General features: G+C 36.1%; 2 protein-coding genes across 2 annotated transcripts; one reads left to right on the forward strand and one right to left on the reverse strand.

The window, feature by feature from the left end:
- The first annotated feature begins 10,726 nt into the window (after window positions 1-10,726).
- Window positions 10,727-30,346, forward strand: LOC126977700 (cyclin G). Its single transcript, XM_050826412.1, has 9 exons — window positions 10,727-11,109; window positions 18,925-19,040; window positions 20,465-20,592; window positions 22,260-22,426; window positions 23,383-23,494; window positions 24,360-24,457; window positions 25,897-26,022; window positions 28,031-28,119; window positions 28,571-30,346. The coding sequence occupies exons 1-9, from the start codon at window positions 10,912-10,914 to the stop codon at window positions 28,641-28,643; spliced, it is 1,107 nt and encodes a 368-aa protein (XP_050682369.1). The 5' UTR covers window positions 10,727-10,911; the 3' UTR covers window positions 28,644-30,346.
- Window positions 30,347-34,558: 4,212 nt separating this feature from the next.
- LOC126973525 (uncharacterized) lies at window positions 34,559-51,025 on the reverse strand. The gene is made up of 7 exons (XM_050820869.1): window positions 50,702-51,025; window positions 49,200-49,960; window positions 44,641-44,788; window positions 43,645-43,771; window positions 41,427-41,533; window positions 40,330-40,463; window positions 34,559-38,039 (listed from the first exon to the last, which is right to left on the reverse strand). Exons 1-7 carry the CDS (start codon window positions 51,023-51,025, stop codon window positions 37,940-37,942), a joined length of 1,701 nt encoding a protein of 566 aa, XP_050676826.1. The 3' UTR covers window positions 34,559-37,939.
- Window positions 51,026-72,089: the final 21,064 nt, after the last annotated feature.

Here is a 72,089-nt window from a genome sequence, read left to right on the forward strand (position 1 = left end):
CAATATTATTATTATTATTTTACTGTGTTCCTTTAGTAAAATATTGAATTATAGAATAAAATACGAAAATTTATTGAATTAGGCGTTACTTTGCGGAAATCCATAATTATACAAATGATTTAAGTTTTCTTTAGTGTTAATTCCGCCAATATTTTTAAAACAGTTCGACACTTGTTTCGCCTCTACACGAGGCATCCTCAGGACTTGATATCTCGCCAAAAGTACGTGCCAGATTATGGCGAGACAACACGTTGAAACACGTGTCGAAATGTTTTAAAAACAAATATTGGCGGAATTAACACTAAAGAAAACTTAAATCATTTGTAGAATAAAATACTACAAATTGAATCCGGGGCAGTTACATAAAACGTGGTAAATTCAACGTTATAATCAAAGTAACTGAAATCCGCGTATTTGTAAAGCGTTTCAAATTGTTATCAAAAGAGATTTAACCAGGAATCGTACGACCCGATAACAGTTTGTTGACTGTAGATAAAGAACGAATAACAATTATATTTGCTGTTTAACGAAAATATAACACGTTTCATAATTCACACCAGTGGGAGGCTCATTTACAACACTGCAAGGCTGCACAACAGCAAGTGAAGCAGTAATGTGTAAACATTAAAATTAGCAAATGAGACTTGACAACTTATGTCTCAAGGTGACGAGCGCAATTATAGTTCCGCTCAGAATTTTTGTTTTTTTTTCAAGAATCCTGAGCAGCTGCATTGTAATGGACAGGGCGTATCATTTACCATCAGCTGAACGTGCTGCTCGTCTCGTTATGTTCATAAAATACATTTTTCTATTTGTTTATTGATTTATTATTTATATTTACTATTTCGGGTTTTTTTTATAATTGACTGAACGTCCGGATCGTCTCGTCCCTTATTGTCAAAAAAAAATACGAAATATGAATCGTTTGTATCACCTTTAACAAGCCAACACACACCCTTGAACAAATCCGCCGGTCAAGCGTCAACCTTCGGTTCGCAAGTTCTAGAACGTTCGAAAATAGCTTCGCTGTTGTCGCCGCGAATCAATTCAGAGTTCGTCTTGTTTACCTCGCTATATCCAGTCAAGGTCAACCCGGAGATCAAACAGCTGATTGTGTTGAAACTAGGGCTGTCACCCGTACGTTATTTACTTATGTCGATGAAAATAGTAAAATATAACATTTAAATAAAATTGGAGAGCCTGTTTGTAATATTGAAATAACCGTTTTTTACTACATATATATGAAATATACAGAATGTAATGTAATCTTCACTCGACGCTTCTCTTGCGTAAGATATTTCTTTAAAGTTACCTTAAAATAAAAAAATCTATGAGGTTAAGATCAGGCGAATTGGCGGCCACTTAATTGCTCCTTGTCGTCTGATCCACCTGTTTGGGTAGTTCCGCATTGTCTAAACTATTCAGTTTCTTATGTGGTTATTGCAACCGTAGTTAATAATTATCAACAATAAAATTAACTAAAAGTGTTCAAAAAATTTGAAAAAAAGTCATAAACCACAATTAGGTGGAAAAAATGTGATATGTGATAGTGATAAAAGGGGAAAAAATTATTATCTCCTAAACTACGCAAAGTCGTAGAACATACATAGGGGTGATTCGGATACATCTCATCACCATGAGGCTTTCAAATGTTAGCTTTGCACGTCAACTTCTCGGCCACTTTGTATATACGGTACACAAAAAAGCATTTTTTTTTTACAACTTTTGTCTGTCTGTGTGTCTGTTTGTTCCGGCTAATCTCTGAAATAGCTGGACCGATTTTGACGGGACTTTTATTCACAGGTAGCTGATGTAATAAGGAGTTAAAAAGCCTACGTTATTTTAAAATAATTCTTTTATAAAACAAAAATAAAGTATTTTTGCAATGTCCAAGAAACGGTCTAACTCTAAAAATAGTTTATATGGCAAAAGAACGTTAGCCGTATCAGCTAGTATGAAATAATACCAGTAGGATTCACCATTTTACATCGTGTAGGTTCAGACTAGCTTCAATTTATAATATTAATAAGATGCGGTAATATCACAAAATAAAGAGGAATTGTAGAGGAGTTTCACTAACGATACATTTTTAAAGAAAAAGTTACTTTATGTCCTCGATAATAGGATTCATTTTAGATCGTACTAGGTGTTGGATTCGTAACACATTGATACTTGTTCACGCACCTTTTGGGTACCTTTCCGACCCGAGGAGCGGCGAAGGAAGGGAGGTGCAGTTTGCGAAACTAAATTGGGTATAGAATCTGACAAGACCAGGGGTGTGCATATCATATAGGCAGTTATGCAGTTTTATTTTTTTAATAAAAATATACAATGTTGTACTGCACTTAGATATTGAGCTGTGGAGTAATAGGATTTACGACAGAGCAATTTTTTTCTAAAACATTTAAATTTATTTATAGATAATGCCTGAACAGTGGCTGGGACTTTATTATAAAAGTGTATAACATTTACCCTTAAAGCTATTATGTATCATATGAAGCCTACTAGAATTACTTACAAGCAATCCCTTATTTCTAGTGTTATAATAATTAAAATCACTATTAAGAGCAAAAAGGTGACGATTTTTGTTAACGTATCAGTTTTCATACAATACATACATTCAATATACATGTTATATACCTGAGAATAAACTTTACGATACGATTTTGCGTAATATTAGCGAATATCTGCTATTGTTAAATGTCCTCTCTGATAAGATATCGCCCCGGGCACGACAGACGAGGAAGGAGGCCACGCGGTCGTATTATGATTGTTATCTGAGAGCTGTTGCTAAGAATAGATGGGCTAGTAATGTTTTGAGGGGCTTTTCGGGGCTGTTGGTTTGATCTAGAGAGAATATAAACACGGTGCCCACTGAAAATCAGTGTCTAGGCTCAGACGGCTCGACGTACACTGAGTGGGCCTCCGACGAGGAACAAACATGAACTTGTTATGCCTACTACTCGGTTGGGTCGAGTAAGTCTTTTGTTGGGCGATGTATATGCTTCTTCAATATGATTCCAGAAAATGTACAGAACAAATGTGTTACGAATTTTAAAAGAATTGTTAAAAAACGTTTGTGTGGGAAAGGTAGCATAAACGATTTTCTTAATGACACCACGGATTGGGAATAAAGCGAACACGCTCAGGCTCTTTAATTATAAATGTTTATTGTACAATATCACATTGTAATCCATATTTTATATTTAAAAAAAAAGCCCGCTCAGTTTCTTGCGCCCATTCTTCTCTGGTCTGAGGCAGTCTCTTTTGAATGGGTGGTAGTTTTTGACATTCAATAAGTGATTTTAAATCCTATTTACAATAAAAATATTTGAATTTGATTGGCAACACCAAAGTGATTGCACTGCTCCTCAATGTTATTGTTTTCATATTACTTTTTAAATTCCACTTGGTCTCTGTATTAATTATTCTGAATATTATTATTATATGTATATGAATTTATGTATGTTTAAGTAAGTATATTGTATTAAATATATCATTGTCTTGTAACCCATAACACAGGCTATATATGCTTAACTTGGGGCAAGATAATATGTGTAAAAAGTGTCTATATTCTTATTATTATTATCACTATCACATTTTTTTCACCTAATTGTGGTTTATGACTTTTTTTCAAATTTTTTGAACACTTAGTTAATTTTATTGTTGATAATTATTAACTACGGTTGCAATAACCACATAAGAAACTATGAATAGTTTAGACAATGCGGCACTACCCAAACAGGTGGATCGGACGACAAGGAGCAATTAAGTGGCCGCCAATTCGCCTGATCTTAACCTCATAGATTTTTTTATTTGAGGTAACTTTAAAGAAATAACTTACGCAAGAGAAGCGTCGAGTGAAGATTACATTACATTCTGTATATTATTGTTACACATTATGTTGAAATTACTTATTTTGTTAAAGGTTCCTTTGTTTAATGGTATAAATTTCGACCTAAAATATCCTGCAGTGTAATTATGTTGCTAATAAAGTTTATTATTATTATTAAATTTAGACTAGGAGAATCTGTGGGCAAAAATAATTGCCTGTTTTAGATGTCGAAGTGTTTAATCTTTTCTGTCACACGTCACTTCTCTGACAGTCCTTCTCGCTTGCAATGGGAAGCGAATGCAGAGGCGAGTTTTACTTATTGTGTCGAAAAACATGGCGGTATTTGAGCAGGGTTGCCAAGCGTTCCTTAACCTTATTTTTTTCACGTAGATGTATATTAAATAACTTATACTTATAATAAATATTTCTGTCTGTATATAATTTAATTTTAAGACACTACCATAACTTACTTCAAGCACTGGTTGACTTAATTAACATATTCTTGTAAATTGACAATTTTCGCATATTCAAGTTATATATTTTACAGGTGTATCTATTTATAAGCGCTTTCATTAAATCCCAATCAAGAAACCCCATTCCGAACCATCGGTTCACGTAAAAATAGTATAAAGGGTACATGCCCGGTGTATACTAAGGGGGTTAAGGGATTTTCTTGTGGTTTACGCGTCGTAATCGCTCTGAGAGCAGTGCCTTGGTGTACCAGGGTTACAGCAGTGTTCAACAGTTTCTCTGTACGTATCTGAGTGACAAGGAAGCTGGGCAATTGTTGGCTAGAAGACATTGTACCTGGTAACCTTGGGGTGTAGACGTCCTAACCTCCCTTCCCATCCTGTTCTCCTAGTACTTTTTAACCTTCTCTATAATCTACACACATAGTTATTAACCCGGTGAATGAGGTATATATAATATATATAAGCGATTTTTGCCGGTATGCATTGTCTGACCCTTTATCAATTCTTATACCCTGGTATTATACAATTGGTTGAATTCTTTTCATACACTTACAATATACAAGCGTATATTCTAAACCCCTTATAACAACCGCTAAGGAGTATTTTTTCTCATTCTGACTTAGGTCAGTAAAAGACAGAGTGAGAATTAGAAATGCTTTAAGTTAGCAGACTATTATGAATAAGGGGGTAAGTCTATGATTCCTTACTATAACTCCTCTATTTTTATGATCTCCTAGTACCTGACATCCACTTAAATATCCTTAAAATCACCTAAAACACTCAATTTTATTATATTTTCGTTAAAAACAGTAATATTATTTTGTAGTAAACATACAAGTTTACGCATGTATGTTTTTGTGTATTTTTTATAGTATTAAATATACTAGCGGACATAGAACAGTGAGTATTAATTTCATACAAGATAGTAAGAATAAATCCGAAAATCAAGTATAACTTTAAGGCTATAGACTATGTTTATATTTGTATATAAGTATTTAATCTTCTGAAAGTCTCACTGTTCGATGTTTGCTACTGCTGTCAGGGACTTTGGATTCGCGGATAAGCTAATAGTTTGTGGTATAATTTAGAATGGGATCAAGTTTGACTGAATCTGAAGTATCTAAATAATAGTAATAGCTTAAACAAGTTTCAGAGATAGTTTTTGTCAGCAGGGCTTGGGATATTAAAGAAATGAAATTTAAATCTTGCTATGAATTTCCTGTTGCAAGAAATCTTAGTGTTACGACCAATTTTTCTTTTTCACTAATACTGTCTCGTAGGAGTAGAAGTATCTTGCTTTTAAATAAAAGGTGTCACAATATTCAATTATATTATATCAAACGATCTCGAATCCATTCTTAGATCATTTCTGAAGTCTGCTGGTTCTAAAACATTCTGTTTGTAATGCTTGATCATTTTCACCCATGAGTTTCATTTTCTGTTTTCAATTTTAATTGAGCCAACGGCCAGGGCTAGGCAAAGGCCAATTTTTTAGTGCCTTGACAATACTGGAGCCATCCTCGTACATATATGATACGTCCGAATTCGTCGCGTTTAATCTCTGTTCAAACCTAGGCGAATAACGCGCGAGAAGCGGGACGCGTTTAAGCGTAATTCGCTCGCTCGCTTAGTGTGCGTCCATACTGCGAGCCTAGCGCGGATGCGACGACGGGCGCGAAATATCAAACATATGAAACGCACCTTTGCGTCCATACTGAAGTGACTGAGGCGGAAGCCTAGCGCGGCGGGTTTGAGCGAGTTGGCGTGTGGAGGTTTCAAACGTTCCTATCCGCGCGTTATGGCCAAACTACGAGCCTAGTCAGCGAGCGAACTTGCGCGCGGATGACGGGGATAACAAACCTGTTCGGTCTTTCCGCTCGGCGTGTGCGCGGCTGTATATTGTTTTTTTGTTAAATGGCGGTAAATTGATTGTTTATAAGTGCAAATTAATCTGAACCACCTATATGGTAAAGTAAACATCAACAGGACAGTAATTTTTAGGGTATAACATCAATTTTTTATACAAATTAAACAAATCACCATATTGTTCTCTGTTTTGATTTATTTCGTGTACACCACCTCTAATGTTCAACACCTCCCATCTCAGAATCGGACTGTCAAGTAAAAATACTAAATCCTCGCCCATAGTTTGCAATACCTGACATACGCCGAACCGCTACGAGAGCTCGCGGCCCACTGTGGCCACCGCACGCTCTCTCGCCGCGGGCGCCTTAGGCCCCCGTCACCGCGCATTCAGTGTGGACGCACACTTAGCCTCTCAAACTGAAGCGACTTCCCGCGTGTTATTTTTGGCTCTTCAGTGGATAAACATCATGCATTGTGAGATCAAACAATCCCGCCGGGCGTCCCGCTCTTGTTTCGCTTCAACTTGAGCGACTACTCGCGTCAATTTGAACACGTCCATACAAGTTAGCTGACACAATCGGCGCGAGCGACTTCCGTCCCGCGCGTTATCCGCCTCAGTTTGAATAGAGCTTTAAAGTGGTGACTGATACAGTAACTAAATTTAGGACAGTGTAATCAGAAGCTGCTAATGTATTTCTAAATTAGCTTCTGAAATTAGATCACTAAATTCAGTCTAAACTTACACCTAATATTATTTGTAAGGCCGAAAGAGTTTAGCGTCCCTACAATCAAAATAATGGCATTTTTTTATATATTATGTATTTAGATATGATTTTGTTTTACAATCAGCTCATGACCAGAATTGCATGCGACCTTTTGGAGATGAGCTCATTTTTACTGTCAAGGTTTCATGGAAAACTACGCGCATATTATAAGCGACGGTACCGTCTTAAATACAAGTAATAGAACACCAGCGTATGCCTATGGTCTCCTATTTTCTGCCGTACGCGCGACTTATACTACTTAATATTGTTATACATATAACATTTTTTTCTTATTGGAGAATAATGCGTCAATGGTTCGCTTATGAGAGTCTAATGACAATTATAACACAATTATCACAAACACCTACATTTGACCTTATTGCATTAGTCATCGGCTACCTGCGTCCGAGCGGCATCCCTTTATCGATAACGAGTTGTGCGGCATTGTCACATCCCTTTGACGTAATGTTGTTTGACTCAGTTCGCGCGTTTGTAATGGCCCATGCTATAGTTTGTAGGTAAAGCTCTATTACTGTATTTTACCGTTGCAGTAAGGGATGGTGGTATCATTTTTGATCAAGATTGTTCCTCCAGGTTCTAGGACCCTTGCGCCCGTGGTCAACGTCGGCTGGTCGAGCTGTGGGGGGATCGGTGGTAGCGACATTTTAATACGCTTCTTGCTCCGTTTGCACATAGGTATGTATACATTAAATACCACAACTTGGGCTGACCGCTGTAGAGTTTTAAGTTTTCTAGTTCACCAGTAGGTGGCACAGGAAGCCGGCTAGATTATGGGTAGCGGAACAGCGCCTATTTCTACCGTGAAGCAGTAATGTGTGAACGGTGTGAAGGGCGCCGTAGCTAGTGAAATTACTGGGCAGATGAGACTTAACATCTTATGTCTCGAGGTGACGAGCGCAATTGTAGTGCCGCCGCATCGTAATGGGTAGGGCATATCAATTACCATCTGAACGTCCTGTTCGTCTCGTCCTTTATTTTCATAAATAAAAAAAAACTTTTGTTGTTTATAGTTCTGTAGTTTTTGTTGTTCTGTGTCGCTATAATAGTACTGACAGAAAAATAAATACTTTTTGTATCTAACCTAGATCCTTTAACAAATTTTTCATCATTGTAATAATAATAATAAGCAGCATGACAACACAACACCTTTACATCAATCTATAATACGACGACCCATATAGCCGAATGGTTAGTGACCCTGACTACTAAGCTAGAGGTCCCGGGTTCGAATCCCGGTAGGTGCAATCATTTATATGACGAATTTGGATGTTTGTTTAAGTAAGTATATTGTACAAATGATTTAAGTTTTCTTTAGTGTTAATTCCGCCAATATTTGTTTTTAAAACAATTCGACACGTGTGACACAACACTGACACGAGACTCAGTCTCGTGCCAGATTTTGGCGAGACAACACGTCCTGAGGATGCCTCGTGTAGAGGCGAAACACGTGTCGAATTGTTTTAAAAACAAATATTGACGGAATTAACACTAAAGAAAACTTAAATAATTTGTATAATTATGGATTTCCGCAAAGTAACGCCTAATTCAATAAATTTTCTAAGTATATTGTATTAAATACTAGCTGACCCGACAGACGTTGTTCTGTTCATAATAAAAAAGAACTCTTGCGGATGGAATTTTGGAAAATCCGTTCTTAGCTGACCTCTTTACGCGGTGAAAAGAATATTCCTCCAAATTTCAAGCTCTAATGGTTTCAGAGATATCGTGATGAGTGACTATATACGTGGTAATCTCTTATATATATATATATAGATATCGTTGTCTTGTATCCATAGTACAGGCTATGCCTAGTTTGGGGCAAGATAATTTGTGTAAAAGTGTGTTTATATTATTTTAATACTGCAATAAATCGTAGTTTATTTATTAATAATAATATCCTAGCGATGCTTGTTTTGCACACCGTACCAAAGCGATGATGTGACGTCATCGACGTAAGGCCCACAGATAATGTAACCTGGTAGTAATTTGTTTTGAGAAGTAATTAAATGTTAGGAATTATAGAATAAGGTAAGCCACAAAAAAACGGCATTTGTATAATTTGGTTAGCATTTTTTTTATGGAATAGGAGGACAAACGAGCGTACGGGTCACCTGGTTAAGTGATCACCGCCGCCCACATACTCTTGCAACACCAGAGGAATCACAAGAGCGTTGCCGGCCTTTAAGGAAGGTGTACGCGCTTGTTTTGAAGGTACCCATGTCGTCAAATCGTCGCATACAAAGATTTTGTTAAAGAACACAAAAATAGCAATACTATGCTTACCATTTAAATAACACCCATTTCTTTTATCAGTAATAAAGTGGCCAATCAGAGCAATATCTTTTATACAACGGATTTTAACGAAATGACAGAACAGACATTGTGTGGGTTTATCTTGATGTTTGAGTGAGAATATATTGCTTTGTTTACGTCGAAAGTTCGATGGCCCTGGTATGTTCGGCTAATGATTATATAACGGATTTTATTCTGAGCTGTTTGTGTATTTAGATGCGGAATAAGCTATCGTAGGCCAATCCCACTTCTGACTTATGGGATGGATTATGATGATTTTCGATATTTTTTGGTTGTTTTTTTTTTTTAATAATATTTATATATCCGTCTATTGAAACTAATGCGACAGGGCCTATTAGGAAGGTGTACTTGCTTTTTTAGCGCCAAATGAGATGACAATAAAACACGGTAGCTGGCGTTAATTTGGTTTATTACTGGTAACAAATAGATTGTGTACGTTATGTAGGTACACAAGAAATTCTTTTTTTGTTTTTATGAAAATATGGGACGTGACGAGCAGGACGTTCATAATAATAATTATAATATAATAAATAATAATATATCTTTATTTAATTCCACACTAGTTACATAAAAAGTAACAGAAAATTTTTTAGTTTAATATTTTACAATTATATTACTAATTAACTTAAATCTACTACTAATCCACTTTAATCTCCTTCTAATGTGGACCCCCTCAGGGTAAAAGCCTCCTCCAAAGAATTCAATTTTTCTCTATTTTGAGCAATGGTCATCCAGTAACGGTATCCAGTATCCAGGACGTTCAGCTGATGGTAATTGACACGCCCTGCCCATGACAATGCAGTGCCGCTCAGGATTCTTGAAATACCCTAAAAATTCTGAGCGGCACTACAAGTGCGCTCGTCACCTTGAGACATAAGATGTTAAGTCTCATTTGCCCAGCAACTTCCACTAGCTACGGCGCCCTTCAGACCGAAACACAGTAATGGTTACACATTACTGCTTCACGGCAGAAACAGGCGCCGTTGTGGTACCCATAATCTAGCCAGCTTCCTGTGCAAAAGGAGCCTCCTACTGGTAAATCAGAGTTCCAACTACACGCGTTTTAATCCTTTAATAGGTGTTTTATTTTAATGTTAATGAAGGAAATACTAGTTATTTTATACTTCTGTGTTTTTCAGTACAAAAAAAAATACTTCTTCTTTTTTAACTATTCTACATCGCCCAGTTATTTCTGGCTAAGGTTACTATAACATAAATAACTTTCTTAATGATACCACAGATTGGGAATGGAGTGACCGCCCTCAGGCTATTAAATAATAAGTTTATATTTAATTGTACAGTAACATATTTATTCGATGAAAAAGAAAAAAAAGCCCGCTGAGTTTGTTGCGCCCATTCTTCTCAGGTCTGAGGCATTCATTTTGGAATGGGTGGTAGTTTTTTTGACTTTCAATAAGTGATGTCACATTCTATTTTGAATAAAAATATTTGAATTTGAATTTAAAACAAGTGGTGTATGTTTAATATGGCTTACTGAATGAAGTCCGTTGGTTTTCGAAAACCAGTCAACCTTCATACCGAGGCCCTACATACAAGAATAGTATCATATCTCTATCTACCTTGCCAGAAAACTAATGCACGCCCCTGCAAAGGAGCCTCCCACTGGTAGCATGTACGAATGTGGTGTCTGGTTGCAGTTGCCGATTCACCCTCTGCTCGCGCAGGCCCGACAATGTTGAGATCGGGCGCGGGTCACCCGGATGCAGCGCCTTCGCCAGGCGAGAGCCGGCTGCGAGATCTCTACGTCACACTGAACGAGTACCTCATGGTGGAGACCAAGTTCCAGCCGAAGCTGTGTCTGCCGCAAGACTCTGAGGTACGTAACACAATTGACTATCATCAGCCGGAAGATGTCCACTGCTAGACAAAGTTCTCCCCCAATGATCCTAAGTCCAACCTATTCCGGCGATCTTGACCAGATCGTCGGCCTACCAACGACGACCTGTATAGCCGAGTGGTTAGCGATCCTACCTACTAAGCTAGAGGTCCCGGGTTCGAATCCCGGTAGGTGCAAGCATTTATATGATGAATATGGATGTTTGTTTCCGAGTCATGGGTGTTTAAATGTGTTTATGTATGTTTATATGAATTTATGTATGTTTAAGTAAGTATATTGTATTAAATATATCGTTGTCTTGTAACCCATAACACAGGCTATAATTATATGCTTAACTTGGGGCAAGATAATTTGTGTAAAAAGTGTGTCAATATAAAAAAAAAAAAACCAACACTACGTCTTCCGATACGTGGTCGCCTTTCAAGGACTTTACTGCCCCAACGGCCATCTGGCCGTCGAACTATGTGCCCTGCCCACTGCCACTTCAGTTTCGCAATCATTTGGGCTGTGTCAGGCAACATTCGGGAAATACCACAGTGTCTGATGACGGGGGTTTTCAATCAATGTGTGTTGCCAGTGATGACTTACGGTACGCAGGCAATGGAGACGGCTATAGTCGGACTTTACCTCCGAGATCGACTCAAAACTTGAGTATCATATTCCTTTCTAAATATTTATTTGAATTTTTGAAGTGAACAACTTCTTCTCGAAAGCTAAACTGCTTCGTTAAGTTACGCGTTACGGCGCTGGTCTTATATTTATATCTTTATTCATTAGATAATATCGCTTTTTACACGCTTTTTATTAGCTTCACCTGTATGTATGTTTGTTTATAAATATCGAGGACCGATGACAATACATTAATCTGTTAAAATTATTCCATTTTGCAATTTGCAAATTAAAATTTTTGTTAATTTATATAATTTTTTCATTTACCGTCGATAAGGCAGAAATTGATGTTCATTTTAAATTTCAACCATTAGCCTTTCAACCAAAACGTGTTTTTTTAGTTTTTTAAACTATTTTTATTAATTGTGAAAAAATGTTAAATGCCAAATAAGTAACTCAAAGTATTTTTGAAGTGAATAACTTGTTATAGGAGGGTAAATTCGTAACGTAACGCGTTACGGCGCCAGTCTGTCTGTCTTCCCTGTCTCTCACACATACAGCAGCGGTAGGCAGGCACCGCCTGTCTCACTCTAACCAATTGTTACTTTTATAGGATTAAATAATGATACTAATAATGTACATACACAAAATTATAATGTACAAGAATTGTAACTAAAAAAAAATATATATTTTATAATCAATAAAAATATTAGCAAACATACAATTTAAGCAATAACACAAAGCTTTTCTCAAGTTAAATAGTTTTAAAGAAAGAAAGAAAGAAAAACATTTATTTAGACACACGCACAAATAACAAAACAAAAAATGATGTGGTGCCGTGGGACACCAGTTTGGAACGAAGTTCCTTCGGCTAATGTAGAATCGACACAAATTGCAAAAAAAATCGTGCTCAATTAGGTATTATACACTACTCGCTTGTGTATGCGACTGTCGCGCCTGCGCACGTCTCATTTAACGGTTTTATTCCACGCACTTTTTTCCACGGATTTTTTCTTACGATTTTACTATCACATTTTTTTCAGTTCGGTCGCGCAGCAAAATCCCTATCCCCTCCAAGCCTGCCGTAAGGAACTTCGTTCCAAAAACGTGTGGTGTTTAAAAAAGGGGGCCACTCAGCATGTGTTCCAACACAAATGTGTTGCAACGCTGATCTTCTGTGGCCCCCGTGTGACACATGACTTCCAGTGGGACACCTCGCCTTAATTAAACTATCCTAATGACTAAACCTAAAAAACAATTACTACTAAACTTAAAAACTAGAACAAAACATACAGATTATAATAAAGTAATTCAAATTAAAATCATTATACAAGGTACAATGTCACTCTCACATTATTACGTGCTCCTATGCTAATCCTGTACCTGAATAAAAATGAGTAGAATTTTCAAACCAAATAAATGTCAAAATTTAATTAGCAAAAGACAACCCTGACCACTGGAAGAGCGGCAACGTAGCACGCGAGGTGTTTTCTCCATAACCTTCAAGCTTGGCGATCGCAGTAGATGGTGATGATGCTGAAGGTTATCCGTTCTTTGTATCCCTTAGAAGCGACTAACTAACTACTTAAGTCACACGAATTTCATGATTTTTGACCCCCTCCCCCGTCCCAGTCACACATCTGTCAGACCATCCCCCCTACGTCACAATATATTTCTTAATTTAGTATATAGGAAATAAATAGCAATCATAAATGGTAGTTTAATTATAATAATAATCACTTTAGATTTGGATCGCAATGACCTTTAATATGCTTTGCTTTATTTATGTTTCTCCATTTTTAAAATAACGGCCGGATCTGTGAAGTAGGTGGCAGCAAAAGTCGCGCGTGCGTCACTACTCGCTCGTGAGGCCCTACTGGCTGGCTTACTGTGTAGAGGCCGCCGCACGTTTTTACGATTTCGATACCTACACGGAGAGTGAGACAGGCCTGCTAGAATTGCACGAATTCCACCTTCGCACGACACGCCACAAGTTAGGATATCATCGCCACCATCTGGATGTTTGGCGGTCCTCAACAGTGCGGTTTCCAAGGAGGTTTCTTCCACGTACTACAAAACTGTGGAATGAACTTCCTTGTGCGGTGTTTCCGGGTCAATACGACATGGGTACCTTCAAAAAAGCGCGTACACCTTCCTTAAAGGCCGGCAACGCTCCTGCGATTCCTCTGGAATTGCAAAAGAATGTGGGCGGCGGTGATCACTTAACACCAGGTGACCCGTACGTTCGTTTGTCCTCCTTGGTCCATAAAAAAAAATTGCTCCTCGCAAAATGTTACAAAATGCGAGTTGCGCTATCGAAATTTCCATATTACTTATTTGAGTACACAATATGCAAATTGTTCTGTTGTTTATATAATAGAGAGTTATATACATCGCGTTGCGTTATCTTTTGCGTAATATGCGTTCAGTGCAAAATACTAAGGAGGTACTAATGACACGCGTGGCTGACTTTTTTTTTGTGGAATAGGAGGATAAACGCCTACGGATCACCAGGGTGTTAAGTGATCGCCGCCGCCCACATTCTCCTGCAAAGGAAGAGGCTTTTTTTAAAGGTACCCATGTCGTATCGTCCCGGAAACACCGCACAAGGAAGCTCATTCCACAGCTTTGTAGTACGTGAAAGAAAGCTCCTTGAAAGCCGCACTGTGAAGGACCGCCACGCATCCAGATGGTGGGGATGATATCCGAACATGTGGCGTGTCGTGCGAAGGTGGAATTCGGCGGCAGGTATCAGGTGAAACAGCTCTTCGGAACACTCCCCTTGATAAATGCGGTAGAAGACACACAATGAAGCGATGTCTCTACGCAACGCCAAGTGATCCAACCGTTCACAGAGCACTGGGTCGCCGACTGTTTACGATTTGTCAAACAAAATCGGTTACATTAGCAAATGATTCGCTTTTCTTTTCTATCTTGCTGTACTCCGGTGCAGTGTATATGAACTGTAAATTTCGCTAGTCGCGTTTCTTCTGTGAGGTATGATCTCACTATCGCATTTAACCCGGGCGTAGTTTTATACAGGTTGGTTATACAAATGATTTAAGTTTTCTTTAGTGTTTATTCCGCCAATATTTGTTTTTAAACAATTAATTGTTTGTTTAACAATTATGTTAAAAAATTTAATTGTTTAAAAATAAATATGGGCGGTTAATTCCGCCAATATTTGTTTTTACTAAAGAATACTTAAATCATTTATATAATTATGGATTTCCGCAAAGTAACGCCTACTTCATTAAATTTGCTTTATACAGTGTGTAAGACTACTACTTACATCCTCAAAGTGGGTGTTGCATTTGAACCATTTTTCTGGATATATTGGCACGGTAAATTTAAAATAAAATTGTTTTTTTTTTTAGAATATAAAAGCAATGTAATCCATTTTTTTTATCATAACTATCTAATTATCATTATTAACAGTCCCTAAAATTATTAAAAACCAAAATCAGAAATGTATTTCGTCGCAACAGTTTTATAAACGTTGTACTAGTACCATTGACCCTTATTACGTAGATACCAGTGGGAGGCTCCTTTGCACAGGAAGCCGGCTAGATTATGGGTACCACAACGGCGCCTGTTTCTATCGTGAAGCAGTAATGTGTAAACATTACTGTGTGTCGGTCTGAAGGGCGCCGCAGCTAGTGAAATTACTGGGCAAATGAGACAACATAGGGGCCTGGTCGATGCGCATGTTTGTGTGAGTGTGTCATTTCGAACGTTTGTAGGTAGTTTCCGTACTGGTACATATGTCTACTGTGTCTGTAGATAGTATATTGGACGGGACGTTATGCGGCTTACTTACCGTGTTTCGACAGAGTCCTGTCACAAAGTGTATTATTAATTGTAATTCGCACAGCGTGTCAACATATCGCGAAGGTTACTACGCGACGGTAGGCACGCACAGACGTGACACGCAAACATAATATTATGTACATATTCAAGTGAAAGTTTACCGCGCCGCTGGAGGTCAACGATGCGCGACTAACTGTTATATCAAAATGTATTTATGCAAAAGTTATGGTAACTAATATATTTTATGCCATTGTTGAATCAATGAGCTGAAGGACCACCAGATATGATATGGCGTCATAGTATGTATTACATTATTCAAAGGGGGAATCCCATGGAATAGGAGGACAAACGAGCGTACGGATCACCTGGAGTTAAGTGATCACCGCCGCCCACATTCTCTTGCAACACCAGAGGAATCACAAGAGCGTTGCCGGCCTTTAAGGAAGGTGTACGCGCTTTTTTTTTTGAAGGTACCCATGTCGAATCGTCCCGGAAACACCGCACAAGGAAGCTCATTCCACAGCTTTGTAGTACGTGGAAGAAAGCTCCTCGAAAACCGCACTGTGGAGGACCGCCACACATTCAGATGGTGGGGATGATATCCTAACTTGTGGCGTGTCGTGCGAATGTGGAATTCGGCGGCAGGAATCAGGTTAAACAGCTCTTCGGAACACTCCCCGTGATAAATGCGGTAGAAGACACACAATGAAGCGCGCGACGTCTCTACGCAACGCCAAGTGATCCAGCCGTTCACAGAGCACTGGGTCCACGACAATTCGAGCTGCTCTGCGTTGCACGCGGTCAAATGGATCAAGCTGATACTGTGGTGCGCCAGACCAGAGATGTCAGAAATACTTCATGTGCGGCCGGACCTGCGCTTTGTACAGCGCTAGAATGTGGGCCGGCTTGAAGTACACTCGGAACAGCTCTTCGGAACACTCGCCCATGAAAAAGTATCGCTGCGATATTTTACAATACATACAACAATATGACGATATATTTGAATATTTACGAACCAGTGTAGCCAATTACTAATTACGAAGCGATTTATTTGGTTCAATCGATTTGGAACCGTTTTATAACAATCTATTTGTTACAATATCATTTGTTATAACAACAATAATAATCTTAATATATATAAATTACGTGTCACGTTGTTTGTCCGCGATGGACTCCTAAACTAATGAACGGATTTTAATGGGGATTACTTCATGGAGTGCAGTTTAGTCCAAATTGAGAGATAGGATTGTTTTTATTTCGATTTGGGACCCATAATTATTTTTATTTCCAATATTTGTTTTGTATGGATATATTTTCTATGAGAGAATTTATTGGCGCACGATTTGACAGTTCTGCTGTGAAACAATTTCATTATAACAATAGGGAGCATATTTTACGAAATAATTCATGATGTTATGAAATTGACAATTCATAAAAACAGTATTTTATTTATTATGTACAGAACAACGTCTGTCGAGTCTGCTAGTAATAATATATTTGTAAAACCGATGTTGGTATGCCTGGTATAGATATATCTGGTAGGGCATAGGGACATCATGTAGGCGAACTCTGTAATCACTAATACAGTAAGCTAAAATACTCTTTTTTACACAATACTATTATCATAACCAAACAGCCTATACGGACTATTTACTGTTAATATTTTGATATCCCCAATTATCATTGACCTCTACTATATACCACTGGACTGGCGGCTGTCAAAGTGCTTTTGTGCCTGGTTGATATACGCCATTTTGGCGCTGTTGGCCATGTAGCGAGAGTCTGCGGTACGCAAACTAGTGACAACCTCAGCAAACATCGATAGATGGTGGGAAACTATTTACAAAAAAAATGGGTACTTTATTACGTTGATTCTTGAAGTATAAATAACACGGAAAACAAACGACATTAATTCAAAATGCAAAAATACTTCGGAGTATTGTACGTTCCTTCGCAGCCATTTGTCCCCTTATTCATAATAGTCTGCTAACTTAAAGCATTGCTAATTCCCACTCTGTCTTCTTCTATTGACCTAATTCAGAATGAGAAAAAACACTCCTTAGCGGCTGTTTAAAGCTAGCGGACCATTATGAATAAGAGGATTGGATTTTACGTCGAAATTAGTTCTCTGGGCGCTCGCGAGTGGCGCTTCAAATAGGCAATTTTTAAAAAAAATTTGCTGTCAAACATATGGAACTGTCCTGTCCAGTGGTATTTATATAGGTCAGTGCCAATTACCCAACCCACATTCGGACGTTTCTGAACACTAATGTCATTATGTCATTGTCATGCACAAAACAATATCTTTTTTTAAATATAAAATAAACGATATTCTTTTTTTGAAGTCCGTACTGTTCGGGATGTCTAGAAAAAAAGGAAGAAGTCCGAAGCACCCGGAACCGGCGAGCATGTATGAAAAGAGTAATGAATGTAGAGGAAGTGTGTAAGGTTTGTAAGGATAGAAGCAAATGGCGCTCTGTTGTCTGTGTCTACCCCGTCGGGAACTCTGTGTGTGTGTGTGTTCATCTCGTTCAAGTTCAAATATTATTATTCAAAATAAGATTCAAAATAGCACAAGAATTTCAGCGGGCTGTTTTTTTACATATAAAAATATGGATTACAATATATATTATATATATAGTACAACTAGCTGACCCAGCAAACGTTGTATTGCCGATATTAAAATCGCGATACAAAAGTAACTGTTGGTCGTAGATGGGTGAAAATTTGAAGTTGTATGTATTTTTTAATGCTGACTCATAATCAAACAAATTTTAATACAAATGTCCAAATAATTAAGAAAAAAATTGCGTGGACCACCCTTAACATTTAGGGGGATGAAAAATATTTTTTTCGATTTTCAGACCTACCCAATATGAACTCAAAATTTCATGAGAATCGGTCAAGCCGTTTCGAAGGAATTTAACTACAAACACCGCGACATGAGAATTTTATATATTAGATAAACATTTATAATTTAACAGCCTGAGGGGTGTCCGCTTCATTCCCAGTTTGTGGTATCATTAAGAAAATCGTTTATGTCATAGTAACCTTTACCACACAAACGTTTTTAACAATTCCTTTGAATAACGTTGTATGTACTTTTGTTTTAAACATTTTCTGGGATCTTGTTGTAACAGCATATACATCGCCCCACGAAAGACTTACTAACTCGACTTAACCGAGCAGTAGGCATATGTTCTGTTCCTGGTGTTAACATTATGGTTATGACAGTTTCTAGCAAATTCACTTATGCGCCTTTGAACATATATAACATTATCAAGAATATATTGAGAGGCAACAGTCAAGATGTTATATTCCTTGAATTTTGCTCTCAATATTCTTCTTTTCCTATATTTGGATATTTGGTTTCAGGTGGGCGAGGTGACGATTGGTGCCAGAGACGGTGCTGCTCATGTGCTGAGGAGTCTGAAGCTCTGGTTCGACCTTCCGACTGACGTCCTCATCGGAGCAATCAGCCTGTTTGATCGGTGAGTTATCCGCAGCTAACAGGAAGGAAAAACAGGCTACATATTGCATTTACGGTGTTTAACTCGAATGAACACTGTTGTTTTAATATTATTGAAACAAAAAGCAAAATGCATCCTACGGAAAATGTAGCTATGTCATGTGTATAAAAATATTTAATAAACTCCCTCCAAGCTTACGCGTATTACCCGTCCAACGATTTAAAAATGATCTTTTTACATGGCTTATAGATAAATGTTGCATTCCATAAATGAAATGTTGACACATTAGGTTAAATTAAATTGACTTTAAAATATATATTAATTCTAGTCTTTAAATAATGACATTTAAAAATAATAATTATAATTTAAATTAACCTATGTGCTTAAAATATAGAGTTTATTAATGTTAATTATAATAATAACTAGAATTTTGTTTATAATAATTTTGCTTGCCAGAAATGGCCGATAACATTGATACATTAAAACTATGTATCTACACCCATTGTTACATGTTTTCTAGCAAAAAAAGGATTTATTTATTTATAAAATTTATTGAAGTAGGCGTTACTTTGCGGAAATCCATAATTAAACAAATGATTTAAGTTTTCTTTAGTGTTAATTCCGCCAATATTTGTTTTTAAACAATTCGACACGTGTTTCGCCTCTACACGAGACATCCTCAGGACGTGTTGTCTCGCCAAAATCTGGCACGAGACTGAGTAAATAAAACTTAAATCATTTGTACAATTATTGAAACAACTACTTTAGTTCGCATTTAACTGTGTAACCGATTACTTTGCCCTGTGCTTCCCCGGGGCATATAAAGAAAAGAGAATTCTGAGGTTACTTAAGGGCATTTAACAGTGGGAGGCTCCTTTGCCCAGGATGCCGGCTAGATTACAGGCTACAGGGTACCACAACCGCGCCTTTCTGTCGTGAAGCATTATTGTGCTTCGGTCTGAAGACTTAAATCCAGAAAAACGTTCCAAACCACAATAATGTCGAAATTGATTTAAGAACACAAAACTGGTCACGTGATTCATATTAACAGACTGACAAAAAATGGCAGCCCTCTTATCACTCTTTAAATGACATCATGACTTAGTAGCTCAACCGACTTGACTGTACAATATTGTATATTTTTATTGAAAAGAGCGCAAAAAAAAAAAAGAATGCTATGAGAGTTTCTTGCGCCGCTTCTTCTCTCTCAGAGCGCCATTTGTTTCCGAAGCGGTAGTAGTATCTAGTAGGATTCTAAAGGAATCAATTTTGAGAAAATAAATGCCTTTTATCCCACATGTATGGAATTCACTAATATATATTAAACTTTAAACACGAATTCCTTCAAATGTGATGTTTGTGTCTTGGAACGTCTTTCAGGAACTATGGCAATTAATTAAATAGTAATAATTAACTTAGATTAATATATGTGAAATGTTTTGCAGGTTTCTGACCAAGATGAAGGTGAGGCCATGCCACGTGCCATGCATCACTGTTTCCTGCATGAACATTGCCATCGATGAGCATGCCGAGAGGACCAAGCAGCCCAGGACTGTGTCCATCGAAGAACTGGGTAAGATGACTGGATTTATTGTATTTCCATCCATCATGTTCACGGAGCATACAATACACAAACTTTTTCTTTTTGTTATGAAAATAAGGGATAAGATGAGCAGGAAATGTCGCTCAGGATTCTTGAAAAAACCCAAAAATTCGGTCATCTAACAACAAACAAATTTAAATATTAGTATTGCCTATTCGCAATGGAACTACTTACATACATAGACAGTTAGCCACTATTTTGAGCAATGCACACACACTAACAAAAAGTGTAAGACATGGCTTGTCACGCACAGTAAACTAATATTCCTGCTATCTGTTGTCTTTTTTTTATCAAAATAAGGGACGCACGAGCAGGACGTTCAGTTGATGGTAATTGATACGCCCTGCATTATAATGCAGTGCCGCTCAGGATTCTTGAAAAACTTCAAAAATTCTGAGTGGCACTACAACTGCACTCGTCACCTTGAGACATGAGATGTTAAGTCTCATTTGCCCAGTAATTTCATTAGCTACGGCGCCTTCTTACTGCTTCACGGCAGAAGCGGCATCCTGTGGAAAGGAGCCTCCCACTGGTATCATAAGGAGTATGAAACATAGATGTTGGCCGATTCTCAGACCTACCCACCCGATCTCAGCTTATGACTGTATGAATGTTAATTAAAATAAATAAAATAAAATAGCCTTTATTGCTGGTTTTCCTTACAATTATTAGTATATACATGCCTACTTCCTAAACACTTAATTGATTTAATCTATTCTATTATTTGAACTATCGGCAACTGAATGTTTGTATAGGACAGTTGGCTATCGACGAAGGCCTCCTTTAAAGATTTCCACGTATTCCTCGTAGTCTCTCGCTAAACAGGTCCATATCGGACCAGCCACTTTCTTGGAGTCATCTTCCTATCTTTTGCTTTGTCTGCCTCTATTTCTATTGCCATCTCTTGGGTACCATTCTGTTATTAACTTAGTCCATTTTTCTTTACTGTCTGGTAACATTATTATCATTATTTATAATAGACTAAGCAGCTTTCGCTGATATATCATTTGCCATATCTATCCAAATGTTTGTCCAGTCTATTCTTAAACTGATTAACAGATTTTGATTTAACCACATCCTTGGGCAATCTATTCCATATATTAACGACTCTGTTAGTCAGAAAGTGTTTCAATGGATTTGATGATACTAATTGATATTCTAGTTTCATATCACGTCCCCTTAGTCTAGGATTGCTCTTCCTTGGAAGTATGCTCTCAAAATTATGTTTTAATTAGATTGCCTCTTTCTCGTCTGCTTTTGAGGGTGCTGAGTCCAAGCTGTGTAAGTCTTTGTTCATATGTAAGATTTTTCAGTTCCCTAGGCAACTTAGTGGCTCGCCTGTATACCCTTTCCAACAATTCTATATTCTTAACAAAATATGGATTCCAGACCTGAAATGAATACTCCAGTAATGGTCTGATATAACGTCTAACATATGTCCCGTCCAACGCCATTTAAGCTGTCTGTATGCAGTGTGTGCGTTTTTGTATTTTGTTTTCGTTTTTATTGCTTATAATTTTACTTTATCAATTCTTTTTATACCTAAAATACTCCTCTCCATTCCATTTGGGCAAACTTTTAATTTAGTTTCTTGTAATTCTGTGATGTTAATAATTGTTGATGTATTTGTTTGACAGTGTCGGTGTCCCAGTCTACTTGCACTGTGGGTGATGTTCAGCGTATGTCCCGCGTGGTGGCTGAGAAGTTGTCCCTGGCCGGGGGCGGAGCCCTACACGTGGCACACTGGCTGCGACTGTTCGCCGAGTTACTCCACGCGCATTGCTCTGCCGAGAACGTACTACCCGTGAGTTCTTATTTTAATAACACATTATTTTTTATGGAAAAAGGATTATAAACGAGCGTACGGGTCACCCGGAAGAAACCCTTAGAACTCACCATAGTTTAGTTCCCGTCCAAGTCGAGGTGAAAAATTATAGATTCTCCCCAATCTGGGGGAGAAATAGCTTTCCTTTGAGTTGGCAGCCTGGTCAATTTTAACTGGAACATTCATTCTTTTTTTTAATGTAAAGGCAGGACAAACGAGCGTACTTGCTGTTAAGTGATCACCGCCGCGCACATTCTCTTGCAACTCCAGAGGAATCACAGGAGCGTTGCCGGCCTGTTGTTCTTGCGCCCGTTCTTCTCGGGTCTGCGACATACTTTTCCTAATGGGTGGTAGTTTTTGAATTTCGGTATGTGCTACTTTTCCCTTGTTTGAATAAAATTATTTGAATTTGAAATTTTTAAATGAGGCCTTAATTGCCAAAGGTAATAATAATAATAAATATAAAACAAAAAGAAAGGCTTTTATTCATAATTAATATAATTAAATTAAACTTAATTTAGAAATAAAAAGAATTTTATTGTTAGTAAACTTAGTACTTAGTATTGTTAGTAAACAAGCCTAATAGTACAAGCATTAAAAAAGAGAAAAAGTTTTATATTAACAAGTTTTTTATCTATTTCTTAATAATTAATTTTTTAATTAGTAGTTGGGCTCCTCTTTGGGTGAAGGCATCCTCCATTTTCTTCCACACTATACAGTCTTTGCCCAATACTAGCCAGTCTTTTCCAGAGTATTCTATCACATCATCAGCCCACCTCTTACCCGGTCTTCCAACTTTTCTAATGCCCACCGGCCCTTTCCATTTCGTTGTATGTATCGTCCATCCCTTGTCTGTGAGTCGTGATATATGACCGGCCCATTCCCATTTTAGTTTTAATGAGTGGAAACTAATTAATAATTGGTTTTATTTGCAGACTTGGTCCGAAGAGAAACTGCTGAAGCTGGTTGAGATAGCAGTCTGTGACGCTGCATGTGTCAACTGTCGCTGCAGTGAACTGGCTCTTGTCATACTGTACCATCAGATCGGTGAGTTTTACCATCATTCTTATTATGATAGGTGCGAGACTCTTTTGCACAGGATCCCGGCTTGATTATTGGTACCACAACGGCGCCTATTTTGCCGTGAAGCGGCAATGTGTAAGGATTATTGTCTTTCGGTCTGAAGGGCGCCTTAGCTAGTGAAATTACTGGGCAAATGAGACTTAACATTTTATGTCTCAACGTGACGAGCGCAAGAGTTTTTGGGTTTTTCAATAATCCTTAGAGGCACTGCATTGTGATGGGCAGGGTGTATCAATTACCAACAGCTGAATGTCCTGCTCGTCTCGTCCCTTAGTTTCATAAAAAAGTTTGTACACAAGAGAAGGAAAAACAAGCGTACGGGTCACCCGGTGTTAAGTGATCACCTCCCACATTCTCTTGCAACATCAGAGGAACCACAGGAGCGTCGCCGGCCATTATGGAAGGTGACGCGCATTTTTTGAAGCTCATTCTACAGCTTTGTAGTACGTGGAAGAAACTACCTTGAAAACCGCACTGTGGAGTGGAGTGTTAAATAGAAACTAAGTTGATTATATAGTAACATGACCTGTATAGCCGAGTGGTTAGCGATCCTACCTACTAAGCTAGAGGTCCCGGGTTCAAATCCCGGTAGGTGCAAGCATTTATATGATGAATATGGATGTTTGTTTCAGAGAGTCATGGATGTTTATATGTATTTATGTATGTTTAAGTAAGTTTATTGTATTAAATATATCATTGTTTTGTAACCCATAACACAGACTATATATGCTTAATTTGGGGCAAGATAATTTGTGTGAAAAGTGTGTCAATATTATAGTGTTTTTTGTGTTGAAGACTAGTTTCTCTTCAAAGTTTTTGTCACTTTCAGAGCTGGAGTTAGTGGAGTTGAGTAGGGAAGGCAAGCCAGTGCCGGACGAAGCCTACTATCTGTACGAGATAGCGGCGCACATTCAGGCGTATTGCAACGTGAGTATTAACTGAGCTATTTAACAAAAATGTGGGCTTGAACCCTTTGCCTCTCCTAAAGTAATGCATGAAGAAACCAAAAAAAAAACGCACTGCCTTTAAAGTGAAACCTGCATTATGCGTGAACCTCTTAACTGCATATGAAGTCCTGGTACATGTTGCTAGGATGACACATGATTTCAACCGCTATGTATACATTACTATCACCGTTACTATACTTATGTTCTCCTGGTGTCTATGTTTAGTATTACGCCTTGCGCATGAATTAACTTGATGTCGGGTTAGTTAATATCTTAGAATTTATGACTAGATAGTTTCCTCTTCCTGCTAGACTGGACTAGAGTAGTGGGAGGCTCCTTTCCACAGGACGCCGGCTAGATTATGATGTAAGCATTACTGTGTTTCGGTCTTAAGGGTGCCGTAGCTAATGAAATTACTGGCAAAATGAGACTTAACATCTTATGTCTCAAACTGACGAACGCAGTTGTAGTGCCGCTCAGAATTTTCGGGGTTTTTCAAGAATCCTGAGCGGCACTGCATTGTAATGGGCAGGGCGTATCAATTGCCATCAGCACAACGTCCTGCTCATCCCTTATTTTGATAAAAAAAAGACTACAGATAGCACTAATTTTACTTTAGTGTGCGTGAAAAGCTACGTCTTACACTCGCGATTTGTATGACCATTTGTGTTATTGTGCGTGCATTGCTAAAAATAGAGGTTAGCTAACCATCTAAGTAGTTCCTTTGCTAACATTTATTTAATCTTGTGCACAGTTGTACATACTAACAAAGAGTTAATAAAAAAAACACACGCAAACACATACACACACACACACACACACACATACCTCTTTTTAGTGAGTTTGCAAATTATGTTTAATAATGTATAGTTTTTCGGAAGTACCTAGCCTCTGCAACTCAGGGTATCCTATCGCAGATACAGATATAGATAAACATTTTGTACCACATATTATTAGTTGAATAAAGGATTATTATTATTATTATTGTTAATAAGTAATACATAATAGCTTTAAGGGTAAATATATACACTTCTACAATAAAGTCCCAGCCACTGTTCAGGCATTATCTATAAATAAATTTAAATGTTTTATAAAAAAATGGCTCTGTCGTAAATCCTATTACTCCACTGCTGAATATCTAAATGATCGGACAGCCTGGGACTAGATTGTGATTATTTTATAGCGATAGAAATGACTGTACAATATTGTATATTTTTATTGAAAAGAGCGCAAAAAAAAGAATTCTGAGAGAGTTTCTTGCGCCGCTCCTTCTCTCTCAGAGCGCCATTTGTTTCCGAAGCGGTAGTAGTAACTAGTATAAGAAATGACATCAACAAGGATTCTAAAGGAATCAATTTTGAGAAAATAAATGCCTTTTTATGCCTTTTTTTTGTAATATTTGTAATTGTTTGTTGTCAGATGACCGATGGCGGACTGGTGTCGACTCGTGAGCGACTTCGAGCGGTGCTGGCTCGCTACGAGGACCGACAGGCCGCCAGAACTCGCCAGCGGCTCGTGTGGCGCCTGTCTGAGAGAACCCTGAAGGTAACTCATGACGCCTCCATCAGATCTTTGTAGGACTCCTTCCGAACTAGATATGATGAATATAACTACTAAATACAACTAATAAATTTAACTAATATTTTAAAATCAACCGTTATATTCAATAAATAAAATTAACAATTACCATTATTGAATAAAAATATCATATTATGAACTTCAATCGATTCAACCTGGGTTTCCGTATTAACATAATTGAATGCTTTGAAATTTCGCCTTTAATGTCTTAGTGTTAAGCAACATTTTCGTACGTTCGTATAGTATTATGCAACCGGACTGAAGTATACCTATAAATAATTTTGTTAGCTTCATTCTATTGTCCTCCTTACTGTAGTCACTATAGTGTTTGATTTGCTTTATGCGATATTTGTATTCGAAACAAAATAAAGCGATATTTTAAACAAATAACTATAGTGCGATTAGTGAGTGACTTGTTTTTATTTTTTTTTATGGAATAGGAGGACAAACGAGCGTACGGGTACACCTAGTGTTAAGTGAACACCGCCGCCCTCATTCTCTTGCAACACCAGAGGAATCACAGAAGCGTTGCCGGCCTTTAAGAAAGGTGTACGCGCTTTTTTTGAAGGTACCCATGTCGTATCGTCCCGGAAACACCGCACAAGGAAGCTTTCCACAGCTTTGTAGTACGTGGAAGAAAGCACCTTGAAAACCGCACCTTTAATTTTATTTTTCAAGTCGTTGTTTCATAAGGATAAGGTAATCGTAAAGCAAGTGTATCTTATAAAATGTTCAAGTATGAAGAAAAGTTCATTTAATTTTATCTCATAACATTTATATTATATGATATAATATGTAACTTTATTAACTATTAACATCAACTAATAACCAAATGTTGTATTAGACAAATAATATTAACTAATATTTTCAACCAATAAAAAAAACGATATAATTTTTTATCGATTAACTAATATAAAATTTCAACATCTATGTTTGTAACCCACAGTGTAACCAGCGGAAATCCTTTTACTATCACTCTGTCTGTTGATTAGTCCTAAGCTACACAAATTAAATTTAAAAATAAAATTTATTTTCTTTAACTTTCACAACACGTTTGTTTTGTACATACTCTGGTATCATGTTGTAAAAGCATGTACATTGCCCAATAAAAGACTTAATAACTCGACTTAACCGAGTAGTAGGTGTAAGAAGTTTATGTTTGTTCCTCGTGTTAACATTATGATTGTCACAGTTTCTAGTAAATTCATTAAATTAAAGCATCAGCACAAATTAAACATTAAAGAGTGGCAATTACTAAATATAATAGTTATTTATGTAACTGTTGTGTAATAAGGGGTATTAAAACACAAATGTGGGTTTATAATAGTATCACATGAGTGTTTTAATACCAAATTATCAACAGTTGCATACAAGACTTTATCTACACCTAGAATATGAATCCTCTAAAAGATTCTGGAACATTTAGCTTACTGCTAACATTAAAACACCAGTCCTAGTAGTAACCTAATATCGTTCATTACTGATTATAAACAAATAAACTATGTATTAATGAAACAATTATTTATTTTAGAAGTAATTTACATTTTGTATAGTGCAATAATTAAAATTAACTCGAATATAATGTTCTTTTGCAGTGTTTAAAATGAATCGCTCATTTTTTGTAAACAAAACAATAAAAATATCGAAGAAAAATGGCGGGGATTCGAATAGCCTACTTTTTTTTACGGCGCGCGACGTTCTGGTAGTAATAAGAATGTGGCTGTCTGTTTGAAACTCTTTGCGCATGAAGGGATTAAAAAAAAACATAGGAGTGTTGTTATGAAATTCAGTACAACATTACAACACTCTTTTGGATGATGTAATGGTTATTAGAACATTGAGTGTTTTAATGTCGGCTTATTGCCGACTAACTAACTGTTTCAGAATCTTTAATAGAGGATTTAAAGCAAGGGTGTAGATAAAAGATGTATACTTATTCGTTATTACAAGTGCTATGTGATGTTATGTGTCACAGGTCCTTCGTCCGACAGACCGTCTGACGTCACTGCTGCCCACCATCGAGGAGCAACACTTCGCCGTCGACGCCACGCCCAGTAGAAACAGGTATTTATGTCCATTCCATCTTTTGACCAGCAATGACACAATATCCTTGGTCCTTCGATCCGGACATATTACTCTAAAACATGGTGTATATAATCTACTCATAAATCACGTCACACGTTATAAAGGATGGGGAAATTGATTTCCGGAAAGAGGTAACCATTCGATTTCACTTTTAATCTAATGAGCCACTTGCCCGTTGCCTCCCTGTAATATTAAAAAAAACTACTAATGAAAAGATCAAGTTTAAATTGTGGTCTCACAGTGTGTTTTATAAAGTGTTTTGGATATGATGTAGTATTTAGTTATGAAATATTTGTGGAAACGAAAATTATCGTTACTTCGAAACTAGTGTGTTTCTATACTGTTATTATTACCAATTAATTATATGTAGTTTACATATAATGTTACCAGTGTTAATGATATAGTTTGAATTATTATTTTATTGTTCTAGATCAGGAAGCGAAAGCGAAGAAACCTCCGATTGGCCGCGCAGTCCCGTGCTGCCAGTTTACTGCGACAACTAGCACCGAAACAACGCTCAAGCCACGCCTTAGTAGAATTAAATTAAAAAAAAAATAGCGTGTACTTTTTATTTGATAATTAAGCGCGTACGCAACCTGACATTCACAATTCAAATATCTGTTTTGACGATGGCAGCACGGCTCCCTCTGCCCTTTGCCTTTCCCATAAAAAAAAAACAAATATCTTATAATTTGACGTTAGTATGACATGTATGTCTAAATTTACCAATTTGCCTTTCTCGGTTCTGACTTACTGTGAGAGACATTAATGAAGACATTTATTTTATTAAATTAACCCCAATAGTGATTAGATGAAAAAATTATGCGATCCTACTTTTGACTGTTCAAAATTCCGTGATACAAGTTTTTATAAGTCTAATTGCTTTTCGAATTCACCGCTTATGTGCTTAGAATTTAGGAATCGGTTTGACATTTCGATAGTATTATGTATAATATTAATAATAATGTGTATATATTTTTTATTGCAAGTGAGGGCAATGGTCGTTTATAGTAATTATTGAAGAGCTTTAATTGTATTTTTTTTAATGGTTTGGAGTCCAATGTAGACGCGGCGCGGTAACTATCGTATATTTTTTTTTGAGCGAGGGTTGCTAATTTTCAAATGACACATTGATCTTATTGCATTTATATCGAGAGTTACAATCCCGCGTCACGAAAAACGAGCATTGCTCTACGAAGTAGCTTTACTGTGATTTTATATTCTAAAAAAAAATATTTAAAAAAAAAAACAATGTTTTTATTCCATATTTCGTAGTTTAAGCTGTACTTAGTGTGAGTGACTTTTATGTCCACCGATTGTAATCTTAAATCGAAATTTTTTAATATAAATTTTTGAACTAGCTCGGCCGGGTTTTAGAATAATTATTATTCGAAAAAGTAATTGATAATTTTTTGTAGTGTTAGACTTAATTATTCGTATAGTATAAATATATAAATAACAAAAAAAAATACATAAATTGATTGAAAAAATAAAAAAAATTGATCTCAATTCATATTGTATAACATTGTGTAATTAGTCACTTTTTTTTCTTGGTGTATGTGTGTAAGTATATCCGTGTATTGTCCGTACGGAAACTTGAATGGTCAGTTAAAAAAAAGTATGTTTTGTAAATATTAATATTCGCGAACGCCTTGTTGATAATATTTTTGAATAAATGTGTGTGTGTGGAATTTCTCGTTGAATATTAATTTTGTTGTCGATTTAAGGTACAAAAATTGAAATAAGTTTAAATGTAAGTTCAATTTGGTTTCAAATTTACGAGGAAAGTTTATTTCATTTATCTGTTCATTTAATAAGTAACAATACTGTCGAGAAATTTTCGCTTTGTAACACTGTTTTATATAAAAATATTATACATAAGAGAATTGTCACAGAGAATCACCAGTTTGTGAAATGTGTTCATAATATAAATAATTTGTGCATTTATGTTTGTAGATGTGTGTGCGCCCGTTCTAATTTTGTGCAGCTATTTTTTAACAGCGATTTCTTTTCCCAAATATATTTTTTTACTAATAGACGTTTTATGATAATTTTAGCAATTTATATTTTTGTTGTAGATAGTAGTTTTCAGTGGTGTAAAATCTTGTTGGTATTTCTTTTTTAAATTAGTTGCGCAATATTGGAACGTGTTTGAATTGTAATGGAAATGTGAACTCGAAATAATAGTAAACGAAATACGACCTTATTTTGCAGTTTTATTCTTATTTTCTATCTTGCACTAGTGGGAGGCTCCTTTGCACAGGATGCCGGCTATATTATGGGTACCACAACAGCGAATATTTCTGCCGTGAAGCAGTAATGTGTAAGCATTACTGTGTTTCGCTCTGAAGGGCTCCATAGCTAGTGAAATTACTGGGGAATGAGACTTAGCATCTTGTCTCAAGCCGACGAGCGCAGTTGTAGTGCCGCTCAGAATTTTTGGGTTTCAATTACCATCAGCTGAACGTCCTGCTCGTCTAGTCCCTTATTTTCATATAAAAAAAATATAATTATTGTTCTCGTTTCTGTAACATGATAGTATACAGATATTTTTTTAGTTGGAAAATTAGTATGAAAGTAGTGACTTTTCTCCTACTTTAAAATAAGCAATAATTTATCACGTTCATGGGGTCAATCGGGTGAAACAGCTCTTCGGAACATCCCCCGTGATAAAAGCGGTAGGACCATAGAGTAGTTAGGTACTGGATCTTAAACAATTCTATCAGTGTTGTATTATATACTAAATAATATATTTAAATGCTATTATGTGTTCTCGAGAGCGTACGGGTTACCTTATGTAAAGTGATCACCGCCCAAATTCTGCATTTACTATTTTGAAATAGGTTGTAATGAGAAGTAGCAAGAAACTCTATGCCACTCATTTCTTGTACAAAACTTCATAATTTAAAAATACAGAAAATAATTTTTTTTCGAATAAATAAAAACCACGAGTTATTGAGTCCAGCATTTCAATGCAAACACCTAATAAATAAATATTAATATATATATTACGTGACACGTTGTTAGTCCGCAATGGACGCCTAAACTAATGTACGGATTTAAATGGAATTTCTTCATGGAGTGCAGTTGAGTCCAACTTGAGAGATAGGATTGTTTTTATTTCGATTTGGGACCCATAATTATTTTTATTTCCAATATTTGTTTTGTATGGACATATTTTCTGTGAGAGAATTTATTGACGCACAGTTTGACAGTTCAGCTGTGAAACAATTTCATTATAACAACAGGGAGCATTTTTTTACGAAATAATTCTTTATGTATTGAAATAATGTTGGCAAATTCCTATAAAACAGTATTTTTTTTTTATTATCTACAGAACAACGTCTGTCGAGTCAGCTAGTATGAATATAAATAATAATAACGAACTTGAATTATACTTATGTTATCAATATTTACATAGACTATCAGTTATATAAGTCTGCGCCAAAAAGTTTATTTGCATAAGTCATTCTTATCACGAATCTCTTCTTGCGATTTACAATTATTGTCCAGACAATTTTTCAGAACTTTTTTGCCAGCAAGGGTTTGGAACTATCGAAAGTGTCTGGCTAATGAGGAAACATCATCTACTTATTACCCAAGTATTATATAATATATAAAAATCAGCTTTTATAGTATTACGTAAGTAAAATTATAATATCATGAACATTAAGGGTGTCTGCCACGATGTTAAGTGTCTGGCAATGAATAACGCGGTTTTTAATAATATAATGAAGGTAATACCGAAAAATCGCACTTTATTATTTGATGAATTAAGATCGGTATTTTATACATCTTTAGTACCTTTTACCTGCCAAAGCCACTGTAACACAAACTCCATAATGGTCCATCGTTCTAACCTGTGTTGGGAGCATGCGCTAACAAACTTTCAGCTTTTATAAAATAACGTAGGTCTAGGGTCTACGGGCTCTTAGACCATCAAGCAGAGCTCCTCATGACGGGACCAGCCATCACCACCTTCGAAAATTTCGGGTAGGGCCACGACTCCGGCACAAGCAACATTTAAGCGACTGCGACGGAAAGGTTCATTATATAAAGAAAAAATAAAACAAATTAATTATTAAACAACGAATTTTATTATGTAAATAATCTCAGTAACCATTAATAAATCAATTGTCAATCAAAATTAATAAGAGATTATAATACTTTCAAAATTGTATTATTTCAAAATGTCAAAAATAATTTGAATCTCTGCCAAACATTACCAACCTAAATTATCAAATAATGAGACCTTAGATTAAAGATTGGTCTCCGCTGCGCTCCAACTGGATACCGCACTACCTGAGAACAATAGCTTTTTATTACGGCAACTATTAGATACTTGTGTGCGTGGCATCTTGTAACATTCGCTTCGTGTTATTTTACATTGAAATTAATAAAATACAAAATACTTACTGATGATATCATCCCAGTCTCTTTCTTTTTTTTGTAGTATTATTTTTACAAAGTTTTACGCAACCCGGCATTTTAGTTTCAATTATTTGCAAAGTTCAACAGGACATGTGGCACGTCAACGTCACAGATTGTTTGAGACTGGCTCGAGTACGCCCACTTAAGCCCGATAAGCCTGCGGTATGTAGTTGGAGCCCGGCAAATACCTATCCTTAATCTATGAATGAGTCATTTATTAATGACTTTGTGTGACAAATATTAAACATAAAAAAATATGACATATATAATGTATAGGTCTGTCAAATGACTTTTATAAACCTCTAAATTTTGGTTACATAAAATCAAGCGAGTGGTTTCGTAGCTACAATCCTGATTCCCGATATAATATAATGAACCTGCAATGTTTTGAAATTAAGATTATTTAATATACTGGTTGGCCGAGAAGTTGACGTCCAAAGCTAAAATTTGAATTTGGCTCATTTTATTGGCCAATGTTCTGGGAAGTTTTTAAAAATAGTTAGAAGCCATAGGCTCCCCATTATTTTTTTTTTGATACCTTGAACATTTTCATGAATTTAGCTGGAGCAGTTATCTTGAACTTACGACTCAATTATAAACTAGTTCCGCATTGTCTAAACTATTCATAGTTTCTTATGTGGTTATTGCAACTGTAGTTAATAATTATCAACAATAAAATTAACTAAAAGTGTTCAAAAAAAATTTGAAATAAGTCCTAAACCACATTTAGGTGAAAAAAGCGGATAAAAGGGGAAAAATTATCTCCTAAACTACGCAAAATCGTAGAACATACATAGGGGTGATTCGGATACTCATCACCATGAGGCTTTCAAATGTTAGCTTTGGACGTCAACTTCTCGGCCACCCTGTATTTATATATCGCTTCCTTCTGACACTTCTTATTTTATTATTATAGGCAAAATATTATATAACAATAGCAATCATAATATTTAAGACTTACAATTGTTATATTAACATCAAAAATACCTCGAGGAAGTTATTTTTATTTCTACATTTCTTGAGGAACTATATGGGATCTTCGATACGACACCATTTTTTTTTAATTGCTTGTTATTTTTCGGATACAGTTGAATAGACAAATAAAATTTGTAAAACAAAATTTTATGAACGATGCGGGACTCGAAACCACGATCTCCGGCGTTCCGTGCCGGTGCTCTAACCAACTGAGTTAACCGTTCGAGTGACGCATCGTCATAAAATCTTGTATGCTTTGTTCAACTCACAGGTTGTGGCTTCATCTACAGGATCTACTTTACAGTTGATAACCTGCTCAACCCCAATATTCGCATATTAGGAAATTGACTTGAGATGTCGCTCTTGTAAATCTAAACAATTTGTTGTTTTTAAAGTGATAACCCTCACTTCTAGGATTAATACACTAATAAAATTTGACAAACAAAAAGATTTTATGACAATACGTCACTCGAACGGTTAGCTCAGTTGGTTAGAGCACTGGCACGGAACGCCGGAGGTCGTGGGTTCGAATCCCGCATCGTTCATAAAATTTTGTTTTTCAAATTTATTTGAGTATTAATCCTAGAAGAGGGTTATCACTTTAAAAACATAACAAATTGTTAACAGTTGAACATATTTCTTTTATTCAAAATTTGCGAGTAAAAATATCGAAACTAAATTCTGTCATGAAATTAAGTTTATTTAATATGTTATGATCGATTAATAATAACTACGTTTCTTATGTACACATTAAAATCTAGTAAATTGTAAAAAAAAACTTAATTAAAAGGCACATTACATTCTTACAATTACATTACATAATATGTGTAATTTTAATGTAATTTTTCAAAAACATGTTTGTCAAATTGATTATACCGTTTCGTAAAAAAATATATCGAAAATACATGATAACATTAAAAGTACACATTAAACATTATATTTAATTGTGAAGAAACTTAAATATAAAACTATTCCGTATAGGCGATCAATATAAAGTTTCTTTTAAAGTTAATTTATAAAAAATAATATAAATCATTGTAATGATGTGCTTCAGGTACTAAATGAATGTGATGACAAAACAGATTTCATTGTTTTTTTTTTAAATGTCAGTTGATATAACAATACCGAAATCTTATAACAAAAAGGAGGTACTGAAAGTTCTGGATAAGTATACTTGAATGTATTGTCAAACCAGGTTTATTTACCACAAAGTAGTTCTGGTTACTATTACTAAAATGTATTGTCAAACCAGGTTTATTTACCACAAAGTAGTTCTGGTTACTATTACTAAAATGTATTGTCAAACCAGGTTTATTTACCACAAAGTAGTTCTGGTTACTATTACTAAAATGTATTGTCAAACCAGGTTTATTTACCACAAAGTAGTTCTGGTTACTATTACTAAAATGTATTGTCAAACCAGGTTTATTTACCACAAAGTAGTTCTGGTTACTATTACTAAAATGTATTGTCAAACCAGGTTTATTTACCACAAAGTAGTTCTGGTTACTATTACTAAAATGTATTGTCAAACCAGGTTTATTTACCACAAAGTAGTTCTGGTTACTATTACTAAAATGTATTGTCAAACCAGGTTTATTTACCACAAAGTAGTTCTGGTTACTATTACTAAAATGTATTGTCAAACCAGGTTTATTTACCACAAAGTAGTTCTGGTTACTATTACTAAAATGTATTGTCAAACCAGGTTTATTTACCACAAAGTAGTTCTGGTTACTATTACTAAAATGTATTGTCAAACCAGGTTTATTTACCACAATGTAGTTCTGGTTACTATTACTAAAATGTATTGTCAAACCAGGTTTATTTACCACAAAGTAGTTCTGGTTACTATTACTAAAATGTATTGTCAAACCAGGTTTATTTACCACAAAGTAGTTCTGGTTACTATTACTAAAATGTATTGTCAAACCAGGTTTATTTACCACAAAGTAGTTCTGGTTACTATTACTAAAATGTATTGTCAAACCAGGTTTATTTACCACAAAGTAGTTCTGGTTACTATTACTAAAATGTATTGTCAAACCAGGTTTATTTACCACAAAGTAGTTCTGGTTACTATTACTAAAATGTATTGTCAAACCAGGTTTATTTACCACAAAGTAGTTCTGGTTACTATTACTAAAATGTATTGTCAAACCAGGTTTATTTACCACAAAGTAGTTCTGGTTACTATTACTAAAATGTATTGTCAAACCAGGTTTATTTACCACAAAGTATAGTTCTGGTTGGTTTTACTAAAATGTAATGTCAAACCAGGTTTCCTAAGCCCAAAGCATTGCTATGGTTATTACTATTTCTAAAATGTATTGTCAAACCAAGTTTCCTTACCACAAAGTATTGTCCTGGTTACTTATACCAAACTAAAATGTTTTGTCAAACAATGTTTATTTACCACAAGGAATTGCTCTGGTTACTATTACTAAAATGTATTGTCAAACCAAGTTTCCATACCACAAAGTATTGTTCTAGGTTATATTACTAAAATGTATTGTCAAACCAAGTTTCCATACCACAAAGTATTGTTCTAGGTTATATTACCAAAATGTATTGTCAAACCAAGTTTCCTTACCACAACGTATTGCTCTGGTCACATATACTAAAATATATTGTCAAACCAGGTTTCTTTTCGTCAGAACATTGAGACTTCATCTTACGGAATATACTAAAATTATTGATAAACAAACCGGCTGTCCCCACAAAGTACTGGACACTTCGGGTTTCTTATAAAAAAGTAATCAAAATCATTTTATTATTGTATTATTTACCACAAATGATGAGTAAAACTTATAAAATTACATTTCCACATAATATTATGATCTAGAATTACTACATAACTCAATATTACAATTAATTGTGATGTGTCTTTAGATAAACATTAAAAACCTAAATATGCTTAAGTGATTCTCAATTTAAGTCTAAAAATAACATAACCCTTTTAAAATTAAAATGCCATTAATGATCATCTTTATTTCCGCTAAGGTTCACTAAATCACTTCGACACGAGGCATCTTCAGGAGCTGTTGAGCGAGCACAGTCTCGTTCAAGCGTTTGGGGTGTATACACGAAGTGATTTTATGACAATTTAGAGGATTTTATGGTGAAGATCATCATTTTAAATAGAAATAATATATCCCCAAAATTACGACTTATTCTATATAAACTATTCGGTGTTATTAAACAAAATAATTTAAACATGGCTTAGACACATGTTTTGTTAGACAGTGACCTAACTATAACGACGCCTAAATTGGATTACATCTATTTCTATTACAAAACAGTGTTTAGCTTGTGTTTAACTAAAACGTCGTTAAACACAATATAAACTGAAGTGTAAAGACACAATTATAGAAGCGGAACGCAAATTTTGTTAGCTGTCAGATGACAGCCGCTTGTCTAAGGAGTGTCTAACAGATAGATATCTGTTAGAGACACCTTAGACAAGCTTCGACTCGTGTTTAAAGATAAACAATGTCTAAAGATTGTTGAACGCTAAACAACAGAAAGACACACATATGTAATAGAACTTTTTTAAAACAAGTGTTCAACACATGTTTAACTTTTTTGTAATAACACAAATCGTTTAAAAACTGACTCTAAAAGACTTATCAACTTAAGAGACATTAACTTCAAAGCATGACTTGTTAATGAAGAGTTGTTGATAACAATATTGATCAATCACATTGACAAACAGTAAACAACTATACTAACAATCACGCTCAAAAATTATCTGAAGGAAAACTCTGAGTACGCGTCTATTAGGCAGAGTTTTCGGTCAGTTATGTTGCGACCGCGCTTTGAATACAACGCCACGCAACGACAAAATGTGCACTAAAAATAACAGCGTATCCAAGCTTAAAAAGGATGTAGTGCGGTATTTCAGATAACTTGGCATTTTATCATTTTGCTAATGCTAATAATTACATTTAAATTGCTAAAACAAAATGTTCTTGCCTCGTGTTCGCGTCCGAGCTTCTAACGAGCGTATACAATAGACTTTGAACACTACTGCCACGAAGTAAGGTGTTAATTTGAATGAATGTTTTAATGTTATCTGTATAAGTTAATATATACGTATATACAACGCCGCTCGGACATTTTTGACGACCTTATAATAATATATATATAATTATAATAAGGGATTGGGTGCCTAGCTGTTTGTTGAACGTCAATGTGTAAACAGGACTTAATTATGTCTAACTTTTTGATTTTCCGTTGTCATTTTTTTATAACTTTAATAAGCATTCGTTAAAACTATTAATAAATGCCGCTGAATGAAGCTATTGCGAATATTTATGACAAGAACCAAACTCACATGCAACATTTGAAAGAAATAATCGAACTTTCCAATTTTAGTTGTATTATAATGTTTCTAACGGCATTTCTTGAGAAACTCTAACACTTCTGGAGGGTAGTTCTGTCTCGATGTCGATTTGATCGCCGACCGAGCATACTCCAGTGGAGTTACTGAGCTAAAATAAACAAAAAAATATTTGATACATGGGTAGTTAACATATTTCCATATATACATAGATATATACAGGCTTAGGTAGTATTTTATACGTCCAGATAGTCTCTTGCTGTTAGAAAACCGATGAAAACAGGCCAGGAATATTAGTTTAGTGTGCGTGACAAGCTACGTCTTACACTCGCGATTTGTATGACACTTCTTTAACCGTTACTTTGTGTTGGTAGACTAGTTCTTAACTCAATTTTTTTCGGCTTTTTCACAGCTGTTATAGTTATATTATCTGGATGTATAAATGATCTAAGTATACAGGCTGTAATCTTTATTATTTTTTATGAAAATAGGGGACGAGACGATCAGGACGTTCAGCTGATGGTAATTGATACGCCCTTCCCATTACAATGCAGTGCCGCTCAGGATTCTTGATAAACCCCAAAAATTCCGAACGGCACTACAACTGCGCTCGTCATCTTGAGACAGATCGTGTCGAATAATGCTTACACATTACTGGATACCACAACGGCGCCTATTTCTGCCGTGAAGCAGTAATGTATAAACATTACTGTGTTTCGGTCTGAAGGGCGCCGTAGCGAGTGAAATTACTGGGTAAATGTGACTTAACATCTTATGTCTCATGCTGATGAGCGAATTTGTAGTGCCCCTCAGAATTTTTGGGTTTTTCAATAATCCTGAGCGGCACTGCATTGTTACGGGAAGGGCTATCAATTACCATCAAATATAGTATTTTACAATGTCTGTAATATACATTAATTACTTAATATTTTAAATGTGAATGTAAGATTGTTTTCTTACGCCTTCACGCCGGAGCTACAGAACGGATTTTGATGAAATTTGGTACAGCGATAAACTAGAGCTTGGGAATGGACATAGGCTATATAGGCATTTTATCCCGGAAAAATTCATGGATCCCGCGGGATTTATGAAAAACTGAAATTCACTCCGATGAGCTATAACTATACCAATAGTAGGTTTAGTTTGCATTCTTCCTCGAAATAAGATTCATATAATATATTCAAAGAAAAAAATACTTTATTCACTGTAAAACTTTGTAAGTTATTTAGTGCAAGTCAGGATGAAGTACAAAAGTTACTATAGCATACAAATGAGTATAACAATATTCATTAACAAAATTTAGAACATTAATTCCAACTATCTTTATCATTCAAATAATCTTTCACATTATAATAGGCCTTAGATGTTAACATATTTTTTTACGATACATTTAAATATTTTAATATCATTTGGGAGTTTATTATAAAATATAACGCGATCCAATTTATAAAATTTAGCAATTTTATGGAGGCTAGTAGATGGAATTGCGGGTTTATGTTTGTTTCGAGTATTGACACTGTGTACATCACTAGTCTTTTTAAATTGGCTAGTATGTTTATCTCGTATATGTACTGGCAGGGTATATGTATTCGAAAACGGGAACTGGAATTGGACATGAGAATATGTTCAATTCCAAATATGCTTATTATGTTTAGAAACCCTAAAGTAGCTTTGTATTAAATATTTCATGAAAAGTATTATACAATAAAGTGTATAAAATATATAAATTATCGTATATTGGATGCATCAACCTTTAGAACTTGAATTCATTGTTTGTGTAAGCATGCTTCGTGAACACGATGGTCGTGATTACTGTCACAATTAGTAATAACATCAAACAAATACAATGATTTATTAACTATAACAGGTCGACCTGGCAACACAAGTACTAGTCCTTACATCATCAAGATATGACAGCTGTGAAAACGTCCAAAAATAATTGAGTATACAACTAACCTCTATTTAGAGCAATGGCCCCATAACACAAAGTGACATACAAATCGCGAGTGTAACTCGTAGCTTGTCACGCTCGCTAAACTGATATTCCTGGCCTGTTTTCATCAGCAAGAGACTATCTACACGTATAAATTATCTACGCACTAAACACAAGTCCATAATCTCTTTTTTTATGGAAAAGGAGGACAAAGTGACCCGTCACCTGGTGTTAAGTGATCACCGCCGACCACACTGGCTTGTGACACCAGAGGAATCACAGGAGCGTTGCCGGCCTTTATGGCTTACGCGCTTTTTCTGAAGGAACCCATGTCGTATCGCCCCGGAAACACCGCACAAGGAAGCTCAATCCACAGCTTTGTAGTACGATGAAGAAAGCTCTTTGAAAACCGCATTGTGGAAGACCGCCACACATTCAGATGTTGGGGATGATATCCTAACTTGTGGCGTGTCGTGCGAAGGGTGTCTCTTCACAAGTAATATCTTACCTTCTGTTGGGCGCGTGGGCAAGTTTTTTCCACATTTTGCGTTCGACGTGCTTGAAAATCACCATGACCAGTTTGAGGTCGCAGTTAGCTGAGTTCACAGCTAGATGGAGCGCTGTGTCGCCGCCACGGATATCCTATACACACATAATATATATATTACGGCCGTTCCCAATAAACAGTCTATTTTCGGTTGTGGCCTACTTGACATAAAAATCGTAAATATCGTTGACTTTTCCGTCCCAATAAACTTACCACGTACACGCTGTCTGTCGTTGGGACGACGTATAGCTTACCAGCGATAGAAGTTTGTATGGAATATGCAATTCACGCGTCCCAATATAAGGCGATAAGAATAACTTATCGGGTATATTGTGACAGCCTCAGATTATTGACAGCTATAACTGACAGTAGAAGGTAGTAATTTATCTCTATCTGTAGATAGAATATTGGAAACGGCCGTTAGTAATATTAATAATAAATCTTTAGTATTTTCTTTGAATAACGCGATTGTTACACATTTAAATAAAACACTTTTGAAATAAAACACGTCTAATTGTAACTTTGTTTTTACATTAGATTTTTGCGTAAAAGTTATATTTTTATTATATTATAAGTCAATCCGACGTTTCAAGACCATTTCAGATCTCGTTTTCAGGGGTTTAATTTTTCCAAATTTCAATAGAGAAGACAGTCCAAATTTATCTAACACCTAAGATCTAATAATCTCTAAATTAAAACCCAAAACTACAAAAAAGAAGAGGAAACTGTCAGTAAATTTTGCCAAAAACCATCTGCCGAAAGTGATATCATATCACCCCTCCCTATAACGCTCACACATCTGGGATGAATACACAAATAAAATTTGCAAACAAAATTTTATGAACGATGCGGGACGCGACCTCTCGCGTTCCTTTCGAGGGCACTTCCAACTGATCCGACCGTTCGAGTGACGTATCGTTTATAAAATCTTGTATGCTTTGTTCAACTCTCAGGACGTGGCTTCATCTACAGGATTTACTTTTTCAGTTGGAAGACATTTATTTGTGTATTAAAATATGTAGTCAGAGTAAATTCTTAGTGGGCAAGAGAATGCTTACCCCTTTCCAAAGGTCTGCATTACCATGCTCCAACAGGACATGAACGATATGACCCTGGGACGATGTCGAGGTGTGGGTGCTGCAAGCGACATGGAGTGCCGTATACCCTGGAGAAGGAAACACAACAATATAAACGAACAAACATAAACTATCAACCAACTATACAGAGCCAACGAGACAATTAAGACGGTCGCGCGGCTCGAAGGACCTACATATGATTCGGCTCGAAGGACCATATGTAGGCGCCAAGTGCCCTGTTCTTATTAAAAGGGAACTCTTGGCGTCCAATTTAAAAGAAGACTGTTATTATTTAATTTATTTCGTGAAGTACATATCTAAATGATCGGACAGCCTGGGACTAGATTGTGATTATTTTATAACGATAGAAATGACTGTACAATATTGTATATTTTTATTGAAAAGAGTGCATAAAAAGAATGCTGGGAGAGTTTCTTGCGCCGCTTCTTGTCTCTTAGAGCTCCATTTGTTTCCGAAGCGGTAGTAGTATTTAGTAGTTGTTAGAAATGACATCAAAAAGAATTCTAATGGAATTAATTTTGAGAAAATAAATGCCTTTTACAATTGGACGTAATTCCAGAAAAACGGTTCAAACCACAATCATGTCGAAATTGAGTTAAGAACACAAAACTCGTCACGTGATTCGTATTAACGCACTGAAAAAAATTGTAGGCCTGCTGTCACTCTTTAAATGATATCATGACTTAGTAGCTCAACCCACATGTACGGAATACACTAATATTTATTAAACTTTAAACACGAATTCCTTAAAATGTGATGATGTTTGTGTCTTGGAACGTTTTTCAGGAACTACGTCCAATTTACAATGGTAATATTAGGTTATGTTCACACGACACCAGTCCGTTCGTATCAAAAGTGACGGTCGCGCGGCTCTCTCCAACGCGACCGTATCGAATACAAACCGGTCTGGCCGCGTGTGTCGCTAACAAGACAAAATAAAGAATGAAAACAAATGGACCGTACCAAAGCATATTGTTACGTGTTAGGGTTCGAAGGATTTGGAGAGAAAGACCTGCTGACTCTTTTGAAGACCTTATTTACTAGCACTAGGTCCAAGCACTAAGCACTAACGATGTCCTAGGTCGTAGCCAAGTCGTAGGTTTCACTGGTACCACTAGTTTTCACTTCGTAGTCGCCTCGAAGGTAGCTCTAACTGAACTGAACTGGCTTGCCTCCCTGCGGCTATTTATATGGGCCGAGACGAGTCCCAGACCATTCCAGAAAGTTTCTTTCTAGAACGTACCTGAGTAGCGCAACGTGATCGACCGGCCTGAATGATTCTAGAAAGTTTGTGCATGTACACGGTATTCGAGACTATACTTCTACATAGTTCCACAGTAGTTCCTTTAACGCCATCTAGTATTGAGTACTGGGTTTCATGTCTTTGATCTTTGAGTGGATCTTTTACTGGTTAACGCTAGATGGCGCTAGTTACTTTGTGCTTTGTGTACGTAACAATATGTAATAGTACAAGTACAGAAAGCTCACTTCGCAGAATGAAGAAATAGGAACTCTTACGGCCATACAATAAAATGCATAAAAGGCATTTATTTTCACAAAAATGATTCATTTAGAATTATTTTTGATGTCATTTCTAATATACTAGATAATACTAACGCTTCGGAAACAAATGGCGCTCTGAGAGTGAAGAAGCGGAGCAAGAAACTCTCCCGTAATTCTGTTTTTGTGCTCCTTTTAATAAAAATATATAATATTGTACTGTCAGTGCTATTGCTATAAAACATAGGTTCTCAACGTGGGCGATAACACCCCATTGTGGGCGTTTGAGACTTTTGGGGGGGCAGTAGAAGACCCAGAGAAAATTAGGGGGCATTGAGATGGCGCAGATGGGGCGTGGGTAGATTAAAAAATATAGTCTAAAAAGACAAAAAATTACACGAAAATACTCTAGAAAAAAACATATTGTCAAAGTGGGCGGTGGGCAAAATAAGATTGAGAAACTATGCTATAAAATAATCCTAATCTAGTACCAGGCTGTGCGATCACTTAGATATTAATATGTAGAGTAGTAGGATTTACGAAACAGCTATTTTTTAATAATACATTTTTTTTTATAGATAATGCCTGAACAGTGGCCGGGCCCTTTATTATAAAAGTGTATTCATTCACCCTTAAAGCTATTATGTATCTTATGAAGGCTACTAGAATTCATTCTCACCATCAGTGTTAGCGTGGTGAATGTTAAACAACGGTACTTCGGCACAAACCAGTTCGTTCAGTACAAGTGCATATCTGTCACCTGCCCTCGCGCAAGCTATCAGTAGGTTATCACCTAAAGCGTCCACCTGGAAACGACGGAGGTTATTTAAAATTAAAAAGAAAAAGTGCTCGATGATTTTCGAACAATTATACTTAAATCATTTATACGTTTAGATTAAAAGGTCCTCAAAAATTTCCCAGCAGCGTTGTATATATACGTATACAACAACTTGTATAGATAACAATAAAACATTCATTCAAATTAACATCTTATTTCGTGGCAGTAATGTTCAAAGTCTATTGTTAACAGCCATTAGAAGATTATAGTTGGCGATGTATTTTGTGTTAGCAAAATAGTTTAAAAAAGTCAAGAAGTTAATTTAAAGGGCACTTACCTGAAATAAAACACTACATTTATTTAAAGTTAGGATATGCTGTTTTTTCGAAAGTTATTACACTTTGTTATTGCGTGGCATTGTATTCAAAGCGCGGTCTCAGCACCACTGTGCGAAAGCTCTGTGTAATAGATGCAGACTTCAGAAAATTTTTGAGCGTGATTATGAGTCTTGTTGTTTATTGAACGTCAATGGTGAAAAAATTGCACGCAAAGTTTCTCGCGGGTTTAAAGCATATATTGTCGAAAATGTGGAAGATTATATTAACAGGTGAAACAAAACACCAATACTCAATAAAACTATATAAATTAAAAATTCTCTAATCCTTTTCGCGACAGAACTTATGTACACATATTAAAATTGATTCTCAACCTGAACCTATTTTGGCGATCTTGACCAGATCTTCGGTCCATCTTGTGGGGGGCCTACCAACACTACGTCTTCCGGTACGTGGTCGCCATTCGAGGACTGTCCGTCGAGCTATGTGCCCTGCCCACTGCCACTTCAGTTTCGCAAGTCAGTAACTTTGCTTTATTAATTAAATCTGGTTAATTACTTACCTCATTAAAAATAGATAGGTCGACTTTTAATGATTTAGATTTGGCAACTCGCTGTATGCACTGCACTAGGTATCGGGTAAGAATAGGCCGTGCTGGGCACCTCATCACTGCGGATTTGAGGAGCTTCAGACCTGGAAAACAAATCAGTCTGCTGGTATAAGAGGACAAATGAACAGCCCATGTTAAGTGATCACTAACGTTAATACTCTATAGGAAACACCAGAGGATACGACACGGAATCTGTAGCCATTATGTACTCAAAGAGCCGGTCAGTTATCAGCACTATTGGAGAACTTAAACACACACCTGATTCTGGGAAAGGTTTGAACTATCAGCCAGAGAAGATATACGCCGTTTCAAGATGGAAGTGGACGGCATTTAAATTATAACATAGGACCCCGATATATCATAAGTCCACGGGGAAGTTAAACGCATAATGTCCACGAAAAGCCCATGGTATTAACTATTAAGCAGTGTACCTGGTCCTGGGATAGGTTTGAAGTATCAGCCAGAGAAGATTGTCGCCGACTCAAGAGGGAAGTAGACGGCATTTAAATTAGAAAGTAGCACCCTGATATAACATAAGTCAATGGAGAAATTATAGGGAGCCGGGAGGTGTTTTCAGCCTCCTATCCCGTTTGCCCCCTGTTCATTTCGCACAGAAGTAACTTGATACTTATTCACTGATAATCCAGAACTAATTCACCAACCTGTACCATACAGACTCAGATATAATTCTGTGACAATTGTTTGCGCGTTTTAATTTGACAAAGTAAATGGACGACGACATCTATTGGATGATTAGTGAAAGAACGTTAAATAATTCTAACACCCCCTCTACGAGAGGCAACCAGGTATCCAGGCATGAATTCTCCAGAATTATTACTCTTTAAGCAGTCCGTGGTATTGTTTTAGCCGAACAAATACATAACATTTTTATCAGATAAGTACCACGAAAACCTGGGTTTATCTGTATCTGGGTACATAGAGAGAGCCATTCATTTCATGAACCCAATTTATTTCAGGATGTATCTTTTAAAGCGTGTTTTGATTTTCGTGGAAGTACATTTCATGCAGCTCTTTGGGCATTTCGTTAATGTATTCCGGTAATAGGTAATTGACAGTTTCCTTCCCGTATTTGTTATTACTTTTTGGTTTGTAGTATTTGTGATTTATATCTGGTTTTCGTAAGCCTAAGGGTCTATTTTTTTTCGATTAACAGGATGGGATTATTAATTTCGGGTAAAATAGCAAATTTTGCTTCATACACATTAATATTCAAATTGAAATTCAAATATTTTTATTCAAAATAGGATGTGAAATCACTTATTGAAAGTCAAAAAAAAACTACCACCCATTCCAAATTGAATGCCTCAGGCCTGAGAAGAATGGGCGCAACAAACTCAGCGGGCTTTTTTTTTCATCAAAAGTATGTTGTACAATTAAAGTAACATTTACAAAGTAACATTGTACAATTAAACTTATTATTTAATAGCCTGAGGGCGGTCGCTCCATTCCCAATCTGTGGTATCATAAAGAAAGTCATTTATGTTATAGTAACCTTTACCACACAAACGTTTTTAACAATTCTTTTGAATAACGTAACACCTTTGTTTTGAACATTTTCTGGGATCTTGTTGTAAAAGCATATACATCGCCCCACAAAATACTTACTAACTCGACTAAGCCGAGTATTAGGCATCATCAGTTTATGTCTGTTCCTGGTGTTAACATTATGGTTATGACAGTTTCTGGCAAATTCACTTATGTGCCTATGAACATACATTACATTATCAAGAATATATTGAGAAGCAACAGTCAAGATGTTAATTTCTTTGAATTTTGCTCTCAATGATTCTCGAGGACCTAGGTTATAAATAGCGCGAATAGCCCTCTTCTGCAGCACAAATATTGTATTAATATCAGCAGCGTTGCCCCATAGCAATATACCATAGGACATAATACTATGGAAATAACTAAAGTATACTAGTCGCGCCGTATCTATGTCAGTTAATTGTCTAATTTTTTTAACCGCATATGCTGCAGAACTAAGTCTGTTCGCCAATCCTTCAATATGGGGGCCCCATTGTAATTTGGAATCTAGAGTTATGCCAAGAAATATAGCAGATTCCACCGGTTCTATCACCTCTCCGTTTAACAAAACATTTGCATTTACATTTTTGATAATAACATAACAATGTCAAAAGAGCTGATCATAATTTTCCTTTTTTTTATTAGACACATGTTTTGGTACAATTGTTTTTAGTTACATTAACTGCAGGTTATAAATATCTTTCAAGTTTGATTTGCAGCATCTACCATAACTACTTAATACCATGACCGATGACATAGTCCTTGAGGGCCATGTACAGAAGTCGTAATGTATCGTATGGTAATTTGAATTTGAGTATAAGCATACTCAAATTCGTTAGTTTGCTCAATATTAGTCTAAGTTTTGAGCAAACATGCGCTATATGTGGGCCCCAGGTAAATCGGCTATTATATTTGGCTTGGCACCGACTTAAAAACTATCAATAAGTAGCACATACAAATAATAGGATTTTATTAATATTAAAGGTAAAGGTATTGCATTAGAGGTGTATTAAATTAAATGTTTAGTTTTTTGATACTTTTCAGTATTTGAAGTCGGTTTTTGTAAACGTTACTTTTCAGTGTCAGTTAATAATAATATATAATCAACCTGAATGAAAACCCCTTAAAAAAGCTGTACACAAAAAACAATTATATCATCCACGTAGACATAAATTTTCATAAAAAATGGTCATAAAATGAAAACTACTGGGCCAAACTATGTAAAATTTATGGGACCAAATGGCATCTATTCCGCATCGAACTAAAGAAGAATTACGAATTGAGAACCTCCTCCTTTTTGAAGTCGGTTAAAAATTGCAACTGTAAGTAAACTCACCAAAATCTTCCACAAACATGTCCGGCCGTTTCTCGAGCACCATCTCGCAAATCCAACAAAAGAGAACCGTCTGGTAGTCGTCGGGATTGTCGTGTTTTGACAAACTTTTTATTATAAGCTGTAGTACACTGCAATAAAGGAGATTTTTGCTTAACATTGTAATAGAAAAATTTTACAGGAAGACTCTTTTTTATGGATGAGGACGACAAATGTGCGTACATAAATTTAAGTGATCGCCGCCGCATACATTCTCTTGGAACACAAGAGGAATCACAGAAGCATTGCCAACCTTTGATGGTACCCATGTCGTATCTGGCAACAAGGAACCTCTGTGCAAGAAACTTTCTTGAAAACCGCACTTTGAAGGAACGCCACACATCCAGATTGTGGGGATGAATTCGTATTTGTGGCGTATGGTGCGAAGGTGGAGTTCGGCGGCAGGAATCAGGTGAAACAGCTCTTCGGGACGCTCCCCGTGATAAATGCGGTAGAAGTCTAAGGTAAATCTAGCTGTATACTGAGTACTGGATGGCGACAATTCGAACAACTCTGAATTGCACGCAGTCAAATGGTCGAACATACTGTCCTAATTTTGTTTGAGATATTTTCAAGGTGATTAATTAAGTTAATTCTATCAATTCAATTCTATCGCCAAAAGGAAGGACTAGCAATGGGATCACCATTAAGTCCACTTAGGGCTGAAATTTGAGTCCACTTTTGAGTGTAATTACGTGGTGAGAGACCCACATATCCTGTTTTATTACTGATACGTCGACGACGTTATAATTTGCTGGACAGGCACCGAACTTCAAATCGATCTTTTTGTTAATAAAATTAACAAGATACACCCTAAAATAAAGTTTAAATTGGAATTAGAATCGAACCAATCTCAAAACTTTTTGGATTTAACATTAACAAGAGTAAATGATAATTTAGAATTCTGAATAATAAAAAAAAGTTAATTCCATGCAATTTTAACCCGCTTTTGCGGTTTTACTACATAATATAATTAACAGAATATTAAGAAAAATTACTATTAATTATCAGTATAATTATGAAAACATAATATGTTCACTAAAATCGCCATAAGTTACAATAGTTGAATGAAAACATAAAGTTCGGTCTCATTACGTCAAGTCGTCGAAGAGACCCCTTAGTCGAGAGGGCAAAGTGTTTTTTTCTCAGTGGTTCCATCGAATGCAGCGATCTATTGTTGTGAATGGATACTATTTTGAAAAGATATAATAAAACTAAAAAAATCCTAGACCCTCGTATACGCCACTATAATGCCAGTCTATCACCTAAACGATGAGGCAGCATTACTGTAGCAATTACTAATATAATTTATTGGTAATATTATCCATATTTTTCTCTGTGCCGTTTCTGTACTCCCATAACGGCAAATGCTACCGAAGAAATGGTAGTAATTCAATTAACATTAGAATAATCACAGGTAAGCTTTTATGACTATTAAACAGCATTTTGTATATCATTGAAAACAATATCCCAAGAACCACATATGTCCATGAAATACATACGTAAAAATAAAAAAAATCTCAAAGAACGATTAATAACTACATGTTTTTAGCAAAATTTGAGTCATTGTATTATCGGTTAAAAATAAACTTACCCGTACGAATGTTCGACATCGAAATTTGCTATTTTATGGCACAGGGACGTCCTATCTTCAACTGTCAACTTCTTCATACAATTCTGGAGCAGTTCTCTGCAAGATTTCTTATTCAATGCGCAGCATTCCGTTTTGGAGAACTCGTTTGATATCTCCCTTTGCATGTCTTTGTATTGTTTAAGTGTTAATGTCGCGCTATTTTTTCGTTCTCTCGGTTTATTGTTAGCGTCACTGTCACTGCCAAAGTTGTCAGTAACTGTAATTGGAAATTCGTCAATTACGTTCTCTAAGGGCTCATCTAATGGAGGTATTTCTTGGTATTTCTCGTGATCGTTGTAACTAGATGCCGTGCAGGATGGGGAGTCAACGCTAAGGTGGTAACCATAATCTGACATTGGACTAGTCATGTTTTCGGATCGAGGAGGAGTCGGGTAAATGCTGTTAAAAGATTCAATTTGTATTAGCGGCGGTTCGAAATTAATTTGACTCGGCGATTCGTCGATTTGAAATGTGGATATTTCCTGCTCGAACTGTTGGGGAATATCTGGGAATGGCATGAAGGAGTCAGGGGAACAGAACATTATTTCGTTGAGGAATTCTTCCGCTAGTTCCAAGTTTTGCTCGACGTTAGAGTCTGTGGTGTTGAAGACTTTGTTGTCCACTTCATTGATCGCATGATTAAGAACATATTCAGCTGAAGCTAAAGAGTCGTTCACAAATACTTGTCCACCGGAGAATGTGCGTGTGTTGACTTGACTGATCTGAAACATAAAACTTTGATTTACTTTTTTTATTTGCCTTCACCCAACCTATCTTAGTCTCACCAAAGTGTTACTCTGTGTGGAATTAACTCCACCAACCTTATCAAAATTGTCAATTTGTATTTAGTATTACTCCGAGAAAAAATATAACAATGTGATATGTATCCGAAAGGCCCCATTGGCTCGAAGGACCAAAAATAATAGACTGACAGATGAAAAATACCCATCTGCACCGTTTGCTCAGTTGTATCTGCAGTAACAACATTTGTATGTATATACTAAACTAATTAGTTTTTTAAATATAACAGTTAGTTTAAGTATATCAGTTTTGTTACATCTGTAAAATCCTGTTTGCATAAAAATATATAAAAAAACATAAACCATTGGAAACTATAGCATATTTCTATGGCAGCCGGAAACACAGCCACAGATTAAAGAATTACAAATTAAATTACAGAAGATTGATTTAGTAACATCTTTTAAAGAAATTGCTAGTTTTGTTGCCTGCTAATAAGTTAAATTTTATACTTTGGGTCATTTACCGACTCCCCTAAAAAGTAAAAAACCACTTACCGGTACGTTGTTCAAATCACGTGAATATGGTTGATCTGTTGACACATATTTGTGCTTATTCGTCACAGGCCCTCTTGATACATAAACAGTTCGCAATTTCTTGTTTTCATCTACCTTCAAATTACTAAAGGACTCCGCCAATTCTTTATCTGAATCAACTTCCCTAACAGAGATGCCACTATCACCAGAAGTATCCGAATTTATTCTACCATTTCTTCCTTCTATTACTTCTGTTTCGTCTTCTTTCTCATCAATGACTTTGTAAGTAAAATTTTTGAATTCTTCATCTTCATCTACTACACTCTCTACCGTTTTAATCTCCAGTTTCTGAAATTCTCCCTGCAACTGACTAACCGACTTGTCTGGTTCCAGTTTTGATATATCGGTCGGAACAGTTTGCGTCCCATCCTTTTTCTTTTTCTTGTCGTTTTTGAACAAGGCCAGAAACGGCTTTTTGAGCAGGAACTTAATTGATTTCTTTGTTGTTGTCATTTTTGGTTCTATGTCTGTCAATACGATACCCATTATTTCTCAGTTTTTCACATCTGTAACAAATAAAGGTAAAATTGAGACGGTTGAAGATAAAACATTTGTTCAAGGAGGGGAGGATGTTAGCAACTCCTACAAGGGTCGTAGTTCGTAGTTGTCCCAAGTGAAACATACAAATTGAAATACAACTAGATTACCCTAATCTCAATTCCAAATATGCTGAGTGGGTACCCATTTTGAGACAAGCCCTTTCTATTTAGCTAATTATATATATAGTTTTTTCTTGAGACATTTTTGATTGAACCAAACATAAATGAGCGGCATCACAAATGCTTTCGTCACCTTGAGACAAGATCTAACGTCTAATTAGAAAACTCAAGATATTACTTTTAATGAACGCCTCGTCAGTATTATAACGATCTTATAAGTTAACCATTAATTCTGCTTCAATCAGCCCGATACTGGATCATCTTTCAATGATCTGAAAGCTGACAAAAATAAGTAGTTTCGACTATTTTATTTTTAAAATAACTTTAGTTAGACACCTTAAATAGTAGGATTCTATCTTAGAAATACGTCTAGATAGAAGCATCGTCGTTCTGTGTACGGTGTGCAAAACAAGCATCACTAAGAAATTATTATTATTAAATCAACTACGATTTATTTTGTAAGTATTAAAGATTGATGTAAAGGTGTTGTGTTGTGACGCTGATTATTATTATTATAATTTATTTATTATTGTATTTTGTTCATAATGTAACTACATAATTAGTATTTATTGTAACTTTGAATATAGGTAATTATTGCAACTTTAAATATTACAACAAAAATTGTGTATGTATTATGTATAGTATCTTTTATATATATTTATTAGTTTACCAGGGGGAGGTACCAGGAAGTTGGCTAGATTATGTGACCACAACGGTGCCTATTTCTGACGTGAAACAGTAATGTGTAAACATTACTGTGTTTCGGTCTGAAGGGCGCCGTAGCTAGTGAAATTACTGGCCAAATGAGACTTAACATCTTATGTCTCAAGGTGACGAACAATTGTAGTGCCGCTCAGAATTTTTGGGTTTTTCGAGAATCCTGAGCGGCACTGCATTGTATTGAGTGTGGCGTATCAATGACCATCAGCTGAGCGTCCTACTCGCCTCGTCCCTAATTTTCATTAAAAAAAAGTATACACTACGATTTGCCGCTTAATATGTGTATTATGTTAGTTAAAGTATCTCAATAAGTGAATTTGTATTCTTTTTGAGATAATAAATATTCTGAAATATAATTGGACCTAGTTCCTGAAAAACGTTCCAAGCCACAAACATCACATTTTAAGGAAATCGTGTTTAAAGTTTAATAATTAATATTAGTGTGACAGTAGGGCTGCCATTTTTTGTCAGTCCGTCAATATGAATCACGTGACCAGTTTTGTGTTCTTAACTCAATTTCGACATGATTGTGGTTTGGAACGTTTTTCTAGAATTACGTCCAATTATAATGATGTAAGAATCTGGGTAAAGTAAAAAGTATTTATCTTTCTGGCAGTATTATTGTAGCAACATAATACAGAACTATTAAAAACTGAAGTTAAAACGTAAAAATGAAAACTTTAAAAACAAAGTAGTGATAGCACGACATGTACCTAACGGTAGTGAATCTGCAGACCGTACTCACGCAACATGATCGCGAGGGGGTGAAAGGGGAACGGGAGTTCGCTTCACGTTCCAGCGAGGTACGGAGATAATGCGTCCGTGTAGAATATAGGATGTTTACTATGGAAGAAAAAACCTACTATTTGACCCTTTAAACGATTACGAGGCAAAAATATCTTCATTTACACACATGAATAATTACAAAACATAATTAGATAGAATAGTGAGATAAAAAAAAACAAATTCATAGATTTGAAAGAACGACTTCTCAAGTCAATATCCTAATATGCAAATATTGGGGTTGATCAGGCTATCAACTGTAAAGTAGATCCTGAGATAACCTGAGAGTTACCAAGATTTATCAACGATACGTCACTCGAACGGTTGGCTCAGTGGTAAGAGTAGAGCAGCGCGCGCAAGTAACGCGAGAGGTCGCGGGTTGGATTCCCGCATCGTTCATAAATTTTGTTTTCAAATCTAATTTGTAGAATAGTGCATCAACTAAATACTGTTGTATTCATTATTTCTATCGTTTTTTGCGAGTTTTCTCAGCCACTGGTCCATGAACACAAGCCTCTTTAAAATCCTCAGTGCAATGAACTGAGTTTTTTTTACGTCCAAACAGACACTGTCCTCGGAATTCTAAATTGGCCTATTTGACACGTTTAGGGATATTATTATTAGCTGACACAGCAAACGTTGTATTGCCATGTAAAGTAATTAAAAAAAATCTATTATTATATATTCTGAATATTGGGAATGGCCGTTAGAGGTGTTTGTTTAATCTGTAGTGCCCCGTTAGTGTCCTAATATATCCATTAAATCTAAATCTGTGCTTACAAGAATCTACCCATATACCTTGCAATATTTCGGTAATTTGGCAAGTTACCAAATGTCTTAATATAAATAAAACAGTGACCGACAAAAATGTAAATACATTGTTCCACAGGCTCTAGCCACGAGAGAACAAATCCCACACGAAAGCTTCTTTGCAGGATGCCGAAAACATGGCAGACACAGTATCGACATTTTCAGCTTTTAAGCAAATCAATAATATTATTGAGCCCAATAATATTTGAGACGAGCAGGACGTTCAGCTGTAGGTTATTGATACGCCCTGCCCATTAAAATGCAGTGCCGCTCAGGATTCTTGAAAACCCCAAAGTTTCTAAACGGTAGTACAATCGAGCGCTCGTCACCTTGAGACATAAGATGTCAAGTCTAATTTACCCAGTAATTTCACTAGCAACGGCGCCCTTCAGACTGAAACACAGTAATGCTTACACATTACTGCCTCACGGCAGAAAAAGACCCCGTTGTGGTACCCATAATCTATTATATCATATTTTTTTTTTAACTAATTTTCAATAATATATTAATCAAACAAAAAAACACTAAACAATGCTCAATATATACACATTGAACTTTTCACTAAATCCATTCAATTTCACTTATAAGATATACACAGCACTAATGTTTCACAATACGTCAGCTGTATAGCTACAGGTATACTGCTATAAGCATATCGGTGACGCGAACTCACAAGATTTCACCCATCCAAAAAGTGTCTAACTACATATATTTATTTTTTTTAATTATGTATGTATCGCGAGCGCCAGTCACCGACATGCAAGAGCATGTCAAAAAGTGCCCAACACGGCTAAAGATGTTTTTAATTCAAAAAGTTAAGAATTTGATTTGATGTTACATATTTTCAAATAATTTGTTGTTTTACAGTTATAACCTTTCTTCCTCGTACCACGAAGCTGTGGAATGAGCTTCCTTGTGCGGTGTTTCCGGGACGATACGACATGGGTACCTTCAAGAAAAGCGCGTACACCTTCCTTAAAGGCCGGCAACGCTCTTGTGATTCCTCTGGTGTTGCAGGAGAGTGTGGGCGGCGGTGATCACTTAACACCAGGTGACCCGTACGCTCGTTTGTCCTCCTATTCAATAAAAAAAAAAAAACCTTCACTTCTGGGATTTATTTGTGTAATTAATCCAAGACGTGAGGGTGATCACTTTAAAACATAACAAATTGCTTAGATTTGCAAGCGACATCTCAAGTCAATTCCCTAATATGCAAATATTAGGGTTGTGCAGGTTATCAATTGGGTCTCGTCGTTGGCTCGTCTTCTTGGGAATATTAATATTTGGTCATTACTAATGCCCTGTAAAAATTTCAAGTTGCCTCCAATACATTTTTTACATATTTTTGCAAAATATTTTCGCACGCGCCTGGCAATGTAAAAACACTGACTAAATTAATATTGACAAACTTTGTACACAAATTATCTTGCCCCAAATTAGGCATATATATAGCCTGTGTTATGGGTTGCAAGACAACGATATATTTAATGCAATAAACATACATAAATACATATAAACATACAAAAATACATTTAAACATCCATGACTCGGAAACAAACATCCATATTCATCATATAAATGCTTGCACCTACCGGGATTCGAACCCGGGACCTCTAGCTTAGTAGGTAGGACCGCTAACCACTCGGCTATACAGGTCGTGATTTGTGTCAAATTGTCTAGCTTAACTTTTTTTTTATTTTGTAAACATAAAACTACAACATATATAAATTGCATGTTGCCTCAAATATGTATTATGAAAAAGAAAAGTAATATTTTTAAGAATTTATGGGTTTATTTAGCCCCGCTAGTCACCAGCCAGGTCTGCAGTTCCGAGTTGGGGTATATCAGGAGAGATATAGACCAAGCTTTCAGCTTGCCTCCAATACCTACCCAAAAACTGGTGCCAGCTCTCGCACGCTGGAAGCACATAACGCGAGAGGTCGCGGGTTCGAGTCCCGCATCGTTCATATTTGTATTTTGAAGTCAATCGAATATTGAAACATTTTTAAAATAAAATTAAAAAAATAGCAATATAAAATTAAGAAAACAAAATCAAAATAGCGAATTCAATAAAATTATTTGTGACACGACGCCGTTCATATTATCACAGACACAAAAATAAATTTAATTAAACAAATAAATATTATGAATTTATAAATATGTTTTTTATTCAAAATAGGATTCATTCAGGACCCATTCAAAAGAGACTGCCTCAGAACTGAGAAGAACGGGCGCAAGAAACTCAGCGGACTTTTTTTTTAAATATAAAAATATGGATTACAATGTGATATCGTACAATAAACATTTATAATTAAAGAGCCTGAGGGTGTTCGCTTTATTCCCAGTCTGTGGTGTCATTAAGAAAATCGTTTATGCTATTGAATGAATGAATGAATGAAAACTTTATTAATAGCAAACACAAACCACACAGAATAATAAAAGTAAAAAAGTTAAGTATAATATTATAGGAATTATTTTAATTTAAAAGTACTTTGTAGCAGTTATTGTTATTAAAAGGAGCTGACTCAGCGTCATGCTACGTTGGTATAATGCCAACACAGCGCTGATTTTCAGCAGCCCCTTGGTGACCCATTGATTAACTACTATTATTAAATATTTTTTGTTTTATTAAAGGTTCCATTAACTTATTTACTTTTAAAAGATGAAATTTGGTACTACTGTTAGGTACATAAATACTAAGATAATTGGAGTTTTAAAAATATTGGCAACAAAACAAACTAAAACAGATATATCTAATAATGTCAGACTTATGCACACAATTTATGAGCATATACGTTATTAATAAAACAGACATAAACATAAGGTTTTTAACCTTTTCCCGGAAAGTTCCAACAGTCTTCAAGCTGCGAAACGGTGGTATATCATACCAGCACTGTACCTAAAACTTCCTCTAAAAGAGGCGGAATGATGGAATGGGACTGATAGGACATTGAAACCGGACCTTGTTTCAAAATTTAACCGACTGCGCTGACCTAGCCGTTCCAATTTATTATATAAATATGTTGGCGTTTTTGTCATAATAATACCAAAATGAAGCGTGGCTAAATGAAGTCGTCTACGAGTATCCATATTTAAAATATTTGCTTCTTTGAGGTATGGATAAATGTGTTGTCGGGCCGGTATATCCCAGCAAAAACGAGCACATGCATTTTGTACTCTTTGTATTGAATTTTTTGTTCTACCAAGCAACCTCGGATCATACACTGTATCGGTATAGTTAAATTTGGATAAAACAAGAGCCTCACAAAGACGTACGCGTAGTTCTGTGGTTATAAATGGTCTAATTTGGTACAAAACTTTTAATCTATAAAAACTGTTGGAAATTACTTTATTTACATGCTTCTCAAATCTTAGGTATTCATCCATTATCAACCCAAGATTACGAGCTTCGTGTACGCGTTCGATATGCTTATCATTTATGGCTACCTAGTAACCTTTCCCACACAAACGTTTTTTAGCAATTCTTTTAAATTTAGTAACACATTTGTTTTGTAAATTTTCTGGGATCATATTGTAGAAGCATATACATCGCCCAACAAAATACTTACTAACTCGACCCAACCGGGTAGTAGGCTAAACAAGTTTATATATATATAATGTGATCAATTAGAGATTTTCCTGGTTTCCTGTTTGTTTGTTTAAATAATGTAATGGAAGTTTTAATACTCAATACTAGAGCGACCGGATCGCCGCACGCACACATACCACGGACGAGTAAAAAAACAAGGACTCCGTGTCACCTTACATAACAGTGAGGCACCAAAACAAGTCGGTAAACGTACGCCGTAAATGCATAGCCCCACGCATACACTTACACTAATACAAGCCGATAGGCCGCCATTACGAGATTTGCCATCGTCTGTGACAGATCAGTTTGCGTCGCAATAAAATATTAGAAAAATGCCGTCGTGCGTTGTGAAAAAGTGTAATAACAATACTATAAAAGTATTTGTGGATATATGATTATTTAAGGGAGAAAAAATTGTGTAATACACGGGGTATTACAAGTATAGCCCGTAACCGCACACACACTAGCATAACGGTGCTTCACTTGCTAATATCACGGTGCGGAGTCCTTATTCTTTTACACGTAGTGCATTAAACCTATTTATTACCTTTTAAAATTCGCACGGCGAAGCGGCCGTGAATGGCTAGTGTGTATATATATATATATATATATATATATATATAATTGTATTTGTAATAAGACGAATAAATAGTACATTATTGCAAAAGGCCCGGGAAATAGGCAATTTCAGGCCGAGCCGTATGCAAAGACTTCACTGAATACGAGACAGGCAATGGCCAATTCCCGCCGAGGCATATTTGATTATTTAAGGGAGAAAAAATTGTGTAATACACGGGGTATTACAAGTATAGCCCGTAACCGCACACACACTAGCATAACGGTGCTTCACCTGCTAATATCACGGCGCGGAGTGCTTCTTTTTTTACTAGTCCGTGACACATACAAACGATTTAGACGGCCGCTAAGCAATCTTGGGAAGACAGAACCATTGAATGTCACGCCGTACGCCGCCGAGACTGGTCGCTGTCCGAGTTATATTAGCTGCGCAGTGCCGTCCGCGTGGTCAATATTTTTGTACTAGCTGACCCGGCAAACGTTGTTTTACCATATAAATTATTTTAAGAGTAAGACCGTCTCTTGGACATGCAACATTACTTTATCTTTCTAAAATAAACGTAGCTTAAATTAATCCTTATTACGTCAGCTAGCTTCAAATAAAAGTCCCGCCAAATCAGTCCAGCCATTTCAGAGATTAGCCGGAACAAACAGACAGAGAGACAAAAATTGTAAAAAATGTTGTTTTGGTGTATGTTTCGTATATATATTCATTTACATGTAGTAAAAAACGTCGATTTCAATATTGCAAACAGACACTCCAATTTTATTTATATGTATAGATGTAGCAACCCTAACGCTCCGCTCAGACGTAGGTATATATTTCAAGGAGACAGCTGAGTTACGCTTCTGTTCCATTACTTGTTCCTATTGTGGTCTAGATTTTATGATGGTGTACAGAGAGAGAGCAGAGTGCCGGCAGTAGACTCCTTTGCACAGGATGCCGGCTAGATTATGGGTACCACAACGGCACCTATTTCTGCATTACTGTGTTTCGGTCTGAAGGGCGCCGTAGCTAGAGAAATTACGGCAAATGAGACTTAACATCTTATGTCTCAAGGCTACGAGCGCAATTATTGTAGTGCCGCTCAGAATTTTTCAATAATCCTGCACTGCATTGTAATGGGCAGGGCGTATCAATTACTACCAGCTGAACGTCCTGCTCGTCTCATCCCTTATTTACATAAAAAAAAAGAAGTGAAAACTTGAACATTAACGTTGTGTATTTTCGTATATTTTGGAATGGTTAGGGAATAGTTTAGCACGAATCGCTTTATTTATCAGTATTATTAAAAATACTAGCAATACAATGTACATTTATTGCGCTATCGTACACAAAAATGACAATTTATATTACATTAAAAAGTATCTCTCACAGAATAATCAACTTTCATCCATAATTTCAACGACGCGAGTTTAACATTTTATATCCATCCCAAGAAAAGTGCTCAACGCCGCTAAACAATTTTTCACTACCGATATCGTGTTTTTTTTAGTTTTCCAAACTAATATTAAATATATATTGTTTTCAATCTCAAAACAGCATTACAAGTACTTATCATTTCAAGATTTCCTTTCCACTTTAGTCGTACGAGTGTCGATACTGTTATCTTAATGAGCCTGGTTAGGTTGTGAGGTCAAAGTTATGTATTGCCCTCTATCCTTGATTCGTGAGTAATGAGTATCAGTGAGGGACCTCATTGTCGCTCAGCGGGCAATGGAGAGGGCTATGCCAGCGAGATCGAATCAGAAATGAGGAGATTTGTATTACGACCAAAGCTACTATGGCTCAGATGGTAGGTGATGATAGATGATGGTAGATGGCAGGGTACATAGCTCGACGGATAGATGGCCGTTGTGGCAGTAAAGTCCTCGCATGGCGACCACCAGAAAACGTGGTGTTAGTTGCCCCTCCCACAAGAAAGACTGACGATCTAGCCAAGATCCCTGGAGTAGGTTGGATGAGGGCAACGCAGGACCGATGGTCATGGCGATCTTTGGGGGAGGCCAGTGTCCAGCAGTGGACGTCTTGTAGCTGATGATTAGCATCAACATAATAAACATGCACTAATGCAAATATACCTTACCGCCTAAAGTTGAGTTCAATCGAAATAGATGTCAAAACAGTAGTACATATATATATAGTAGAGCGTGGATTATCCGAACTAATTGGGGGACGCGGGTGTTCGGAAAACCGGTATTTTCGGATAATCGAACTACCTATTGTATATTGATTCAGCCATACATATTTACATACATACTGTAAATGAAACCCATATTACATTTTACATTATATCTTTAATGACAAATAGGAAATAAACAAAAAAAAAGTGCAGACAATCTTGTAGTAAAACTTGTCTTTACTAATTACAATTAACGCTTAAAAAAATCTTGAATCTTCGTCTGCCGAAGCAAACCTAAACGAACGGCTAGATCATGTACTTTTTTGAGAACAGGTATTTGATAATGGTCGCTCTCGGCCTGTGTTTCAAACCAGCGCAAGGCAATATCTAAGCAAGTAAACGCTTCAGAAGCACTAACTATGTTTTCATCTTCATTATCTGAACTTGTAGTTGATGGGGTGCTAGCGGTGGCGTCAGCCTTATTGGTCATAAGGTCTAATATTTCGCTATCCTGCATTATTTGGTACCCGGGATCTTCATCGTCGATATCCATCCATTCTTGAACCTGTTCTTCATCACATCCGTGGCAATCGAGATTTTTTAGCATATCTATCATTTCAGACATACGAGGGGCGGTCAAAAAGTTCGCGGAATGGCGGGGTTGGCGGGGGTGAGGTCGCTCCTCCAGGTAGCCGCTACTTGAGTAACTCATAATTACTATATATGCCAATTTCTAGCCTAATTGGGTCATTAGCTTTCGAGTTACAAACGAGTGAACAAGTAAATCGGGAACAAACTAGCCACTATGGAGAAAATTGAACATCGCGCCGTCGTAAAGTTCCTCACCAAACAAGGAAAAACGCCTCAAACTATTTTGCAAGAGATGTTAGCTGTTTACGGAGACTCTGCTCCTGGTAAAACCATGATTTACAAATGGCACGGCCTTTTCAAGCAAGGAAGGGAGTCAATTGAAGATGATCCTCGACCTGGACGGCCCATTGAGGCCACTACGCCGGAAATCATTGAAAAAGTTGAAAAACTTGTATTGGAAGACGGAAGGTTGAAGAAGAAACAACTTGCAGCATCAGTTGGAGTATCAGAAACCACAATTTTAAATATTCTTCATCAACATCTTGGCATGAGTAAAGTGTGTTCAAGGTGGGTCCCGAGAATGCTCACGCCGCTGCAAAAACGTGAGCGCGTCAACTGTTCCCGCGAGTATTTGGACCGCTGTGGAGAAGTTAGGGAAGAAATTATGGCCCGAATTGTAACCGGTGATGAAACTTGGGTTCACCACTATGAGCCTGAGTCAAAGCAGGAGTCGATGCAGTGGCACAAAAAAGGCACACCACCCCCAAAAAAATTTAAAGTGTCGCAATCGGCCGGAAAGATCATGGCGACTATTTTTTGGGATACTGAAGGTATTCTTTTGATCGATTATAAAGAACGTGGTGTTTCTATAACGGGAGAGTACTACGCTTCCCTATTGGACCGATTAAAAGAAGCTATTAAAGAAAAAAGAAGAGGAAAACTGACAAAAGGTGTACTCCTTTTGCACGACAACGCGCCCGTTCACACGAGTCATGTTGCGACGGCTGCCATTCATCGATGCGGTTTTGAACAACTACGCCATCCACCCTACAGTCCAGACCTGGCCCCTAGCGATTTTTATTTATTCCCAAAGATGAAGAAAGAGCTGCGTGGAAAAAAATTTAGAGACGATGATGAAGTCAAGTCGGCGATTTCGGCGTATTTTGACGCCCAAGACAAAACCTATTTTTTCGACGGTATTAATAAGTTATATGCCAGATCCCAAAAATGTATTCGTGTTAAGGGGGAATATATTGAAAAGGAAAAATAACATAATGTATCATTTCATCTTTTTTCCCAGTCATTCCGCGAACTTTTTGACCTCCCCTCGTATCTTCCTGTTTCTCATTTACACATCTATTTTGAGGATTTTCCCCTATACCCAAATCTTTATTCCACGCTTTTTTCAAGTTCAGGTCTTTTACACTGTCCCATGCTGCTCCGATCATGTAGGACGCGTCTTTTAAATCAATCTTTTTATGATTTCTTATCAGGCTTTCTTCTCCATCCTCTTCTTTTTTCAAAAGTAACTTACGTAACAATTCCTTTCTATAATACCGTTTGAAAGTCTCAATAACGCCTTGATCCATGGACTGTAATAATGAAGTCACGTTAGGTGGAAGAAACATGACTTTTATAAACTCGTCTGTTTCATTTAAGATGTCACATGATGGATGAGTTGGGGCGTTATCAAGAAGCAATAATGTTTTCTCTATTTTACCATTTTTTTATTGGTGGGCTTTTACAGTGGGTATAAAAGTTTTTATAAAACATTCCACGAAAATTGTACTATCCATCCAAGCACTCTTTTGCGAAGTATAAACGATAGACATGGCATACTTGACTTCTGTACGGATAAGCGGTCGTTCGGTTGAGCGACGTTCAGATAATCGACGCTCCACTGTATATAATTATACTAGCTGACCCGGCAAACGTTGTTTTGCCATATAAAGTATAATTCACGCGATAGTTTTATAAGTAATAAAATATTGCCTATATTATAGCTTGTACATCATTTTGTTCTATTGTCAATAGTTTTTGCAGCGCACGCAAAAATAGGTTTTCGATTTTACACCCTGTGTTACAAAATAGCAATTTTATTTTATTTGAAAATAACCTATAGCCTTCCTCGATAAATGGACTACCCAACACTGAAAGAATCATTCAAATCGGACCAGTACTACCAGAGATTAGCGCGTTCAAACAAACAAACACTGCAGCTTTATAATATTAGTATAGATATAATATGTACTAGCTGAACCAACAGACGTTGTTCTGTACATAATAAATAAAATACTGTTTTTCGATGAATTTGTCGTATTTGTAACATATGCTCCTTGTTGTTATAATAAAATTGTTTCACAGCAGAACTGTCAAACCGTACGTCAATAAATTCTCTCATAGAAAATATGTCCATACAAAACAAATAATGGAAATAAAAATAATTATGGGTCCCAAATCCAAATAAAAACTATTCTATCTCTGAAGTTGGACTAAACTGCACTCGATGAAGTAATCCCCATTCAAATCCGTTCATTAGTTTAGGAGTCCATCGCGGACAAACAACGTGTCACGTAATTTATATATATTAAGATAATGAAAATAGTCATTGTATGAGGCTCAATCACGCCTAAAACAATGATCGTATCGACACGAAACTACCACCATTCGATGCGAAATTCATCGTACAAGGTTTATGGCTACTTATTTTCCAGTTCCAACGTTCCTTCCTTTTTTAATTCACCCAGCAAAGCGGGCGGAAACGGCTAGTTTAGAATATAAATATATTTAAAAACTTTAGGGTTACCTAAGCCCAAGCCGGCACCGGCATAAGGAAACCTTCAAAAGTAAACAAGTCATATTATTTATGTCAAGGCGGTGATTGCATTAAAAGAACATTGAGTCTTCGCGTCGGGGGACGTACGGGACACGTGGCACTGTGGTGAGATTCAACGGTTCTACCTATTCCGGCACCGATGCTTCCCTTTTTGACTCTCTGTGCCAAAACTAAAACTTCTCCATACCCGAAAATATATATCATAAGGATCGAAAGTTTTCGCATCACATATTTATATGTAAATACCTTTCTTTGTAATTATCAAGTAAACAGTTCGTTATAAGTATCCAGTCAATTTTACATATTGAACTTTCCAGAAACCCTGCCTCAAATTATTGATATAAAACTACAAGAAATGCACCTTCAAAGACAAAACGCAAACTACCAGGGTCACTAAATCCCTTAAACTAACATTTATTTGCCATAGGTGTGATGAGCAGTCCTTTAAGCAAGGGATGATCGAGGCACAAGAAACGCCACTGCATGGGCTTACAGAGTACAAAAGGTGGTCAAAAATGGGAACGAACTCTTCAACCTCCAGTATCGCCCCCGGATGCCTACAGTCTGAAATCTGCTAGTCAAACGAGACTAAACAGTCTCCCCTCTTGTTATGTACTTCCCCCTCCACTGGGCTCAATAATTACTATCGACAAAACGTTCACTTTGAATATTTAACTAGCGAGGGGTATTCTTAACACTTTCCCCCATTTTTAGTAGTATACTATATATTGGTATACACTACTAAAAATGGGGGTAGTATACTATATATGGTGGGTGGCTATTTTGCACAAGATACCGGCTAGATATGTATAAATACCGGTAACACAACGGCGCTATTTTCTGCCATGAAACAGTAATGTGTAACCATTATTGTGTTTCGGTCTGAAGCTCGCCGTAGCTAGTGAAATTACTGGGCAAATGAGATTTAACATCTTATGTCTCAAGGTGACTACTAACGGCCGTTCCCAATACACTGTCTACAGATAGAGATAAATTACCACCTTCTACTGTCAATAATCTGAAGCTGTCACAATATACCCGATAAGTCATTCTTATCGTCTTTTATTGGGTCGCGTGAATTGCAATTTTCATACAAACTTCTATCGCTGGTAAGCTATACGTGCACCCAATGACAGACAGCGTGTACGAATAAGGTGAATCACCGTCGATAAGTTTTTTGGGACAGAAAAGTCAACCATAGTTATGATTTTTATCTCAAGTAAGCCACAACCGGAGATTGACTGTATATTCGGAACGGCCGTAAAAATATTTAACATATCCCCCTTTATGGTAACATTACTTTTCCGGATTATATGCCACTATTGAAGCAAACGATATATTCACGTCAAGAGACAGGGTATTTACCTAAAAATTAGATATTCATTGAATGCAGGACGGGATTGAATGTTGATTGCTATTTCGCTAGGGTGTCCATAAATCGAATTGTTACAATAATTTTTTTATTTATCACACAAATTTGAGTATCATTACAGGTTATTACCTAATGCGACAGTTACAAACAAACAAGGATAACTAATCATACAATCAAACATTACATTACAAATAATATATCACACCAGAAAATAGAAAAAAACTTAAACAAACTACTATTTACCATAACTCGCAAGGGTATTGTTATATGTAGTATACATATAACAATACCCTTGCGAGTTCACTCCGCGTACACGACTTTGCCAACACATTTGTACTTATATATATACTTTAAAGAGGAAATCCTTACCGATAGCATTGCCAATATGATAAAAGTAACTTACAAGGAACGACCGTATCTCTAAACACCATTGATCTGCGTCACCCATATCCTTCAAAAAGAAAATCAACAGTAATAAAGGTTCACCCAAATTTACGGGCAGAAAAATTCATATATAATATTTTGGCAGTATTGTTCCGAGAGAACACTGCAGAGACTGTTAGTTATAATGCCACTACACGAATAGGTGTTGTGGCAGTACTGCCCCGGACGAACACTGCACATACAGTTGGTTACAAAGCTAATACAGAAATAGGTGTAGGGACAGTACTGCCCCGCGCAAGCACTGCACATACAGTTAGTTTTACTACAGAAACTATATATATTTTATTAGAAATAGGATTGCTGGCAGTAGCTATTGCCCGGACAAAGACTGCCCATCAATTCCTCAATGCACTAGGTCAAGAGTATGTCTGGACCGTGGTACATGAATATCATCAATCCACCCTTTGTGATATCATCCAAATCCTACTCTCTGTGAGGCAGGTTTGCAAACAAATAGTACTTATTTCAGATTTATGGTTACCCTACAACATAAACATGTTATACAAGTAACACACATAAAAAATATATGGCTGGTTATACCGTTCGATATACTGACAGAAATAGCAAGCTTTAGCATCTGTTAAGCCTCTTATAGACTTACGAGCGCTAAAGCAGGTGCTCAAATTATAAATATATCTATAATATAAATCTTTATATAATTTATACGGCTAGATATATAGATAATATAATTGCCAGAAAAATAGACTTTAAAAACTCAAATGTATAAAATAACTTAATAGAGATTTTTTTAATGGAAAAGGAGGACAAACGAGCGTACAGGTCACCTGGTGTAAAGTAATAACCGTCGCCCACATTCTCTTGCAACACCAGAGGAATTACAGGAGCGTTGCCGGCCTTATGCAAATCTTATGCCTTTAATATTAATAAAATATTATTATTCGTATGTGCTACATATTGATAGTGTTTAAGTCATAAAAATAAGTTAATTTTAATTTTGTTTATAATATTCAATACCTTTTAAGGGTTCCGTAGCCAAATGGCAAAAACGGAACCGTTAAAGATTCGCGATGTCTGTCTGTCTGTCTGTCCGTGTATTTCACCACCACTCACATCCGAAACTATAAGAACTTAATGAAACTTGGTTAGAAGATGTATTCTGTAAACCGCATTAAGATTTTCACACAAAAATAGAAAAAAAAAACAATAAACTTTGGGGGTTATACCTACTTAGAACTGAAACTCAAACTTTTTCAAACCCAAACGTGTGGGATATATATATATATATATGGATAGGTCTTCAAAAATGATTTGAGGTTTCTACTGAATAGTTTGCGCGAGAGACACTTTCAAAGTGGTAAAATGTGTCTCCCCCCCTGTAACTTCTAAAATAAGAGAACGATAAAACTTTAAAAAATATATGATGTATATTACCATGCAAACTTCCACCAAAAAGGTTGGTTTGAAAGAGATTTAGTAAGTAATTTTTTTAATACGTCATAAATCGTCACAACGAACTACGTCGAGTCCCGCAACTCGAAATCGCTCGCATGCCGCATAATCCGAATATCTCGCTATATTTTTATCAACTCTCGAGTTGTGGCTTGAGACACCCTGACAACAAATGTTGGTATACAGATTCAATTTGTAAAAATACAATACTGATTTTTAGGACAAAGATATCGCTCGCGCGTCTGTAAGGGGCTTAAGGAACGTGACTGGTTTACTTTAAATAAAACTTTCAAGAAAAGCAACCGACGTCACTACACCGAAACATTTTAAATATAATGTGCAAGAAATATTTCATCTGTGTTGTTTTATCTTGATTAATTATCTTTTGTTGCAATGTATTCGTCATGTAGAGAGCATAGATAAAAATAGATTGACTTTATAGAGAAACTACCTAAAAAATATTGTTTTTACTAATTTTTTTTTATGAAAGCAAGGGACAAGACGAGCAGGGCGTTCAGCTAATTGTGCCGCTCAGGATTCTTGAAAATCACCAAAAAATCTGAATGGCACTACACTATGCGCTGGTCATCTTGAGACATAAGATGTTAATTCTAATTTGCCCAATAATTTCACTAGCTACGGCGCCCTTCAGACCGAAACACAGTAATGCTTACACGGCAGAAATAGGCGCCGTTGTGGTACCCATAATCTAGCCGGCATCCTGTGCAAAGGAGCCTCCCACTGGTAATATTATAATCTTATATATAAAATTCTCGTGTCACAATATTCGTTCCCGTACTCCTCCGAAACGGCTTGACCGATTCTCATGAAATTTTGTGAGCATATTGAGTAGGTCTGAGAATCGGCCAACATCTATTTTTCATACCCCTAAATGTTAAGGGTCCACACGATTTTTTTTTTTAATTTTTTTTACATTTTTTTTTAAATTTGTATATTATGAGTCAGCATTAAAAAATACATACAAGTTGAAATTTTCACCCATCTACGATCAACAGTTACTTTTGTATCGCGATTTTAATATCGGCAATACAACGTTTGCTGGGTCAGCTAGTAATATTATAACTATCAATAAACGAATATTATCAAACGAAGTGGTAACTGGCACCAATACTATTTTTACCAATAATATTAAATTTATTGTGATTATTTTTACTACATTATCTCTTAGCATTTCATTTATTATTGTAATTGTGTATTGTAAGGTCATTTAGGTATGGCTTTACGTTGGTCAAATTAAATGTAGCAGTTAATTATTGATTGTGTTAGGTTTATAATATTGTGAAGTGAAACCACAAAAATATTTGCATCTCTGTCAAGACGAAACATGTGCCCCCTCTTGAATTTGTAGCAGCTTTACTTGTGAATGTTTCTGGCTAATAAAGAACATTGACTTTGGCTTCTAATCGCGACTATATTTACCGCAGTAACTATATGAGCTGGTGTACACATACATATATAAAAAAAGGCATAAAAGGCAAAAAAACATTATTTTCTGAAAATGGCTCCTTCTCATGTCCATGCTGAGGCTGCTGGATCGACTGCCGAAGACAGCAAGCGTCGTAAATATGTTGGTCTCAGTGAGTCAAACATCTTTGTGCCGTTTAGTGTCGAGACACTAGGCCCGTGGGGCCCAGAGGCGCGGAGAACGTTCAAAATACTATCTTCGCGCCTCAATAAGGCTAATGGAAACCCAAGCGCTGGCAGCTATTTCGGTCAACGGATCAGCCTTGCTATCCAACGCGGTAATGCTGCCAGTATTCTTGGTACGCTTCCACGTAATGATAGTTTTAATTTTATGTAGGCTTAGTATTGTAAATATAGTTATAAGATTTGTTTTGTTTGAATAAATATTATTTTCTGAAAATTGATTCCGTTAGAATTCTTTTTGATATAATTTAGGAAACAAATGGCGTGTGAGAGAGAAGAAGCGGCGCAAGAAACTCTCCTAGCATTCTTTTTTTTTGCGCTCTTTTTAATCATATACACAATGTTGTACTGTCATTGTTATTGCTATAAAATAATCATAATCTAGTCCCAGGCTGTCCGATCACTTAGATATTCAGCTGTGGAGTAGTCGTTCGATTCGTCGTTCGGTCGAGTTGACGACAGAGCCATTTTTTAATAAAACATTAAAATTTTGGGACTTTTATGATATATTATATAATATAAAACAATCACCTTTTTGCTCTTAATAGTGATTTTCATTATTATAACACTAGAAATAAGGGATTGCTTGTAACTAATTATAGTAGGCATCATAAGATACATAATAGCTTTAAGGGTAAATGTATACACTTTTATAATAAAGTATATATGTTAATTACATACTTTTGTGACATTAAATTTGTTGACATTATACATAGGTACTAAATAATATTGACACACTTTTTTTTTACACAAATTATCCTGCCCCAAGTTAAGCATAAGGCTGTGTTATGGGTTACAAGACAATGATATATTTAATACAATATACTTACTTAAACATACATAAATACATTTAAACATCCATGACTTGGAAACAAACATCCATATTCATCATATAAATGCTTGCACCTACCGGGATTCGAACCCGAAACCTCTAGCTTTAGTAGGTAGGATCGCTAACCACTCGGCTATACAGTTCGTTAATTTTTACCATCGATAGATACATGAAAAATAATAAGAAATCATAATAATAATTCATATTAATAATATTATGTTAAGATCTTAACTACAATGTTTCTTGCAATTAAAAATTTCATTTCATTTCATCGTCACAGCGGAACACTATTAAAAAACAAATATCACAAAAAAATATTAATTACCGAGAAGCAATCTATAGAGTATATCAAAAAGCGAAGGCAGTTCTTAATATAGTAGTAATTAAGAGATGGACATCTCTTATTGGAGGCGTGAAAGGTCACAAAGAGATAACTATAATGAGATAACGGTAATAGAGTAAGTGATTACTATACTATTAACTAGCTGTCCCAGCAAACGTTGTATTGCCGATATTAAAATCGCGATACAAAAGTAACTGTTGATCGTAGATGGTTGAAAATTTGAACTTGTATGTATTTTTTAATGCTGACTCATAATGAAACTAATTTAAAAAAAAAAATAGGCGTGGACCACCCCTAACATTTAGGGGGATGAAAAATAGATGTTGTCCGATTCTCAGACCTACCCAATATGCACTCAAAATTTCATGAGAATCAGTCAAGCCGTTTCGGAGGAGTTTAACTACAAACACCGCGACATGAGAATTTTATATATTAGATAATAACCAGTACCAGCCTAGCGAAACTCTCTAACGGCTGTTCCCAATATTCGTTCTATCTCTTACTTGAGATAAAAAATTTAACTAAGGTTGACTTTTTTGTCCCAATAAACTTATCGTGGGTAACTCAAGGTGATTTATTAAAGTTTAGTTTAGTATGAAGCGTGCAGTGAGGTTTGACATAAGTTTGATATAGTAATTACAATTGGACGACGAAGTATATATAATCCGGCTAAGTTTGAAAGCGAACAGTTTTTTTTATGGAATAGGAGGACAAATGAGCGTACGGGTCACCTGGTGTTAAGTGATCACCGCCACCCACATTCTCTTGCAACACCAGAGGAATCACAAGAGCGTTGCCGGCCTTTAAGGAAGGTGTACGCGCTTTTTTTAAAGATGTCGTATCGTCCCGGAAACACCGCACAAGGAAGCTCATTCCACAGCTTTGACCGCTACACATCCAGATGGTGGGGATGATTCTGTGAATTCGGCGGCAGGAATCAGGTTAAACAGCTCTTCGGAACACTCCCCGTGATAAATGCGGTAGAAGACACACAATGAAGCGACGCTTCTACGCAACGCCAAGTGATCCAGCCGTTCGCAGAGCACTGGGTCCCCGACAATTCGAACAGTTGCTTAAAACGTAGTGGATTTCGGCTGTGTCCGTTTTTAACAAGATTATTGCCGTCATCTGTCAATCTATCAATGCACATGCAACTGCACATTTCCTACAATCGAGTGAATAGCTTCTTTCTTACGGCCGTTCCCTATCGTCTATCTATTACTTGAGAAAAAAAACGTAACTACCGTTGACTTTTCAGCCCCAATAAACTTATCGACGGTAACTCACCTTATCCGCGCACGCTGTCTGTCAATGGGACGACGTATAGCTTACCAGCGGTATAAAGTTTGTATGGAAATTGCAATTCACGAGTCCCAACATAAGGCGAAGGGAATGACTTATCGGGTATATTGGGACAGCGTCAGATTATTGACAGCTAATTACTGACAGTAGAAGATAGTAATTTATCTCTATCTGTAGATAGTATATTGGGAACGGCCGTAAATCCTAGGCCTAATCAATTTTGAGAAAATAGACAGGCATTTATTTTCTCAATTATTTTGGTTTGGTCTCAGTTATTTTGGTGTATGTACCGTATATATGTTCATTTACATGTAGTAAAAAACGGTTATTTCAATATTACAAACAGACACACCAATTTTATTTATATGTATAGATAATTCCGATACATTTTTGGTAATATATTTTAAAATTTAATACCATTGCATGCAAAATAATTGTTTATTTCGCAGAGCCTAGTAGGGGGCACTATAATAAGCCTATAATTATTTCTAGTGTTTGAATTATGCATGTTGGCTCCTAAACTTCTATATATATATATTCATTATATATATACAGGGCGTCCCAAAGTTATGGGACATGAAGGGAAAGTACCTTAAATATCGTAGATAGGGTATTTTAGTGAAAGAAGACTTTATGGTAAGTAATTCTGCATTCAAAGATTTTCTAAAAATAACTTGCCTCGTCTGGGAATCGAACCGACTTAAATGTAAAAAAAATCACCCCTACTTTTATTATATGTAGATATGAGAAAGTAGTCAAATAAGTGGGTACTTTTTATTTAAATTAATTAATTACATGCTCAAAATGTGATCCCTCCTGTCTTACGCAAATCGCCAATCTTTTCAGTAAAATACCCTCTCTACGATATTTAAGGTACTTTCCCTTCATGTCCCATAACTTTGGGACACCCTGTATATATAATTGAGGCTCAATCACGCCTAAACCACTGATCGTATCGACATGAAACTACCACCATTCGATGCGAAATTTATCGGAAATGGTTTATGGCTACTTATTTTTTTTTAATTCAATAAATTTCTTTTAATATTCGCCCAGCAAAGCGGCCGGGAACGGCTAGTGTGTATATATATATAATTGTATTTGTAATAAGATGAATAAAAGTATGGCGAGAATGCATTTATGTTTGGACCCACTGAAAGAAGTGGCGTACATCATGGAATCTTTTTAATAATTGTAGAAAGTAACAAAACTAAGAAAAAAGCATATCGTTAGTATAAGTCTTAAAGTGGGAGAAAAAAGATATAACTAAAAGTAGAACATAACCTAAAATTATTAATCAATATCTATTGTTCAATCAATAGTTTGTATCTTATGACTATGTATAATTACTGTCTGCTAAAAGATAACATAATATATATATTAGTTACCTATAAGTAGATATTATGTTTATTATTCAAACAAAACAAATATTATAACTATATTTACAATACTATGACTA

The sequence above is a fragment of the Leptidea sinapis genome, chromosome 2 (assembly GCF_905404315.1).
Source record: "Leptidea sinapis chromosome 2, ilLepSina1.1, whole genome shotgun sequence".
Classification (NCBI taxonomy): Eukaryota; Metazoa; Arthropoda; class Insecta; order Lepidoptera; family Pieridae; genus Leptidea; species Leptidea sinapis.

Excerpts from the sequence above, each read along its gene's own strand:
- LOC126977700 (XM_050826412.1), top strand. The coding sequence starts at position 10,912 with ATGTGGTGTCTGGTTGCAGTTGCCGATTCACCCTCTGCTCGCGCAGGC. Across the intron at positions 11,110-18,924 it reads GTCTGCCGCAAGACTCTGAG|GTGGGCGAGGTGACGATTGG; the intron begins GTACGTAACACA and ends ATTTGGTTTCAG. Across the intron at positions 19,041-20,464 it reads GCAATCAGCCTGTTTGATCG|GTTTCTGACCAAGATGAAGG; the intron begins GTGAGTTATCCG and ends AATGTTTTGCAG.
- LOC126973525 (XM_050820869.1), bottom strand. The coding sequence starts at position 51,025 with ATGACAACAACAAAGAAATCAATTAAGTTCCTGCTCAAAAAGCCGTTT. Across the intron at positions 44,789-49,199 it reads GATGTCGAACATTCGTACGG|ACTGATTTGTTTTCCAGGTC; the intron begins GTAAGTTTATTT and ends TTATACCAGCAG. Across the intron at positions 40,464-41,426 it reads ATGCAGACCTTTGGAAAGGG|GATATCCGTGGCGGCGACAC; the intron begins GTAAGCATTCTC and ends ATGTGTGTATAG.